We start from the raw sequence: 71819 nt of genomic DNA on the forward strand, positions 1-71819 counted from the left end.
CTCTGCTCTACCCCACTGTAATTATCTTAAGCAGGGTTTACAAATAAAAGCACTGCTCCCCAGCCCCTCATTTCAGTATATTCCACCTGTCACGATATATAGAGAAACCACAAACCAAACATGGCCTCTGACTTCACCTCAAACAACACATGCCCAGGGTTTCCAAGTTATTATTTGATAATATTGGAAGGTATTGCAGCGTGTGGTCCATCAAAGGCATCTGAGCTGCTCACTCACCCCACAGTGAAGGAAGGTTTCCCATGCTAGTATTTTTTAGCTGGCCTGTAATTTGAAAAGGATGATTTTTAGAGCTGGTTACAACTTAAATCTTCCAAAGTTGAGCAGGTTTTGGACTATAATGCCAACATTCCTTAGGGAGGGAAATATGAGAAAAAATCCATTAAAATTTAGAAAATTTTAGACAACTATTTGTTTTATTTCACATTCAGAGCACTCCAGCATGCTTGTACACATGGTCCTACACAAAGTAAATGCATCGTAAGGAACTCTAGTTCATGGAATCCCAGAATGGTTTGGGTTGGAAGGGACCTTAAAGCTCATCTTGTTCCACCCTCTGCCATGGGCAGGGACACCTTCCACTAGACCAGGTTGCTCAGAGCGCCATCCAACCTTCTGGTTCAGAAAGGAAGCTCAGTTTTTATAGAGTTGAATTCATTGTGATGTCACCTCACACATCAGAAAAGTACATTTCAGCCTAATGTGCAAAAACTTAATGCAAATGTCCTTCCCCTCTTCCAGCTCAAATAGCTTTTGAAGCAACTAGAAGATTTCAAAGACATTTAACAGTGCAGAAGAGATTTGTAAGATATGAAACTTCTATAAACTGTGTGAAAATAGGTATGTGTGTAGGCAAGAAAAAGGTGATTAGTGCTTCCAGCAAGGGAAAAGTTGCAGAATGGGCTTGTCCTTAATGAGACATCATCAGCTATTTTCCATGCTGGAAATGAGAAATGTGATGCTTTTCCCAGTGGTGAGATATTTAATTACAGTTTTGACCTTATATTCACTAAAAAACCTCAACGCAGGATACCAGAGTCAATGTATTTTACTTCTCTTTCTTTGGGTTAAACTCCTTGTTTGTAAAACAGGGTAACAAGAGAATTTTCTGGTTAAAATAGTTAAAATGTGATGGTTCGTGTGGAGGTGAAAGAAATGGACAGAAAGAAAACAAGAGCAGCATTTCAATTAAAAAAAAAATTTAAAAAGGAGCACCTGCTAACTTTGATCAGATTTCCTCCACTCCCCCTGGCCCGCAAATATAAACAGATGGGGTGCCTCAGGTAAAAGATATCTGGCAGCCTGGAAAGATCTCTTCCCACTGGTAATGAGGAGATGGATCATATTATCTCACTAAAGTAAATATTTTTTTAAGCCAAAATCTCAGTTATATTTCATGGAGTTTTTTTCCTTCCATTTCTGAACAGATCCCACTGGGTTCAAGGTGAAATCATCTGGCATGTTAATAGGATTGATCTGTAGAAAATTATGGACTAAAAAACCCCACCCAAACCAACAGCGAGCCGCTGTCACACATCTCATCTGGGTCACTGCTGCAGCCTCAAACTCATCGTTTGTGCTGGGTACAGAGCTCCTGGGGCAATTCATTCCTTGCAGAGAGTTGTGAAGACAAGGAATGTCCAGGAGGCCGAGTGGGGAGTTCACCTTGTGGCCTGTGCAGGAGCCCAGGAGCTGCACAAAGCCGTCATTCAGAGCACAGGAGCGCTGTCACTGACACAAACACTTTCCAAAACATTCTTCACTGCAGTTTTGGTGGAAGGTGTGACACAGCTTCAAATATTTGTTTCTTTGTTTCCACGGGAACAACAGCACAGTGGTTTAATAATAAAACAACATTGATCCTCGGAGTTTGAGAAAGTTCCTTGATTTTTGTTTTGAGTTAAAGATTTACTTTTCTATGGGTTTCTGCTTTCCCCAACAACCAATGAATTAAACTAGTTTATTTTTTATTTATTAAACTGTGCTTGAATGCCCTTTCAGTATTTTGGGGGAAAATCCAAAACATGAAAGACAAGTCTTGCGAAATTTGTATTGTCCTGCTGCATAAGCCAAGCTTTCCACTAAACACATTCACGGAAGTTCTCATTTTGTAGACTTGGAATATTTCATATCAGATCTTTAGTATTCACAATCTTCAATTACCCCCTCTGAATTATGGAGTCGAGACAAAACGTCATGGAAGGAGCAGAGTCCAGAAGTTGGGACATAAAATGTCGTCAGCGCTTGAACTTTAATCCCAGTTGTGAACAGAAGGGAGGAAGTCCAAAGGCTTTTATTCACACAGCTTTATTTTTAAATTGCTTTTTAATATAAAATAGTCCAAATAATTTTTTGTACTGTAAAATTATTTTTATGCTATAAAAATTTAGTATAAAATAGGACTATAATAGTCCTTCTCTCCAGTCCATAGGAAGAAGAAAACTCTTCCAGAAGGTGTGGCAGAGCAACAGTTTACTTGAAAAGTTTCTGCAAAAGGCAGCTCAGAGGCGTCTGTTCATTAAAAACCCAGAGAACCCAAGACAGTGCTCATGTTAGGCACCAACATCCTTGTTTAAAGTTGGGCTGTGGATACATTCCCCATAAATTGTGTGTAAATTTACTGTACCTGAAAGTGGTAGGTTTGTTGTGTAAAAAACTAGGATTGTGACAAATAAATGGTTTTGAGACTGAAAGAATTTTTTCCTTAAAGTGACAGCAAAGTGTGATCAGACCTTTTTCTCAAGCTTGATGAACAGATATGATTATCTACAATTCTGACTAAAATATCTGATGCTTTCAAAATATAAACAAGCAATACTCTTGCCACCCAGAGGGATATGGATGTAAACATCCATACATTAGGTACATTTCCTTTTCCTAAGCATGAGTATCACTACTATTATTCAAAAACCCATGGAAATGGTGCCCTAGGAAGCTGCTCTGCCCAAAGTGCCTCTTGCATGATAAACTATGGAAGAGTGTGAGGAGAATCTCAGCACCAGTAAATACTAACCATGCCGCTGGAAAATAAATAGAGGCTGACAAATTATTGCTGAGGTAATCCCGTGAGAGCGTCTAGACGAAGGGAGTCAAACCTCCAGTCCGTAGGCTGGAGCTGGCTCCCTGGAGCCTTTCCACCAGCCTGCAGCTCCTTGTGCAACACCCACTGCAATTCAGCCCACAGGCACCTGCTTGGCGGCGCCCGAAAAGGCCGCGGAGAGCAGACAGGGAGCCGGGGAATGAATCCTGCTCCCCACCACAGCTGTCTTGTCTTTCACTTCTGCTCCTCCAGCCCCAACCCAGGAATGCCCCAAACATCTCTTCATCTCTTCAGCTCTGCACCAGGCACAGCATCTCCAGGTCTGCAGAGCAATGGATTTGCTCAGGCTCACTTTGTGTTCACAGGTCTGAAAGGGGTTACTTTTCCCTTTTGTCTCCTGCCAAGGGAAAAGAGAGGCAAGATGCAAAGGAAAGATTTTTTTTCAAGTGGAGATGAAGCAAAGGGTACTGGAACAAACCCAAGCAGGGGCCAAAAATTACTAACATGGAGGAAAAAGCCCAGAATGATCAGGAGTTGAGGGAAAAGCCAGGATAGAGAATCCTTGAGGAAGCAACCCCTGAGTAGTGAGAAGTCAAGAGATAGAGAAATGTTTCATAAGGCATTTTCTCCTTTAGTTTAAAAAAAAAAAATCTTTTTTCAAACTTCAAATGTAATGTGTAACATTCAAAAATAAATAAATCTCTCAGCAGTGTGAGAGGAGTGCAAAATGTGTCTCTTCACTCATCACCCACAGACTTGAACTGAAATAGTCATTTGGCCCTTGCCAAGGTGTGCAGCCGCTTCAGTAGTGCTGTAAATCAAAAGGTCCCACAGTCTCCACACAAGCAAGTCTGAAGGTCACTAAGCATGATGCAACAGTCAGGCATGAAATATCTCTCACTAGACCTGGTACTTTATTACCAAGACTAGGGAAAAAAAGAAAAAAAATCTATGATGCACCTGTACTCTTTCACATCTGCCAGGATGGGGTGAGAAAAGGCAAGGAGAAAACAACAGATTGGTTTATTGTAGTCAGGTAGACAGTACAGCACAGCCATCCTGCTGAACATAACAAAAACAGCTTCCCCAAGCAGGGTGGGAATGATAACTTCCCTGAGATTTGGCAGATAAAACAGATGTGGGCAGTTTTGACATTTCAGTAACATTTAGATCTCTCATCAGGCAGGTGACTTCATTCTCTCTGCCAAATAAACAATCCAAGCGCTTGCTCACCATAAGGAGACTCTCGTAGTTATCTCCAAGTCATCACACCACCAACATCAAAGAGTAAGAACAGTCCCTTTCCAGTAAGGAAAACACCCCAGTACCTGTAGGAATTCAAGGCCTGACCCACCTCTGTTTTGTGAGAGGTGGCACAAGATGAAAATCACCACAAGATGAAAATCACGTGGCTTCACAGGGCCTCCATGGGCAGCTGTGCACACCCCGCCATGGCATGAAAGGTCCTGCTGTTTTCCAGGCAGTTTGATTAAATTACAGCTACTCTGAGAGACTTAAATGAATTATCAAAATGAGCAGAGCAACCAAAACTATCACACACAAGAAATCATTCCTTCCTTCAGAGGGAAAAGGCTCTGCAGCAGCTTTGAGTCTTGGGAGAAAAGTGCTCAATTACTTGAGGAGAGGATCCAAATAAATCCTGTTTCCTTGGGGAAATCCTGCCTTGCTCTCAGCCTGCTTGTTGGATCAGTTTCTATTTAATCTCTTTCACTGGACTTTTGGCTGAAGCCCACCTATGTGTTGTTTTCCCAACAGTGCAAAAGCAGCTGCTTTCCCAAGGCCTGAGAAGACCCATCTGACACGTCATGCTCAGGGCAGAGCAGGCAGGGAACCCTCCTGGCTCTGGGACATTGCAACCCTTCCACACAAACAGACCCAATCTGCTGCATCCCTGCCAGCCAGCCAGAGCTTCCATCTTTTTAGTTGCTTCCACCATCTCTATGTTAATCAAGAAGACCAAAGAGAAAAATAAAGCACAGAGAAAGAAAGCAAAAAACCAAAAAAAACCCTCCATCTAAAAAACATTCCCTGTGCCAGAAGTATTAGTTAATGAGTCTGATTATTGGAAGGCAGTCCAAAGCCCTGATTAACTAGGGAAAAAAAAACACAAAAAGAAAACAAAAACTCCTAACAAGAGTAACTACTCTCCACACTTTATTGAGGACAGCAATCTGTGCAGAGGGAACCATCCTCCCAGTTGGTGTCTCCCCATTCCATCCACCAAGGGCAGTCTCCCCTGGCCCCAGCAAGGGGCACAGCCAGAAGATCCATGACACAAGCCAAAGTAAATGTGCTTTTCCATTTTTTAAATAGATGTCACTCAAATAGGAAATTCAGACCTTTTGAGCCATTCTGAGATTTGTCTCCTGTTTACCTACATCTCAAGTAGCTCAAATTCTCAAATTCTCACAATTCCAAGGAGACAGGATGAGGCTCCAACTTTTTGCTTTGAGATCTCTAGAGGAAAAGCAATGTCCAAGTGCCAAATACTACAGGTTTCCAGTGGTCTCCAATATCCTGAAAATATGTTATTTTTAGTATGTGGCTGGCAGAGAAAGGAAGTGTTAAATCTTGGACCAGTATCAAATCTGACTGAAAATTAGCAGCTAGGAACATCCTCTTTGATTATTTATTCCACTTTCCATATCCGAATAGCCCCAGAGGGACAGTAACAATGACAATCACTAGGAAAACACCTGCTGATGGCAGGTTAGTACAGAGCATTTGCCTGGCTCTCCCCATGAAAACATCCTGCAGTTTGTTTCCTCATTTTTGACAAGCAGATTCCTGGTGCAAGCAGGATGGTCTGTCAGGAAAGGGCCCTCTTGCTTTGCTGCAACTTATCCATTGCAGCACTTGTAAAAGAGCAGGAGACAAGAAGAAAACCACAGTCAATCCATTTCCAGGTGCCTTTATCATTTTCTCAGAGATCCTTATGGCACTGAGCCAAGTTGCTTGTAACAATCACAGCCCAAGAAGTGCATTACAATTGGTCAGGGCTCACAGAGGTTCCAAGGCCTTTCCTCTCACTATCTGCTAGCAGCTTTCTAAATTAAGAAACATGTCCTGCTGCAGCTTTAACAGCATTTTGATCTCAATTACATTTGGCATGGTGCTGGGCCAGCCTTCTTTAAATCACTGGGGTTTCTATGGGCACCAGTCAGTGTAAAATTGGAATTCATGGCACTTGCCTGCAGGGTGGACAGCCTCAGAGTGGGATGGTGGAGCAGGACACAGCTCTAGCATCATGTTTCTCATTTATTCAACACTCAATCAAAATTGAGATGGTGCTTGCAGCACTCCAGGTTTGCCCACACTGTCAGAGAGGGGCTGAGCCAATGGCTGGGAGTCCTTGGGCACCATCCTCAACAGCCAGGGAATCTCCTGCACCACAGGTCAGTGTCACTCACCCGTTTCATACTCACTGTATCCAAATCTCTGGTGCCCACAGTGCCACATGGATCTGCCTCTGTCACACTCTCTGCATTTAAAGGCAGTGGGTCTGTGGGACATCCACACAGGGAGCTGCAGATCAGGAGGGATCCATGGTGCATATGCAGCTGGCATAGCACAGGCACCCCTAAGGTACAGAACACACTTTGACATCCATGTTTTCTCAGCAGTAGTCAGTGAAAGCCTATTGGGAACCTTCTCCCTGAACAAGCCAGGCTTATCACCACTGTCAACCCACTCTGAGCAGCAAAGGCTGAGGTCTTGACTCCAATTTTGGCTGCCTTGCTGCAGCAGAGATGAAGACTTAGCTCCAACACACATGGAATGACCTCTACTGAAGTACAAAGCAGCTTTCAAACCCTGTTCCTCATCCCCCAGCTCCCAGCATGACCTCAGAAACACCCAAAAGGCACCAGGGCAGGGCATTTTGAAGTGCAGGACACCACAGGCAGCTGTCACCCATGCCCTGCACCAGAAGCAGGGCACAAACAGCTCTGAATTGCAAGGGGAGGCCTGCAGTGCTGCCAGCTAATAAAGTCATTACAAACGACATCAGCCCCTTCAGGTCAGAAGGAATGACAAGAGGGACATGCCATAGAAGGATGCATGGAGAATTCACAGATGGACAGGCAATCTCAATTAAACTGTCCTCCCCTCCTATTCTCCTCTGAATTACAGCTTTAAAACCCCTTAATTATCTAAACTCAATTAGTCTTAGAATATTTGAAGCTTCCTGTTCAGACTAATTTCTCTCTCTTTCCTCATTTGCAGTGCTTGACTTGCATTAAAGAACACTTAGTGCCTGTGGTAAGGAGAACTTTACAAAGGCGGGTCAGGACTTTGGGGTATTGACAATCTCCCCTCTATTCTTCCTGTGCCTGAGAAGATCATGCACTTAGTCCTCCAGATGAATTTTCAGCAGCTCTGACATGCTTTTTCATGCCTTTTTTTCTTATACCTTAAGCCAAACATTTCCATTGCTAGTAGCAACTGTCATTCATTGCAGCTATTTTCACTCCTCAAGATTTCCGTGTGTATTTTCCACAGTTATTTGCAAAGCAGTAATTTTTTATGATTGCTATTATTATTCCTGGGAAACAGAAAAACCACGGTGTTAACTCCAACAGAAAAAGAACACGAGTGGCAAAGCAGATAGTAAGAGAAGACAACAGAAGGAACCAGTTAAGATTCCCTTTTGTTTCAGTGATGCAGTTTCTTCATGCAGCCTAAACCTGCACATTTTCATTCAAAGGGCAGCCATATAATCACTGAATTTGGAATTTACTACTGTTTTAGCCTCTGCAGTGGTGGATACCAATGTAAAGATTTAATTTTTTATTAGACTCCTATAAGAAACCTCGATCTTAAGGTTTTGTGCCCTTCCTGAAGTCTGAGTATCTCATTCTCCCTCCAAAACCTACATGAATATAAGTTCATTCCCCATTTCAGGTGGGGAAGTCCATGGGACCCCAACTAACACAGATGTTGGTAAACTCCAGGATTGCCTAAAAATTTTTTATGGACCTTTAAGTTTTACTACCTTGATTAAATCAGATTTTTAGATGCACCTCCACAAAATATGTATTTTGAATTGAAAATTTGCTACTTCCACTTAGCTTAAATCTACAAAAAAAAAAAAAAAGCTTAAATTAACTTTACAATGGTCACAGGTTGTACTAAATGGAAATATCTGTACTTAAAGCAGGTCCCTGATGCGTCATGCAGGCAAACCCTCATGGATAGGAAGCACAGACATGAAGGGCATTGCTCAAGATGAAGTAAGAAATCTCAGGGCAAGCCAGAACTGAAGCCAGTCTGAGTCCTGATTCAGCACTTTAACCACAGAGCTGTGTCCATGAGGCACTTGCTGTCTGTGCTTGGGATGCTGTGTGGGATCAGATGGAATCTGCTCTGCTGCAGCTCCACTGGGGAGCCAGACACCTCTGACTAAGGGGTAGCAGCAGGATCACACCTTTCCTGCTTCAGAGGAAACTTCTCCCTCCAAAATAATTCTGGCCCAGAACTGGCTGGAAAATAAGAATTAAATTTTGCAACTGTTTCTGAGATTTTGCATTTAGTTCTATTCTTGCATTGGGCTAATAGAAAAGCAGACCCTTGTTTTCATCAAAGCACAGACACAAACCTTTTTCCCTCCTGTCCCTTAGAAGTGCTCTTAGTGAGACTATCACCCATCCCCTCTCAGATCTTCATATCCTACAGCCTCTTCCCTCCACAAGTTTTACCTGAGTGAAGAAGGTTTCCAACAGACCAGTTCCTTTGAAACTATTACATTTCTAGCTAAAGTTCTGATGTTAGTAAGTCATTCTTTCACAGAGATTAGCATTTTCTTAAGACAGAAAATGCAGGAGGAAGAAGCCACAGACCATATTAGTCCTGGGTCTCAAGATGCAGATTATAATGCAAAGAATCATTTTTGTGGAGTCTATAGTTGAAAACATCCTCCAGGCTTGGTATTGTGGAAGGGCCCATTTGTGTTCTCAAGCCATGCTTTGGGTTCGGTTTTTTGTTGGGTTGGGTTTGGGTTTTTGTTTCTCTTTATAGATGTTGATACACAGGAAAATGATTAAGCTTTGAATTTTTTTTTTTGCTTCAACCTAAACTGCCCTCTTCATGTGAACCAAGGGGTAACTCCAGTTTCAGGTGAGGATTAATTTGTTGTTGTGCCTCTTTCACCTTTTACAGGGAATTCATGTACAGAGTTTGGAAGGACGTTCCTACCTTCCAGTCACCCAGCTGGGCTGCAGCTATTGCTGAAAACTCCAGGTTGTCATTTCAGCAGAGAAATTTCTGTAGTGTCAAATCCATATCAACTTCGAGTCTGGCCCTACAGGTATGAAAACTACTTCAGATAAAATGCTGTCATTTATGCAAATTTTCTAAACCTGGGAATAGTGAATATTTCAGCACCCAGCAGGGATAAGAAACTTTTTGACTTAGACATGGGTAAGAGCCTCCTTCTTTCACCAATAAAACATTGTGGGAAAAACTGAAGTAAAGCTAAAACTACATAAACCAAGTTCTTGTAACAGCTTCTAAAGACAGATGAGAGTCATTACATTATTTATGCACATGAGGGTACTGGGATAGACAGGATTAGATGATTTACCCAAGATCAAGCAGTGAGTCAGTGACACAGTTTTCTGCTGTCCAGTGAAAACACAGATGTACAGTAAGCTGAAAAGAATTCATTTATTCCCCATATCAAAAGGAAAAAGGATAGAGCTTTCCCTCTAGCCCAGCTCATGGTTCCAATAAGTGCTGATAGAACTGAATTTGGCAAACAGGGAATTCACTGCACTAGTCACACATGCAAAGCATTTGCAGAAAAAAAACCCCTTAAATTACTGAATTATCAACAGTTTTCACTTGCCCAAGCCACAGACCTATCAAAGTTGTTTCTTGCTGCCTTCTTGAGGAGTTAGAAGGATACAACCCATCCAGTGTCCAAGGCATGGCATAATCCACCAGGACATTGTGCAATGACAGAGTCTTGCCTCATGTCTGAGTCCAAATTGCCCAAACTGCATTACTGGGTTTCAGTCAACACCAGCTTGGATGGTGGGGTTTTTGACTTGTCCACGGCTCAGATTTTAGCAGCCTGATAGGATCAATCCTGGAAGAAGGAACAATTCAGCTGAGGGCTTGTCAGCCCTCAGAATGCCCTGAAGTGGGCCGTATCCTGCCATAAATATTTGCACAAAAATCCTGCTGACCTCAGTGGTGGTTCTGGGTACAAAATGATGGCAGGATGTGGTCACAGTGATCCTTCTAATAATAGGTTTTCCATTGAGATCAATGGACATTGGGCCCCATTTCATTGCCAAAGCTCGGTTCGGAGCTCTAAAGAGAGACATTGTTTTCCTGCAGCAGGGAGCACACATTTGCCAAATTTACTTCTGGCAAAGGCAGAGACTTATTTTTAATGCTAAACAACACCAAAACTGTCTGATACTAATTAAGAGAGTGTCTTCCTTCTGAAAATCTCAAAGAAAAATAATCTTCCAATGTGGCTGTTGTAAAGACACACAGAAAACATTAAAACATTAATATATCTGCATGTAAAGTCAGATATAAAGTAAGTGAAAAACATTTTCTTTTACTTGAATGCAATTTTAAGATGAGTTTAGCATACATGGAAGTTGCAGGTGCTCAGCTCTTCAGGAAAGTCAATTTAATATAGGTGTCAAAGACCCAGACCCCCAAATAAGTTCCTCACAGGCACATTCCTGAGTCTGTGGGCAGCACCCCAAACTCCATTTTTCCTGAGCCCATCCCTCCCTTGGTGTTCATCACAGCTTTGATGCCTATGTAGAATATGTAGAAATCCTTATCTTCAAGATCCTAAAGGATGACTAAATGTTTTCCAGTGTTTTATTCATTATCTGAGTTCAACTTTAACTGATTTTAATCTTGTGGTTCTGCTATAAAGATAAGCTGTAGCCTGCCAAGGAAATAAACATTTCACAGGTTAACAGCACAACTCTTCTAAAGAGGAAGCAGGTTTGTTTTCAGCCTTATTTTCTGGAAAATGTTAAAACAATAAAATGAATAAGAAGCAGTGGAGAACAAGTTGTAAAGGAGCTAATTTCCTGCTCGCAGCAGCTCTGATAAATTTCAGTCCTGGATGACAGGGGCTGTGGAGAGCGAGGGGAGGGCTGGCTCTTCCTGGAAAGCCAGACAGGATAGGATTGATTTGAGACATCTTCATTGCCAGAACAGCTGGTATTGGCTAATCATCAGAAAACAGACTTCGACCTACAGAGAGCCGGGAGCGAGGAAGACGTCTGGGCCAAAACTTCACGGTCCAAATGTGAAACTGAACAAAACAGCAACAAAAATAATTTAAAAAATAAAATAAAAAGGGACAAAAAAAAAAAAAAAAGAAAGAAAAAAAGCGCCCCTCCTCACTCACACACAAGCCTTCCTGCAGCCAAATGCCAAAGGAAGTGCCAGTGCCCTGACTAACAAAAGAATCCTGAAACGCTGCAGGCTGCGGTGCCAGCAGCACCCAGTTGCAGTGGGAGGCTGCCTGACACGGCTGCCGGATGCTCCGTGCCTGCCGGATGGAGCAGACAGCTCAGCATGAATCATGGGGCAAAGGATTCCTTCAGTCCGGGAGGAATCGGGACAATACACAGCCTGCCCGCTGTTTGCTGCCTTTTTTTTTTTTCTCCTCCTTTTTTTTTTTTTACTACTCCTGACTTTGAGGGACCAGCCGTTTCCTTCCTGCTGTGGGCGGGCAGGCGGCACATGACAGCTCATCGATGGATCCGCGTGTGTGAGTGAGCACAGGAACCGCAGGGACGGGAGCCAGCCCGGACCCCCCGGGACTGCACTGTCCCAGCTGACCCCCGGCACCCCCGCTCTGGCCTGAGCACATCTCCCTTCATCCTCCTCCCAGGGCACCCCTTCGTCCCGGTCATGTGCTTCGGACACACACACGGGATTAGGAGTCAGCCCTACAGCAGAATTTAGACTGCTGGAAATCCTTCCTGGAAGGAAGAATGTCTCCATCTCCCTGGCCACAAGGCTGGAAGCAGGACAGAGGGAAACAAAGCTTTCTTACACCCCACCAAAAAAATCTACCAGAGTTCCTTAAGGTTTCAGGCAAAGCTGGCTTTGGTTTTCTGACTCCTCTTGCCCCAGAACGGGGAGGGGAAATGCTGCTACTGTGCCAACCAGGTATCTTCACTCTCATCTCTTTGTGTCTGGGAACTATTTGAACCAAGCTCTCCTGAGTCTGATGGACCTCTTGAAATTATTCTCACTGGCCATCAGATTTCTGATCTCTCTACATACCCCAGGTCTGTCCATAACATTATGATTACAAGGAATCAAGCTGACTTCTCTGGATCCTTTCAAAGGTCATTCCACCAACACCATTCTTCTCTCAGTTTCCAATAGCACTTAGCAAAATTTCAAATCAATACCCAATTTTTTCTCTCCACAGCTTCTCAGCCAACTTCAGCATTACTAATTAAGCTCTCCTCCTTGGCTTAGATGATTCTTTCCCCTAATGATTCCTCTTCTCCCACTCCCACCACGCCTGCACATGTTCTGATGAGGCTCATCCACCAGCTTTCTGTTTCCCATGTTTTATGGGCTCCTCAGTTTCCTACTCTACACAGAAAGCACAAGAAGCAAAGAAGAAATCTCATCCACAGTCACAAATAAACTACAGTGTCTCTGTGCAGACACAAATCCTTCTGCACCCCAGACCTTCCACCCAAATTCAGGTTCCACCAAACACTTGCAAATGGCACCAGGAGGTTGGAGTTTGGTTTTAAAACAATGGGAAGAAATGTGATGTTTAAAGAAGAGAGTGTTTCAGCAGCTTGAAAGGAACTGCCAACATACCCAGTGGGTATTATTGGCTATGTTCTTAACTGATTACATCTTTATCAGCTGAGAAATTTTCAGAGGTACTGAGTATCTGGAGAGGGGCTGCAGAGGCAGCCACTGACCCTCTCTACCATCACTCTCACCTTTCCCATTAACATAAGAGCTTCCAAATCCCACTGCTATTTGTACCTGTGTTTATCATCTTAACCAAGCCCAGCAATAGCAGCAAGTTCAGATATTTACTATGGGAAAGGGTGAAAGGAACGAGTTCTGGTCATGGTCTCCCACATGTGGTGGGGCTCCTGCTTGGCTAACAAAGTGTGAATACTGATAAACCTCCTGGCTGTGCCTTTTAGCCATGCCCTGCCATGGCTCCTGAATCAGCAGCGTGGGTGAGCTGTGGGTAGGGGAAGGTTCATGATTAACTGCTCACTGCTAACAGAAGAATGGTTTGCAAATGAGTTGCTTTAATCCCCAAGGAGTGTCTCCAGTGCCTACAATTTGTATGGTCCCATTGTACTCTTGTAACAGGTGTTTCACTTCCATGAGGCAGTTCTGGGTTTGCTGGCAGTGGAATAGGCTGCATCTTTGTGGAGTGACAGTCTATAATCTTTTCTACACATGTTATTTTTCCTTTTGCCCAAATTGTACAAAGATATTGATTGATCAAGAATCCATCCGTCATTTATCAATTAGAAATGGAAAGTTAAATGCAACAGACTAAACAAAATGAAGCAAAAAGTAAATTCTTCACATCTGTATTTCCATCATGTCTGAAAATTCAGATTTTGACCTGCTGTGGGAGATAAGTCTGTATATAACAAATTCATGTAAACCATTCACATCCCCTTTCTGTGGTCTCAAGACGATAATACTCATATCCTCAGAAGAATCACTTAACTTTATCTCCACATCCTAAAGTGATTCAGTCTTTGAAAAAAAGAGTTCTGATCCGAGTTCTTCTTACATATCCAAATTTCATACAAGACACTGGAATAAAATATTGGCATTTACAACAAAACCACAACATGGTAATTCTAGAAATGATTCCTTCAGCTTCTAAGACCCAGTTGCCTTCAGTGGACCACCACTTCAAACCTGAACTTTGCTGACTGGCTTAGCAATTTGTTCCTGCTATCATGTGACAAGTTTTTGAAGCTCACATGTGTAATGGGGCATTTGCTGCCAGTATCAAAAGAAGGAAAAAAAATTAAGAAATAGAGTAGAACATGAGGTTCCAATTGTCTGATAAGCAGAAACATCTGTTGGAGTCATGAGCAGTTGATTAGTGGAGTTCATTCCCAGGGTAAGACTCCAGTAGATCAGCTCTTCTATCTAAGTATAGGATTGTAGTCACTGGAAGCATTACAAAGAGGTACAAAGAACAGGCAAAAGACACAGAAATAATTTCTTAAGGTACCAGGATCCTTGAAAACCAACACAGCTTATAACACAGTGGTCTTGGGCACTGCTTCACATGATACCAGCATTTAAAATTAACAGCTGTATTTAAACTTCCCCACAACAGCTAAACATCTGCCAGTCTTTCAGCTATAAACCTACACTGGGTTTAAAGCTGATAACTAGAGACTGTAAAAATTCTTGTGGAAGATAAAACACAAGGTACAAGCCATCAGTCTGAATATATTTCATATTTTAAAAATAATCAGACCAGTACAGATCAAAATAATGACAAAAACATGAGTTGTTTTTTAAGATGCTGTTTGGATTTCAACCTAAAGCTTTTCCACCTCATTACACTAAGGCAAGGATTAACACCTGGCAACATTTGCACAGAAAGCAGAGGCTGATCAGAATTGCTAATTCAGCCTGTAAAACTGCAGTGATACTGGATGGATAGAGATGTAAAAACTACTCTCATTAAGGTCCCTGTTGCAGATCTGTGCTCACAACACCACAAGCCTTGGCACCCAGGAATATAAGAAACCACCAGGAAGAGGATGTCCTTAAGGCTAAACCTCTCCTTCATTAACTTGAATATCTAATTGTAGGTTTACTGGGAATCTCAACCCAAGCTCTTGTTCAATTCCTGGTGTCAGTGGCCTGACCTGACCTCCCAGTTTCCTGGTGCTCCATCTGCATCCACCTGTCACCCCATGCCTATTCCCCATCCAGGAATGGGGTACTGTTACATTAAAAATAACAACTAAAACTTGCTAGCCAGCAATTTCACTTCCCCTCCTGATCTTACTGATTATTTTGTCTTTACCAAACCCATAAAATAACAAATACAAAATACCATGTAAGATTGGTGGGGTTTGTGTTCAGTACACAATTTGATTCAACTTATTGTACAAGTTTGTCACAATTTTGGGAGATTTTTATTATTCAGAAATAAAAGGTGCCCCCCTTTCATCATGAAGGACAAACTTCCAAGCTTCCAAGATGCTACAGTTACCTAAGGAAATGACATTTTCTGAGGGGTATCAGGCTGTTTTCAGTCTATCTAAAGCAGAAGTAGCTCTTCACACTTTTAAAGTAAAAATTGTATTTGACTGTAAAAATTATTATCAGATGTTCCTAAAAGAACTTGTTTCCATCTGAATAGATGCAATAGTTACAAGTATTTTTTCTGCCTTTCAGAAATTACTGCACTCCCACCCCTGAAATCCCTTCCATGCTTTCCAGTTCCCTGTAAGAACCTTTCTAGCATTAAAGCCTTGCTATGGGCCTATTTTTTCTTACCTAAGCTTACAGGCAGGAAAGGAATTCACCTGCCAGCACCTTTCTTGAGGTGCCAGTGAAACCAGAGATGTTCACTGGCTCTGACAACAGATCCAAGTATCCTCCCCTAGTTGAACATGTCATCAACTTCTGAACCCACATGTTACAGTGTGGGAGTCCAAGCACAACCTCCTTTGGCTTTTCTAAGAACACATGTGGATCTCTTTCCAGTGCTCCTTCCTGAGAATAAGAGTGAAATTGTTTCATCCAGGGGCCTTTTGTTGACCTTCATGACTGGCCCTTTGGCTAAACCTGACTTCTGTGGAAAAGATACATTCAGTTCTCCCCTCCCACACAGCCTGAGACTTTCAATGTGTGGCTTCCCCCTTTGTTTCTTCTACAAATCTTTTTTTGCCACTCCTCACTGTACACATGGACTATCTTTTACAAATTACCTGAACTCAGTGGATGTAAACCAGATGGAACATAAACTTCAGACACCTACACAGGCACAGCTATATGCCTACTTAGCTAATTATTGACTTAATAAATTCAGGCCCTTAGCAAGGGTAATTGTTTCAGGCCATAAGCTACTTTACCACGAACATTTAACTTCTCTCATATAAATAGTTTACACCTGGCTATCTTGGCATATGAGCAGATAAAGCTGAAGTCCATCCACAAAATACCAACAGACCTGCCCTGGGTCACTCTTATCAGGCTTAGAGGCTTTCACTCCCTTGTTAACTTTATAGATAAATGCCACCTTTTGTCCAAAACTGCAAGCACCTTCATGTATTGCCATCAAGATTTAATTACAGACTTTGTTGCTGCAAAGACATCTCATGACACAGAAATTCCATTGTATCAGCTTGCTAATATAATAAAATTAACTTCAATTTATATCAAAGACCTAAATTCCTAAAATTATTAGTTCTGCTGCATCTCTAGCTCTATGATGAGGGTAAGTTCTCAGTAAGAAACAAGGGCTGAGATGAAAGATCTTTGGTGAGCCACAATGTTTCTAGAAGACTGGGGGACTCAGATGCTGCTTTCTCTCCACCATGATTTACAAACAATACAAACCTCTAAATTATCTGCTGACTGTGAGTGAGCTAGGGGGCAGCTCTCTGCACTCAGCACCAGAGGTGCACTTAATTGGAGCAGAAAGATAGTGAAGAGGAAGACACAGCTCGGTCCCTTCACGCTGTGCTCCCTCATGGCTTGTGTCATTAATTGTACTGCTCCAGGAAACACGCACAGCCTCGGCTGAACAGAGGTTTGGGGATTTGTCCCATGATTTGGCTTAGGAAGGATAAATACCACCAACACTCAACGGTCAGAATCTGTCTCATTTCTGCCTTCTCTTCCTGAGAACGGATGAAACAGCTTCTGTGCAGAAGCTTTGGAGGAAGGGGCACTGGGAAAGGCTGTGGGGGCCAGAGAGGAGGGACTGCCTGGTTTCGGTGTCTGTCTCCGTTCTGAGTAAGAAGGCCTCAAGAGGCGGGGTGTGGCAGGCTCTGGCACGGGCAGAGGCGCAGCAGCCGACAGGGGTTTCCTCCAGGACGGCTGCAGCGCGAGCCAGGGCAGGAGGTTCCTGTGCCACTGGGAGCCGGGCTCCAGCCTCTGCCAGGGCCGGGTGACTCATGGCGGGGGGAAGGCAAGACTTGGCAACCTGGGCTGTCTCACACAGCAGCAGGTTTTGTTCTCCATGGGATAACCCAGGGAAGGTGTGGCACAAGGCCAAACTCCTGAGTAAAGGACTGCAGCTCTCGTCCCTCTCTGGCCATTCCTAACAGCAAAGGACCGCATCAATTCATGCAGCTTACAGGGCTTGACACATCCTCATCCTCCCTGCTCCACGAATATGGAGGGAGGCTGCACAGGAGTGATGCTGATGGGACCAGGACTGTCCTGCTCCTTTCCCCTGCAGCAGTCAGATCTGGCAGGCCCCAGGAGCTGGGAATATCCTCCTGGGACAGGACGCCACTCCCATGCAGCACAGCGAAACCAGGGCTGTGATTCACAGGGGGAACCACTTCCCTTGGGACAGAGGTAATGGCTCCCATTTCCTGCTCTTTACCTACCCAATTTTTAAGGTTCCCATCCTCACCACAAGTATCACACAGCTTGCACAACAGCAGTTGGGCTACTGTAGGTTATAGCCCAGCACTTCAAGGTGTTTCTGGTTAGTACCTTTAAAGCTGGGATGCACCCACATGTGAGGAGAGCCCTGGGAAATGCCACCTTCCTTTTGGTAAACTCCTTCAGGATCACCATATATTGCTCTTGGGGCTCATGAGAAAAACCTCAGACCCTGTGAGTTTTATTAAGCCCCCATTTTACAAGTGGACAACAGACCCATGGTCTGGCTCCTGTGATGTACTGAACACTGGGACTGTGGCTGGCACTGTGCTCTCTGAAAATGGGTTGGGTAACCATGTTCAAAGGATAACATGACGTTTCACTGCAGCAGGACTGACTGTGAGGTTACAGTCAGGCAGGTGAAAGGGCTCAGTGCTGAAGTCTTTTCTGGAAAGCAACCATCTCAGAAAAGGTTTGAAGTATGATACCCCAAAAGGAGATACAATTAGGAGATACATTCACCAGATCATAAGACAACTCATGTTTAAAAGAACCCCAGAAAGACACGTAGTTCTACCTCCTGCCCAAAGCAGAGACAGCTATGAGAGCATACCAGGTCACTCTGGGCTCTGACTGGTCCATTTGCCTTTAGGATGTCTGTTGCAAGCATTGATGAGTCTGGGTTTCACATTAAAACAGATGAATTTGCACTTAGTGAAAAAGAAATTATAACAACCTTTGAAATATCAATTAGTATGGTCCACAGGAGTGAATTAACAGCAAAAGACTCCCCAGTACTAATTCCTCTGATTTCCAATCTGCTCTGCTAAAGCAGTGAATAAACTGAGCTCTAGTGGTTGACTCTCTAAATCCTGTAAGTTTGCTCTCCACAAGTGGTAATGCCATTGCCAGCCTTGAGCACATGGGTTTGTACAGTTTACACAGAAACACCCTTACCAGCAAAGTGTATTTGCTTCCTGGCCAAACATACTAACAGTAAAATGTTGGTTCTTTATAAACTGCCTCCAGAGTCCATCACTGGAAGCAATAAGCTATTGGTTAAAGATTCCTTAGATTCTTAGTGACGTTTTCTGATAATGGTCCCATTTATAAACACAGATTACCGTTCCTACGTAGGGGTTTAACAGCACTGGCTTGTTCTAAAGTGTGCTTTACCCTGGGTTATCAGAACAGTAGCTGAATTCCTCCTATGCAAAAGGGCAAATTCAGATACCTTTAGTCACCTTTTTCCACCACGAGTCTCACTGAATTAACTGAAGATTGATGATCAGACAATGAACAAAGGGTTGAGCCTGCACATAGGGCTAACATGAGGGTAACCATTATACCATGGGACTTCACCTCTGTGGTGGAAAGGGCCCCAAGTTCTCTAAATTTCACCTTCAAATCACAACTTTTCACTGTTTTATCAGTGTGGTTAAAGCAGTACCTTCTGAGGCAGGTACCTTTATATTTTCTGAATTCTACAGTTTAACTTAATTCACGTACTGGAAGGAGACTGTCCTTGATTTCACTATAACTGCATTCAGACAAAGGATTGCAGATGGAATAATCTATAAAAAATACCAACATCACTAAAGGTGCTCTGCCTTAATGACAAAGTATGGAAGACAGACAACATTTTTCACTTTAAAAGCTAATGAGGGCACTTTCTGAATGCAGAATAGATGGTGTTCTTCTGGCAGTCCTCCCACTGTCATTTCATGTGTTTGTCTTCCCAAAACCACACATCTCCCAAAGCTCTGGGTTATAAAACGTGACACAAGGTGTATGCTGGGACCACAACCAACAACCAAACTGAAATGCCAAGGGGAAGAACTTCTTTATCGAGTGGTATTTCCTACATTCCAGCACAACCTTTTCTGGCTACCCACTGCCTTGTTTGACAGAGGCAGGGGCATCCCTTTGCCATGGTTTTCTTAAACTTTTCTTTGCAATGTTTAGTGTCCTAAGCCTACAGCTGTAAATGGTCCTCCTAAATTATCAAATTCCATAGGTGTGTGTCACCTCCTGCCTCGTGGTACCAGAGTGTCTATCATCCTCTTCCTTATTGCCTGATCAACGATCCCCTCTAATCACCCTCTTCCTTATTGTCTAAATATTTCCTTTACTAGCATTCACACATGGGAATAACTTGTTTTAATGTTTTACATGAGAGATGTTTCAGAAACCAGCAGTATAAAACAACATCAGAAACCTCGACCAAATCTCAGCCAACAACATGCATTTAATGAGCTTTTGGCAATCTCCTTTTTCTTTTCTTTTTTAATCTATACCATCAGTACTCTTAACCCCACCTACTAAATCCACAGCACACACCTAGCAGTGATACAAAAGGAGCTAGAAAACTTGTTATAAACTCAGAAAAACAGATGGGGATGGTGTTCCAGATCCATAAAGAGGAGCATTTCATCCCTGCAACTGCAGAATCCAGTTTTATAATAATTGTTTGTGCTGCTGACTTCCTTCAACACCTGTGACCCTGCTTGTCATGGCCTCATTGCCTGCTGGAAACTTGGCAAAAGACAAGAGAAGAGATATTAGGGAACCAATGCTACATCCTGAGAGAGGCCATAAAGTCCAAAGGTTGAGCAGGATTGCCAGGAGCAGCCTGATAAAGGAAGGAAGCATGTGGCTCTGAGCAGACAAACTGCTGCACCCGAGTACAACATGTTCAGAGCTGGAGCTGCATCCCAATGTCTCCCACACTCCACAGAGCACAGACTATCCAGGGACTCTTCCCAAACAACCCCCTTGAAAATGAATTATTTTAAGCCCTTTCTGAAATGAGCATGTAACTGTTCAGTGCCAGAATTTCACAGATCTTGAATTTCAAAACACTCCTCTTTGTTATTTCAAATTAAGGTAGGATGATTTGTTGATTTAATAAAAGAAAAAAATCTCGTACAATAACCCTTTTGAATTAGCATATTCAAACCTTTCCAAAATCCAGCTCCAGTAAAGAACTTGTCTTTAAAAATCTATCAGACTGTAACTAAGCTTGTCACTTGACATGTGAAATAAATAAGCCAATAATCAGATCCTTCCAAAAATTTCAATTAAACCTCTAAAACTGTCTCATAAAATACCCAGCATCTGAAGAGTTTTTACTCAGAAGGAGAGCACAGCACCTAAAAGTTTCAGATTAGGAAGAGCATGGGACATTAATAAATTTTTCCCCTTCTTTCCTACTCATCACTTGCTCAGTTACATGAGCACAGTGTTTTGTGATGCCACTCTGTGAATCTGAGCAGAAAACCCTTTCCTGGCTTTCAGCACGAATGAAACCAAGAGCCCAGCATGGCCCCACAAAGGACTGAGCAAGCACAAGCAAAGAGCAGGACTGGCAGCCAGAGGAGGGAGGAAAAAGGACACGGATTGCTTTGAGCTCATATCGCTGCTGAGCACTTTCTATTATAGAACCATAACCTAATATGCTTTCAAGACTCTGACTCTGAGCTGCTTCCCACCGTGCGTCTCCTTCCCTGCGTGGATCCTACAGGGATCTACCCCGCTCCCAGAACGCGCCGGCACGTCGGACACCGCTCTCTGTCATATTTTCATTAATCACTCAACAAGAGGAAGAAGAAGCCCAGCAGTGCCCCTAAACACAACATCTGCCTCCAGAAGCAACAGCACAGTCCATAAGGACGGCTCTCACTGTGAGTGCAATGCCTGGCTCGGCAGTGCTGTCCTCCCTGGGGAGCTCAGCTGTGGGAAGCAGGAGCAAGGAACTGCCTTTTTAGGACTGTGGCTGAGCGGGCTGGGAAGAGCTGGGGCAGGATCAGGGCTCCCACAGCAGTTCCCTGGCCTTATAAGGACAAAGCCAGGTATTTTCCCAGGCAGCACATCCAGGTAAGGCCCAGCAGGGCTTCCCGGGATCCCCCACTGCCTGGGGAGACCCTGGGCCACTGCCACAGCTGCACGGTGCAGACCTACAGCCCCGCTGTCCCCAGCTTAGAGCATCGCAAATAGGCCTTATTAGGAAACAGGGAAGCTTAATTAACTAATTGAAAGATCGTTGTGAGATCTGCAAAGCCAGATGGTTTGTGGGTGAACCGTTCTTGATATTAATGTGACATTTTAAGGCATTCACAGCAACATTTTGGAGCGCAAGTCTCTAATGTCAGGCATCTTTTTAGCTACCTACGTAAGAGAGAAGGTTTCCAGAGGTGAGGAGCAACTGGATTCTCCAAGGGCTTTGACACCCAAAGCCTCAGGCACTCAGCAATTGGTTTAAGCAATCTTTAGGAACACACACAATTAAGACTCCTCCCCAGTTGCCTAAAAATTAAGGCCGCTTGACCGAAAAGCCGAAAGGTTTTAGTTTCATTCCGTTTAATGAGATTTCTTGTTATTACCTGTTTTGTTTTTCCAGGGAATGAAACAAACTAAAGCACTTCAGGACAAATCCATCTATATGGGAGATACATGTAAACAACCCTGACCGTGAACTCTCCCATAGTGTTGCTCTTTTTACTTTCCTGACTCCGATTTTTATAAGTAAAAAGAAGAGGTTGTGATTGAAATAGGAAAAAAGTGTCCCCTTTCCCTCAGCAATAATGGAGTACCCTTGAGTATTTTTCTTTGGGGAAATTAAAAAAAAAGAAATTTCCCTTTAGATATGGTTAAAAAATAATTTGCAGTGCAAAGCTATAATGAGACACTACCCACCCAGGATTAATCCAGCTTCTCAGTTGTGATTAAGAAATGGCACATTGAAATTCAAAGAATTACCAACATATTTTGCCATCTTAAGCTTTTTGAGGTTAAACTTTGATAACTGCCTGCCTGAAGATGCTGAAAAGTGTGGGTTTAGCTGAAAGCAGCTACTTTAAACTTAAAGAGATGAGAATGGCTTGGCAGTTTTGGTCTGTACAAGGTTTTAATTCCACAGAGAAGTGTCTGCTCTGCATCCCAAACTACTTACTGCACCATTTGTACCTTCAGGTAACAACCACAGCACGAAGACCAAAACTTGGATTCCTCTTGCCACATCCCACTTTGCAACACACTGTCAAGAAAACATGGGGGAAGTACTAATTCCCCCTGGGTAATCACAGGGCATCCATTTCTAGGATTCCTTCTGAGAGGCCCATCAGCAGAAATGAGGTCACGGACAACAGGAAAAATTACATGAATTAAATACATTAAATATGCGACAAACTTTGAGCTCAGTCTTGTGTAGGACTTTCTCCACTTGTTGACTGGGCTGGGATTACATTTCCACAGCTCCAAAGGAGCACCAGGGCAAGGTTACTTTCATAAAAAGAATAAAACAACAGGTTTCATATTGTAAATTTCTCCTTTAAAATAACCTGCTTGCCAAAGCAGTTAAGCTGCCAGAAGGGGAGAGAGGCTGGGAAACTTTATTCCCTTTTAAAAGCAATGAGTGGGCTGTGCTGCTCAGGTACACCAGGCATTGCTCCAGAACCAGGGAGCCTTGGCTCATTAGGAGCAATTAAAAAAAGAATTCTGAGGGGACTTTAAAAACAACAACTTCCCAAAACAAAACATGCATATGTACCACATGCATTTGTTTATGCAGCTGTAATGAGTGATGAAATCCATTTATGAGCTGAAGTCACAAGATTCTAAGCAGGTCTTTGTTTAATCTCAGTAAGTCATGACATTTCCCTACTACTTATAATAATGTGATTTGGATCAACATTTTCAAACTTACGCACCTGTGTTTTAACACTGCTCACCAACTGCACTCCTCTGCAGACAGAACAGGCTGTCCTGAGGCCCCACTTTGATCAAGCACCCTAAAAACAGATACAGAAACCTGGGTTTAGTTGAATACAAGCCTGCAGTTCTTGAATTCAGCACATCTTCTGCAGTTCTTACTCAGACTGAGACTCTGGGCAACCTACAAAGAGCGTAAATAAAAATCAATGAGACCATTAGTGGGATGAATACTTACAGCATCAGCCCTTCTATAACCACAAAGTCTGCCCAGATGGATGCCCTTAAAAGACTTTCAGAAGGTTTGCTCCAGACAATGGCTCTCGTTCCAGCACGTTGCTGTGACTTGGGAGAATAAAATGAAGATAAATGCAGCTGTTTCTGCCTACATTAATGCAGCATTAGTGCCCTCAGTAACAAAGGTAGGACAGAGTATGTAGGAAAATAAAAGATTCAGGACAAAACTATTAAGTTACATGTTTGGTGTATTTATAAACAGTGCTAGGCTTTAGATGTATTATTATATAGCTTTAACATCAGTAATCCTGCTTATAAATCAAGACCATGTTTTTAGCTTTGATATTAAGAAGAAGAAAAAGGGCATGACCAAAGACATTTGGCACTGCTGTTTTTGTCATTATGCTGCTATTAGCTTTGCAAACAGCTCTGATGTTTTGTGAGGATCAGATCAAAACTAAATTAATACAGGTCCAGTGGTAATACAAACAGAGTGATTTTGTATTAGTTCTTTCAAGAAGGGAAAAAGGTAAGACTCCTGGGCTGAACAAAAAGTCAGTGTAACCAATGGACCAGGACAGGGCATCCCAGACAGAGAAAAGTTCTCTGGGCCTGTGAGGTATGAAGAAAAGTGTTGCTCCAACACCTTTCTCTGTTCTGTCTCTCCTTTGACCTGTTCACCTCCTGCTCTCCAGAGTCCCAAAGGAGCCAGGAGAACAGGTGGATTTTCCAGTGTGCCAGCAAACCAAGATGGCAGGAGGATATAAGGACAATGCAAGGATCTTTCACCTGGAATGTTTTGTTCCAAGCAGCCTCTTTTTATGTGCAAAAGCATAAAGTACAAGACAATTTGTCCAGCAGCTTGAACCCAAATTTAGGAAGGCTCTAACAAGGCCAAAGTCAAATATGCATAACCAGCAAAGTCTGTGCATCACCCAACTGTCACCAACACAGTGTGTTCCTATTCCTTGCATTTTTTGCCATTATTTTTGTTGATACAGGAAAAGAATATGCACTATTGCCTGAGAAATTTATAAATGCTAGCTATATTAATGGGAAAATAAACTCAAATGCTGTCTTCCTGCCTAATTCTAAGTCTATAACGATTATATTTTATATTTCCCTTTTTCAAAAGCCCTTTTCAGTTATTTTCCTTTCGCTTTTGGGTTCTACTGTATCGGAATGTCCAAAAGAAAATGGCTGTAACTACTGAAGTCAGTGTTACAACTGAAAAACACATATCAGTAAAACCCATTCTTTAATATGTGAGCCCACATTAACTAAACCCAGCTGAAAAGTTCTGAGAAGTTAAATTAAAATAAATAACTGTGAGAGTTAAGTAAACAGTTCCCTTACTGGATTTGCTATAACTGACTAAAACTTTTCTTCCTCTTTCCACATTAAAGGAGAGCCCTAAAACCACATTTTGCATATTTTATTACTTCAAACCTTTTCTAACCTGGTTCCCAGGTCAGACCAAGTCTAAAAAAAACTTTAAAAAGTGAATCTAACATTGTTCTAAAACAACAGAATCCAGTGGAGTGTGAACAACAGGACTATCAATAAATGTCTTCTCTTATTCCCAGACCCAGAGAGGAATTTAAACAATTTTTAGCCCCTACGATTCACAATTTATTGAACTGAACTGGCACACAAGCTTCAGCAATCAATGTTACCCATCTGATGCCTCTGAGTGCTTTCACCAGAGAGAGGAACTGCACGTTTGGAGAAAGAAAACATTTCTGTTATTGTTTTAAAAATCACAGTTGAAAGTTTCTTGAAAGGTCAGAAAGCAAGTTCTCCTGGTAGACACAGATTAGCAGCAGAGGGTAGGCAAGGTGCTCAGGGTGTATGGGAAGGGTAATCCATCAGATTGATAGCACCACTATGTATATGGTACAATTATATCTTATCTCCCCAGCCCTGCAACCAAAATAAACCCCATGGAAGCCTTGGAGTCTGCTTCTGTTGTCTTTAAGTACACACCCCTTAGGGTGGCGACCCAAGGCACACCACACGCCTTTTACCTCATGTAAGACAAAAGCAAAACAAATATAATCAGTATTTTTCCTCTTAGGACTCTCACTGAGCCTCTTTGATGTGTTTTCCCTAATCGTTTTCTCTTTTTAATCATCACACTCAGGGGTTTCTCTGAGCTTATTATGGTTTAGGTTTTATGTAACCTCTTCCAGGCGGGCGCCTTCCCAAGCTCCCAACACAGCAACTGCTGTAACAGTACACAGCAACTCTACACCAAGGAATACCTTGGCCAAATGAAACCAAAAGGGAAATTTAGATGAGTACATTCTGCTTAGGTTGGAATTTTGGCTCAGACACAAGAGTTCACACTCCTGGTCTTGCAAAAAGAAGCTCTAATGGAGATACTGAAAATGAAAGTATCTCTTCTACTTCAAAGCTGAAAATCCGGCTGCTTCTACAAAGTGTTTTTCTGCTCTGGGAAATTTTACTTCTCTCCACCCATTCATGAAGGGGAAATCCTTGGTCCTGCAAGTTACCTGTGGGTTTGCCATTCACTCGACTAGATCTGACACTCTGCCAGAATGATTTACTGGCATAAAACTAGTTAAATTTAAATTTCCAATTTCCACGTGGCTGCTTGCCAATATTTCTTTGTCTTAGGAGCAATTATTTACATTTACATTTTATCTTGATTCTCTTTAGCAATATTCTTACTTACGTAGAGAACCCTTCAATGGATTACTACATTCTTTTCAGTTTTACCTAAAGCGCATTGGTGTCCTACAGTTCAAAAATTTTCCTGATCCACTATTAACAAAATGGCTCAATTTATACCAGGCACCACGTAAAACTCACATAAATGGAATACCCAGAAAATGTCCAGTAAAAGCTGCCCCCCGTCTAAACTGCCAGTAGATACATGAGGTTCTGGAGTTAATTTCCATTTATCAGCTAAGAATTACTGATAGCAGTGCTACTCATTTCTGTTGTTCCACGTCAGGGTGCTGCCCAAGCAGGAGCTGGGACAAGACCTGGAAACATTTCCTTCACGTGGGAAGGTGCCCTGCTAAGAAACTGCTTATTGAACCTGACAGCAGGCATATAAGCAACATTAGAGGGAGTGCTCACACGTGTACTCCCAATAAAGGGGAGGACAAGGCGGTGAAAGTCAGACTATTACAAGACAAATACAAATTGTTTTTAATCTCCAGGAGAGCTCCCAGTGTTTGGGAGAGGAGGGAGGGAAAGAAAGGGGTAGGGGAGCAGTAAGCTCTGCTGAGACTTTTCTTATGGTTTCTGTCGCCTTTTGTAAGAAAATCATTCTAGAGGAAAGCAAGAGAGGATTTTGAAACTAACAGAAAAGGACTTGCTAAAAGGTACTTTGCTCTGTAAAACTTCCCAAGGAGCCTGAAAAAGCACCCTGAGCACGCCCTTTATCACACAGCTTTGCATATGAAATGCTGGTTTTTTTCAGAGGCAGTTGTATATTTTTACCTGGGGGGTTATTCCTGTCAATTGTCCCCTGATTACTGATCTGTGAGAAACAAATGAAGGAGTCAGAGCTACCACAAAGATAGAAATACAGCTATTGAAGTTCGTGGGATTTTCAACATTCCCCCTCCTTACCCCAAAACTTTACCCTTTGTGTAAACACTGCCATATATATTTTTTGTTTGGCTCCCTGGTGGACCACCTGAAAACCATCAGCACTCAGAGAAGAAAGCTGCTATGGTTTATTCAGAATTTCCTTAACCCCAAGTCCTGCTGTGCATTACCATTTCCCAGAAAGGTGCATTGTTCTATCAGCACCCCTATCAAATTCAAGAGCAGAGCCGCGCTGTCGGGACGTGCAGCAGCTCAGATAGGCCGGGCTGTTGCAATCCTGTTGCAATCCTGCGCAGAAAACAGAACGTTAACACTGGCATGCTGCTCCCACGCCCTCCCCTCTCCGGGCTTCCCATTAACTCCGTGACACCCTGCAAAGCACAGGATTTATTTACACAACACCACTCTAGAGACGGGCAGTTGTTCGGCTGCGATGTTGAGAAGGCTTAGGAAGCACTACTCGCCAAAGTAAAGGTGTATTAAGCATCAACTGAGGATGAAAAAAACCGCTTGATCGAGTTTCCAGCTGCAGCACAATTCCCTTTTAGCCAGGAGCTGCTGGGACAAACTAGAGAAGCTCGTGGCTTTCACAGCGAGCAGTGGCTGGCACTCACACGCTGGTTCCACGAGGACTTTAATCCGGGATGTGTGGTGACACCCTGAAAAGAAGCGAATTCCTCTCTGGCCAGCCATTCAGGTTTTAGGCGGGCTGAAGGAGCGGGACGCGTTTCCCAACGCCGCTCACCTCGGGCAGTGGCAGCGCCAGGGAGGGACAGCGTGGGAGCCGGAAGAAGGCAGGACGGGCTTTGTGTCAGCGCGGCCGGCCGAGCCCACGGCGCGCCCCACGTCACTCCCGGCTCTGCTGATTTCATCTGCTCGGGAGCGCTCCTCGCTTTTCCTTAAAAAGCATTGCTATGTGGAGAGCAGTTTACAACGTGGCACAGGTGTAAAAACAGACAGGGAAGCTCAGGGGCAGATTTAGCGGGTGGGAGTGAGCAAAAGTGCCCTAAGCATCGCCTCCGCACTCCTGCGTCTGTAGCACCCATTCATCCTGTTCCCTGTGGGAAACATAGAGCGGAATTCCCGTGTTTCACCTGGTCATCTCCTTGCCAAAGTACTGAGAAACAGGGCTGATTCTTTAGGAAACGACCAGTGGGAAGGTGGCGAGGTGCTGGTGGCTGTGCCTCAGCATCCCTCCTTCTGTGAAGCTGCCATGTGATAATTCCTCCTGCATGACCAACTCCAAATCACTGTCAGAGCCCCTCGAGGCAGAGACTCTGAATGTAAAGAAGACAAAACAACCCCCCAAAAAAGCAAGCCCTTAGCAACTAAAAGATATTTGGTCAAAAAGGTCAAAGAGTGACCAAAGAGTTAAAGTGGCATAAATCTAAGTGCCAGTACATGCTCCACACAGTCCTGGGTCAGGTTCAAAATGCATTACAAGGCTCATGAACCAATAAAAATGCCATTGATTGATATCCTAAAAGCAAATGGGGGCAGTAACAAATATTTTGTACTAACAAGTTAATACTAGATCTTCCAGATGAAAATCCATTGCTTTCCCATACCTATTCCTTACTGAATTTAAAAAAAAATAAAAATAGTTCGTACCACTTGTCCAGCATTTATCCCCCTGACATCTGCCTACTTTAGTAGGACTTCAGTCTCATTATTCCCATTTTACAAGGAGGGAAATCAAGCTAGAAAGATGCTAAAGGTGATTAAGGGTCATTCAACAGGGAGGCAAAAGCAGGGAAGAGTACAATTCCCATTTCAGTTTACTTTCTTCTCTTGTTTTTCCTCGTTGGGTATACAGAAAATAAGATAACTTTTCATTAAACTCACAAGATTATATTAAAGAGGTGAACAATTTTTTTTGACCAAACTTTTAAAGTTTTCTTAGTAGTCTTGAAGGGAAATATATTCCCCACCAGTACTGCTTAAGGGTTAGGTGAAAAGTCGCTGACCAATAGCATAAATGTGAAATATACCCCTGTTCTTATTAATATTTATATAATAATTCAGGGCTGAAATTGGCTATCATTGAACTGACCTCAGATCTCTGACATAAATGCCTATTTGAAGCACCTGGCAATGGGCTGGGAGCATCCACACCCAAAAGTGCCTTGTCTGGGCTTGCAGCTCTGCCAGCCACACACCTTTTCCTACACTGCTGCAGGAACTGGGAAACATCAGCACAAAACGTGCTTATGTAGAGCAAGGCTACGTTGTACCATTAACTCTTACAACACAAGTGCTTCACCTCCCTCACATGACTTACCTGAGCCCACAGCCCTCTCCTCACTCAGCTGAAACTTCTGGAAATCTGTGCTGCAGCTGGTACCCAGCTCTCCAAATACCACACAGCACTTCTGGAATGGCTTGCTAGTTGTTTCCTATTATAAAAAATAAAAATTAAACCAATCTGAATTACAAGTCGCAGCCATCACAGCCTTTAGGCCTTCACTTTAGCATTGTCCTTTTATTCTGAAAATTCTCCTTGATCTTATGAACTTGTTTTTAACATATTCCAAAGTTATGGCTTTTTATATGTTTCATATGTTCTCAACAGACTGTAAACAGTCCTGTGAGCTGAGCAACCCATTTCCCAAAGGCACTGCCAGCTGCTCATGGACTTGTTCTAGCACACATGGGAACAGTGCTCCTGAGCCCATTATAAAAACACAAGATCTCAGATAGTGACCCTCATGACTCTGGGCTAAATTTCCCGTCTCCTCTTCCCTCTGAAACGAGGGAACATAGAGATGCTGTAGTGTTGGCAGCTGCATACAATTTTTACCACAGAACAGCAATTTTAAGATGTTGAGCATCCTGGTTCTTCTCCTGAGGAAGTCCTGAAGGTCTGCTGTGGGTGAGGCCAGGCCATTCCCAGCCAGGAGGGGACAGGGCTGCCCAGACAGGGAGGAGCAGCTGTGTCATTGTGTGATAGTTCAGCTGGGATCAGAGATCAGGCTGTTGTTTATTAATCAGGTGGGACAGAGGAAGAGAAGCAGTTCAGCAGCACCTTCTCCAAAACAGAAACCTTGAACTCTGCTTGTGCTTCCAGGCACTGTCCTTCCCAGGCCGTGCCCTTTCCTGCCATCATTGCCTTCCTTGGCTCTTTGGCAACCCTAACTGCTCCCACACCATGACTCCAACACAAATGACTGTCATCCACAGTGAATGTTTCCATTTGAATTACGTGAGCAGGCCCTCTGTAAACTTCCCCACAGGCTCCACCACACTAATCCCTGGGAAGGAGCAACCTGCAGGACCTACTTTCACTGTTGAATGCTTTCTCTGTTTGTTGCTCCTCCTCCTCAGAGCCATTACCCGAATTCAGACAGGTGTCCTTACATCTGTCACCCAGCAGCCACTGCTGACATTCAGGACAGGACCTTGCTGTGTCCAAGCCTGAGCCCACGGCACAGAGCAGGAAAGCTCTGACTGCTCCCTGGAAATCCCTGAGCTCTGGGCTGCTTTTCACTGGGCAGTTCTGGTCTCATGCAGACTCGCTTCCTCCCCTTCTCCTGTTGCAAGTACTGCTTTATCCCAGGTTGCCAGGAGCATACTGTGCCAACAGCTGCTAAGACAGAGCAAGGTGTCAACTTTGGCAGGATGCCAGATTGTTTATTAATTAAAAATCTAAGCAGTCTGTATTTGTCCTGAGACCCTAATCAAAACTGAGCTATTTTACCCAGAGATCTGAACGGTTAAATCCAGTTATTCTGAGGCTTTCAGTCACAACTGGCAACTACAAATAAATCCATTTTGTTGACACTACTGTCTGTTTACTGAAATACCCAAAGACCGCAAAGCTAACTCCAGTTCTCCATGGTGAAACCCCACCTCAGTAATACGGGAACATATGCACACTTCCAGCAGGATCTTTCCCCCTGAACACAGTAAATATCTTTTCAAAGGCATTCACCTGCCTCCCCAGCACTCAGCATCAATATGCTTCTATTTGTATGGTACATTTTTCCTGCTGCCAGCTCCCAATGCCAAGCAGAGCCGTCTGCTTCCCATATGCCACCCGTCCTCCAGTGCCTCCTCTCCTGCTTACCTTCCCCCTCTGGGCTCCCACTGTGGATCAACTGCTACTCTGCCAGCCTTCTTGGTGTGTAGAGGATTTTTCCAACTGCAAGCTCCACAGGATGGGAACTATGCCCAACTCTCTATTTCCCAGAGCACCAGCTAAGCTGTGGTATAGAAATAATGAGCACAGAGACATTATTGGTGTGACATTTAGATTTGTAATATCCCAAACATCCTTCTAGAGGAAGGTGTCCCTGCCCAGGGCAAGGGGGTTGGGACAAGATGATCTTTAAGTTCCCTTCCAACCCCAGCCATTGAAGGATTCTAAAAAGCACAGGAAGCAAGGCCCCAGGGTTCCTTTCAGACTCATCTCTAGACAATGTGGTTAACTTCTACTTGCTCAGAGTTTTGATCAAAAATTAAAAAATACATATAAGTGTTTGAATAAAAAATTATAAAGTTCATTACTTAGTTGAAAATACATTTGCAGTGAGCATTGAAATCCCCTATAGCACAATAGTGAGAAATTTAGTATAACTGCTGAGTGAAGAGGTCATCCCATCTTCTTTAGAGACAATCATATCACATCTTTCATTCAGATGTTGCTGCACATCAACATCCAGGGTTTGAATTGCTCAGGCAGCATTCCTAGGAAAATGGAAGATGTTTTTAGTGGTTCCTCCCTCACTTCTGCAGCCTTTCTGTGTGTTTACAGCACTGCTGTCCTGCCCCAGAGGTAACCCAACAGGTCTTGCAAAGCCTCCTAACTTTGCCCCACCTCCATCATTCACAATCTTGTCTCTGTAACCTACTCATTTTCCCCCATTCCACAAACTATTAGTTTCAAAGAAATCCAGAGATTAATTAAAATGATTGGTGGGATGAGTAGGTGAGGGGGACAGGCTAAAGGGCTTGACAAGAAGAAAGATGAAAAGGACTAAGTGCGTATGGCTTGGTTATGCGATGACTAATGGAGGGTGGAGGAGATGGACACGATATTCATTTACAAGTGCCTGTGGTTCTGGAGAGCATTTTTCATGTGCAAAATGAAGACTCACTCAAGACTGGCTGGGTTTTTTTAGAGTTTTGGTTCCAGGGTCCTCTGCATCAAGTTGTGAGTCTCGCTCTTCCCCCAGCCTGTGCATTCCCACCTTTCCCCTGTGTCCCCAAGTGTATTGATTTGTTTTTACTTCAGCCTCAATTCCTGGATCTCCACCTGGCCACAGGAGTCCTGCTGGGAGCAAAGAGCAAGAGGAGAGGCCACGGAAGCCGGGGGTGGATGAGGTGGCAGCTCTGCCACGCCTGTGCTGTGCTGCAGACTTGGACCCACTTGAACCAAGGACGCAAACACGCCCTGAGGAACCGGCAAGGGACTGGGACCAGCAGAACCTGGGAATGATTTCACTTCCACTTGGCCTAAGGAAACTGTTCCTTGTACCCTCTCACCCCCATCTTATTTTACTGATGGAGTGAACAAGAGAAAAATACTTGTGCTTTCTGACTCTTCAAACTCTTGTCTCCCCCAGTTGGAGAAAACTGGTCTATAGTAATTCCTTAAGCAAGTAGAAAGCAGTGTGTGAAAATCCAGCAATTCTCAGTTTTATTCACTTTAAGATGTGAAGAAGGATATCACATTTGGAAAGAGTAAAGTCTCTCTCAAAAAAATCTATATAATAATTTTCTATACAATAAAGATGTTATGGAAATTTCTCTGAGGAGAAGAAAAAGCAAAATAGTCTAACACATCAAAATAAAATTATTTATTGAAATATTTAATATACATGTAATAAAACAATATGGAAAAAAGTATTTTTTCTGTGAGCACTATTTCCAATGTAAAAAAAAAAAATCAGAAGCTGACATTTATCCTTTCTTCTTTTTTTTTTCCAAATGATTTTGAAATAAGTCAAAAGCACTTGAGATGCAGGAATGAAACAAAACAACAAACCCATTTATTCCTGGACACCAAATATAATTCAGACGGATGTGGTGTGTGTAACAAATTTTAATTTGTCTCTGAAAAGCCATTTAATTATTCAGATTATCTGATTGCCTCACTCAGGCTTCTATTGATTGATTAGAGAAGTTTATAAATCAAAATGTGCATTACTGCTGCTCAACACATTGGCCTCTCAGAAATACAGGGCAGGGATTGGCAATTCCTAGCCACAAGTTTGTTTATTGAGCCATGTAAATGGCTCTGGTTTGTACCTGGGTCAGGAAGTGTTCCTTCATCCTACTAAAGGAATATTTTCTTAAGGACGTCAGGAAAGGGGGAATAAAAGCCCAGAATTAATAGGTGTTTAATAAATCAGGGCATAGCCACCAGCTCCTTGGCTAATGGCCACGAAGGATCACTACCCATGGGTGCCACTTCTGGATCTGCTCCACTCTGAAGGTCTCAGTGCTGAACTTGGGACTGAAATCTCAGCCAAGCCTTCTCTAAGGTCCCCAGTGAGGCAGGAAATCCCCTGGGAGCAGCCAAGAGCTCTTGTCTTTGATTTTAGTGCTCTCCTGCTCCCCACAACCTTTGCAAGCACCTTGACTCTCTATTGCAGCCTGGACCAAAGAACCTGCAGTGAGCAGCAATTACCGTAATGAATGTCCCCCACAGCCACGGGGCCTCAGCTCCTACACGTCCCCAGCAAACTGGAATGTCTGCTCCTGAAACCCCGCCTCTGCAAGAGGAAGGAAGTAGAGCTGAAATGGGTGGAGGGGAAAAAAAATTAAATTAAATTAATCCCTCCAGCCTGATCCAACCCTCACTGAAGTTAATCAAAACCTTGCATTGGTATCAGTGGGGTCCAAAGGCAGTTTTTCAGGTTATACAAATCTGTGATAAATAGAGTGGTTTAAGCTATGCTGAGCATGTTCCTCATAGTCTGAACTTTGCTTTCTAGGACAAAAGAAACATGCAGAAGAAAACCCCAAAAGATAAAATAAAACAACACAACCAATTAAGTACATAAAGCTAATCAGAATAAATTTTATTAGTAGTATTTGTCTATACAGCAAATTAATTGCATGCCTGCCTATGTACCACAAACAACCTCCCCATTATTAGCTTCATTTGGAAATATTTAAAATATTTTATTTCAAAATAAAAAGCTCCACACAATAAACGACTTCGAATTCAAGTCTTACATTAATTCAGATTTTCTTCCTTGCCGTTTATAAACATGAAAACTGCGGGGTGACACAGAGGAGATCATTTATGGGCTATCTCCGGGGGTTGTAACACATCAAGGACGGCCACATCAGGTCCGACGAGATACCCATCTCTGACAGGGGCCAGGAGTGGGTCCCTAGGGAGGCACACGAAGCCAGGGATGCCCCCCAGGCACAAGTCATTTGCAGCTCTGGGATTTCCAGAGCCAGTGCAGATGCTTCGTGATTCACAGACCTTAAGTGATTTCTCTTCTGTGAATTCATCCAATCACGTTAAAACCCCTCAGTCCACCCCTGCCAGGGAGTTCCAGCTCTGAACCACAGCTCTTTGGTTTATTCTGAACCTGCCAGTTTCATTTGATGCCCTTGGCTCTGGGGCCAGAAGAGTCAGCCACTGGTCTCTATTTATCTTGTATGTAAACATTAAAAGGAATTAAACAGCTGCTTTGAGTGCTCACTGCATTAATGAATTCCAGAGATTTTCTTATGCCTGTGCAGTAACTTAGTGCTGTTTGGCTGAACAGCTGAAGTTTGAGTTACCTGCAGCCCAGAGAGATGCTGCCTCTGTGAAGGCTGTGCAGACACAGCAGCACACAGTGAGCCCCCATATCCAGACCAAACTTTGCATTTTGTGCCACAAACCGTTAACACACTGCATGTATTATTTCCATCATTCCAGTTAACACCAGTGCCCACCATGTGGCCAAAGTCAGGTGGGAACACCAGGGAAAAACGCAGAAGGAAAAAACCCCAACGACTTCCAAGAGGGGAGCTGGACCTTCACTTTTCTTTCATAGCTGCTGATGTTTCTGTTTGCTTCACTGCTCCTTTCCTATACGGTAACTGGTAATTATGTCATTATATCCAGGAAAAAATAGAACCGGAGAATTTGAAAGTGTGTTTTCAAAACTGAACTTAAGTTTGTTAGATTCACATATCGTGAGAAGGGATTGAAGCTGACAGACCAAGTTCTGCACTGACAAAAAGCTGAACAGCAGGCAACAGCTTCGTGTTGGAAGCATAAGGAGCACTTGTTGCACTGCTGGCAATCAAACACACCAGAACAGCCCTGCAGTCCCTGTGCCATCCCGTATTGTCACCGTCTGTCCTCAAATACCTGGTGCACTTTATTGCAGAGGTAGCTGCCTGGCAGCAGTCCCAAACCCCCACCACCCCGAGAGAAGGGTGTGTGCGGGGCAAGGTACGGAGAGCGGATCCCTGTTATCAGCGCTCTGTCCCGGAACGCCGCTCGCACAGAGCAGCTCCAGCGAACCAGACAGCTCCCATCTGTTGCTCCGAGGGGAACATGCCAGCAGAGACTTTTCTCCTCCACCGCGATCCTTCGGCTCCAGCCCTTATTTTCCCTCCCGACTAACCTGCAATTCCACAGCAATACTGGGACACTGTCTAAAATTAGGCCGTCGCTGTCCCCTCCCCTTGGAGGACGAGTTCAGAGAAACCCATCCGCAACCCGGCTTTTTCCTGTCGGGTTTTATTCCCCTCCGTATTCTCCCGGTTATTCCCGAGGTCGGGAATTGACGTCCCGGCTCTCTGTAGAGGCAGAGCCGTGCCGGGGGGCGGAGGTGCGGGGGCGAACGCGAACACCCGCGGCCGAAACCCGCGGCTCCCGCTGGGCTGGGCGGGCGAGCGGGGACTCCACCGGCCCCGCGGGGGCTCAGCCCGGGGCGGGGAGCGCGGGGTGCCCCCGGTGCCGCCCCCGGCGCTGCCTGGAAGCGGCGGGGGCGGCGGGACGGGGAAACCACGTGGGGCTCCCCGGGAGCGCCACCTGAAGGGCCGAACCACCGCCGGGGGAGGGAGGAGCGGCGAAGGCGGGGGGGGGGAAAGGCACACCACAGCCCGAAACCCGGCGGAGGCAGTGGCCGCCAGGCAAACAAACAAACGCACAAGCAGACGGAGGCAGAAGCGCGCCGGGAGCGGCGGCGGGCCGGGGCCGAGCGCGGCCCCCCGCGGTTGGTTCGGTGCCCGCGGAGGAGGCGCCGGGGCGGCCCCGCCGGCCCAGCCCGCGCGCGCGGGACGCGGTAACCAGATATTTCAAAAACAAAGACGTCAGCCCACACTGCCCCGCGCGCGCCCCCCCGGCATTACGTCATCCCACAAGGCCCCGCGCGCTCAAGAAGCTTCTGAAGGGGGGGGTGGCCATGGCGACCCGGGCCGGGTCCGCGCGCCGGGCCCTGGCTCCGCCCCCCCCGGGGACGGGGCGGCGGCAGCCAATGGGGAGCGCGCGGGGTGACATCATGCGCTATTTTTAGCGGGCTCGCGGCCGCTGATAAGTGAAGGGCTGCACGGCGGGAGCGGGCGCAGAGCGCGGGGCGGGCGGGAGCGAACAAGCGCGACTGAGTGCGGCCGCCGGGACGGTGGAGCGGGAATAGCGCGGAGCCGGGCAGGGAAAGTACTTGTGGCGGCGGAGCGGCGTCCCGGCACCACCGGCACGCGGAGGAGGAGGGCGGCGAGGCGCCCCGCCAGGCCGGGCGGGCTCTCAGCGCGGCGGCGGCAGCAGCGATCCAGTAAGGCTCCGCGTTTCTCCTTCCTCGGCTCCGCGTTCCCCTTCCCCGGGAGGGTCGGGGTGCCCGCGGGGAGCTGAGCGGCGGCCGGGCAGCTTCCCCTCTCCGGACTGTGTTCTATGAGTGCAAAGATGGAGCCTACTTTCTACGAGGATGCGCTGAGTGCCGGCTTCGCGCCGCCGGAGAGCGGCGGGTACGGATACAATAACGCCAAGGTGCTGAAGCAGAACATGACGCTGAACCTGTCCGACCCCTCCAGCAACCTGAAGCCGCACCTGAGGAACAAGAACGCCGACATCCTCACCTCGCCCGACGTGGGGCTCCTCAAACTGGCCTCGCCCGAGCTGGAGCGGCTCATCATCCAGTCCAGCAATGGGCTGATCACCACCACGCCGACCCCGACGCAGTTCCTGTGCCCCAAGAATGTCACCGACGAGCAGGAGGGGTTCGCCGAGGGCTTCGTGAGAGCTTTGGCGGAGCTGCACAACCAGAACACGCTGCCCAGCGTCACCTCGGCCGCCCAACCTGTCACCAGCGGGATGGCACCTGTGTCCTCCATGGCCGGCAGCACCAGCTTCAACACCAGTTTGCACAGCGAGCCCCCGGTGTACGCCAACCTCAGCAACTTCAACCCCAACGCGCTCAGCTCCGCGCCCAGCTACAACGCCAATAGCATGGGATACGCGCCCCAGCATCACATAAACCCCCAGATGCCCGTGCAGCATCCCCGGCTCCAGGCTCTGAAAGAGGAGCCGCAGACTGTACCTGAAATGCCGGGGGAAACTCCTCCCCTGTCCCCCATTGACATGGAGTCACAGGAGAGAATCAAAGCCGAGAGAAAGCGCATGAGGAACAGAATCGCGGCGTCCAAATGCCGGAAAAGGAAGTTGGAAAGGATTGCCCGGTTGGAAGAAAAAGTGAAAACTTTGAAAGCCCAGAACTCAGAGCTGGCATCCACTGCCAACATGCTCAGAGAACAGGTTGCACAGCTTAAGCAGAAGGTCATGAACCACGTCAACAGCGGGTGCCAGCTTATGCTCACACAGCAGTTGCAGACGTTTTGAAGAGACTCTTCAGCGAGAACTGTGTGTTGTGGTACAACTAAAACAGGAAAAATCCAAAGTGGCAGAGGCATAAAGCTAATGGCAAAAGCTGAGAGGCTGTCCTGCCTGTGCTCCGCAAAGCGCATGTGTGGAAAGACTGGCAAAGCCTTCAGCTGGAGCCGGGAGTGCAGCGGCCAGCGCTGCTCCGGGAAGTGCTGTTCCTGCTCGGATGAGATGTCAGATCTTCGTTTAACATTGACCAAGACCTGCATGGACCTAACATTCGATGATCATTCAGTATTAAAGGTTAAACTGCAATAGAAACTGTAGATTGCTTTATGTAGTATTCCTTAAGAAAAAAAAAAAAGTGGGAGGGAGGTTTGTGGGAGGCTGATAAACAAAAAAACTGTTCTGCCTGCCTTCAAGTAAATTGTGTATGTACATATCTTTTTTTATTTTATTTTATGAAAGTTGATTAATGTCAATAAACTACTTCATGACTTTGTAAGTTATTTTTATGTTGTTTATTTGGGCACTGCCCAGTATTGTTTGTAAATAAGAGGCTTTTTTTTAGCACTCTGAGTTTACCATTTGTAATAAAGTATAATTTTTTAATGTTTCTGTTTCTGGAAAAAAATTCTAGAAGGTTCTATTATATTTAAGAAAAATAAAATAATTAAAATGTATTTTCCCCTCACACTTTTTTTTTTTTGGCTAGTACTTTAGTTGGGGAAGTGCCCTTTGGGCTGCACTCTGAAGGGTAGGGATTATGCTGAACTTACTCTGTAACTCCAGACATGTCCTGGAGAAGGTGTGAGCAGGGACGGGAGAAGCCAGATCCTCCTCACTAAACTCCTACAACTTTTGGGGTTCTCCTGAGGTTGGATTCCCCAGCTGCAGCCTGACTGCCTGGTTCTTGGGGCCCTGTTTAGACATCTGACTTCAGGCAGGGTTGTGGAGGGGTGGAAAGGCAGGGAACAAAATTGTTCCATAACTGGAGCAACTGGCTACTTGATCTGACATGTTTTTTATTAAATTAATGCCCTCAAGAAGATAAGGCAGGTGGTTGTATTAAGAAAATTATGCTGTAGGCTTAAAAAAATAAAAATATTCACCTTTATCCCTGTGTTTTCTCAGGTAGGAGGTGATTCTTGTCTGTTAATATTTATGACAATGCTGCTGTCAACAGTAAAATAAGTTTAGAACCCTTCCCCTGTCTCTAAATCCTTTCCCTTTTGGATATCGCTCTGGGTTCTAACCTTCTTGGCAGTAGAAAAGCTGGGAAAACTGAACCTAGTGGGAAATGAAAATAGCAACTTGTTGAAAAACAGCAACTCCTGTTGCTTGTTTCTAGCAATTTGCTGAAAACAGCAACTTCTCAGGCACTTCCCAGGTGTTTTTTACAAAACAATCCTGATTTTTAGTACAATGACAATATACAGGTATATCTCAGAAACATGCTACTTTACTTGAGAGGGGTGGGAAACAGCTTTATTACCAGGATTTTAAACACTGCACCCAATTAATTTTGTTTAACAAACCTATTTGAAGGAGAGCAGATGTTTTCCTGTTTGCTATTTGGAGCCAAACAGCTAAGAAAAAATAGATGATATCAAAAGACTGCCAGAAAATATTAGAAAATCATTACTCTCAAGCAGTTTTTTTTTAAAAGTATTTTTTTCCTTAAATTGGAATACGTCTTATTTTAAAATTGAAATGACAGCATTGGTTACAGTCACTTCCAAAATACACTAGATAGTTATATATATGTATATATCCACATTTTTACTGTTATCAAAGTGATACTCAAACTTGCAACTACTGTGGGTCAGTTCCTTACAGGAAGCAGAGAAGTATCTTCCTCTAACTTTCCCCCCATTGATCACACATTTTATCACACAGGGGGTTGTTTTAATGTTTTAAAGATGCTCCTTTGGTAGTGTCCTTCCACATCCCAAGCACGTGTCAAGGTAGGCACCGTTTGGAGGGTGTTTGCTGCTGTCAGAGGAATACAACTGTAACAACACCAACCAAACAAAGGGTTACTAGGAGGATTCCCAAGTTTGCCAAGAGTACATTTTGCTGATGTCAGCAACCCGGAAGGTAAGTTGATTTTGACCATATGTAGGAATAGACAGCAGCGGGATAATACACAGCACTGCTGGGTGTGGTTTTACAGGGATTTAGCAAGTGCCAACTAGCAAAATAAGCAGGGCAAGGAGATTAATTACCTGCAAAGGTGCATGTTTAACTCTCAGCAGCGCTGGGTTATGGAAGAGACGTTACTAGCAAGCATTTTGCTTAATCACCTAATTACGTAAAAAATAAATACATTACATAAAATACTATGTTAATTAAAGCCAGCTGAGTGACAGTCTGCTCCACCCTAGCCTCATGTGCACACACAGACATTCAGAAGTGCAGTTGTGTGTTCTGTCTCAGGGTGACATTCTGTGGAATGGGTGAGAGCTCCTGAGCCACGGCACTGCTGGCTCAGTGGGCACCACAGGTTGGATTGTTCCTGTCACGCCAATATTCCAGTGGTGTCCACTCACAGAATCTGCCAGGCAAGGTGGGTGGAGTGCCAGTGAGCTTCACAAGGAGATGAAGAGCACTTTAAGATAAACCTTTTCATTGGTCCCTCATCACATTTAAGGATTAGGCCTAAAAGAGGGCAAAGTAAGTTTATATTCTTTGCTCCTCCATCTGTTTTGTAAACAGTGCGGTGGGCCGGGAGCCTGTTGCTATCTGGTCCACCTCAGCCTAGATTAAAATTCAGCACTCTCAGTTTATTTCTTAGTAAATCACTGTGTGATCAATACACACAAGGGTAATGAAAGACCTGTGTGCACTTATATGTGGTGAAATGCAAAGTTTTAACACTTACTTAACTGCCAAGACTAAAATTGCCTAATGCATTATGGGCCTTACTGCTACAAGGAATAGTCAGTCCTCTCTGAGATTCAGAGAGAAACTCTTTTTGTTGCCCCAGCTGTATTCACAAGGGAATATTTTGCAAATAACAGCATTGTGAACATGTATTTTGTTTGGCTGTGAGTGTTGTCAACGGATTCAGGAAGTGAAGTCAGAAAAAGGCAGGGTTTCAAACAGGGCAGGCTACACAGAAATGCCTGGGCAAAGAGCCTCTAATCAGAACAACATGTTTGGGACACAGGAATATTAATTAGAATTTGGGTCTCTATTGAAACCAATAGAAGCCTCACACTTCTATCCCATGAACAGAAGTGAGCTACAAAGAGAGGTTTCACCATCATTACTCACTGAATAATTTTAAATCCAAAGTACTTTTCATGATGGGAAGATCAGTAACAATTTAACTTATTCTCCAGTGGAACAGAGTTAGAGTTACCAGCCACTTTCAACTTCAGAACACAGGGGAAGTTGGTAGAGACCCCTATGTATCTGTAGGTCTAAAAAATACCAATCTCAAAACAGAGGACTTCAAATACCAGCCTAAGGCAGCACACACCCATTTAACAATGAAGTCTGAGGACCAGAGATTCCTCAGCTATCTCTACTTTATAGGGATCTGTCTGGAAATCCACACAATATCCCTCCAATCTATGTGAAAAATGGCTGACAGTTCTGTCCCATGCAGAAGTCTAAGAAATCCATTACAATAATTACTTTCTGAAAAGCAGCTCAGGCTGGAACAAGCTCAGGCACTGCTGGAGAGCACCATGGCGTGGGCTGTTCCATGTCCAGGAGAAGCACAAGGCAGAACTGAAAAAAATCCACTTATCTTTAAAATCAAGCCTAGCACTTTCTCTGTTCTCCACCTCTTCTTCCCTCCCCTTATTCCCAAGACTCATGTGTAACAACATGGAGTTACCCACATCAAGAACTAAAACCAGTTCAGGCAAAGTTGCCTGTGTAGAAAATAAAAGTTGAAAACACCATGAGTGAACACAAAATATTGCTAACAGGCAGATGGACAGCAAGGAAATATTTGAAATTACCATATACGCCAACCCATTATGAAACAGAAGATACCTTAGGAACATCTGGCACCAGCTGAGGGACAGGGGAAAGAAGGTGGTATTAGCCTTACAAGTAAAGAAAAGGAAACTTGAAAATGCAGATGGTTTGCTTTTGGGGAAGGTAATTCTTCCAGAGAAATGCTTGTTCCTTGGAATTACATGCACTGCCAACACCAGAGCCTGCACTGCACCCAAGGGCTGGTGGCCATCCTAATTCTCCACAGACCCATTATTGCTGACATGAACAGGATAATGTATCCTCTGAACAGAGAATGTGCTCCTTACAAAGGAAACTTGTAAAAAGTCGTCATATAATTTACCGTGAAAGCCTCTGACTACAGAAACACTTTTAGAGGGGTTTTGCACAGCAGGGCCCTCTTTTCCAATTCTGCACATCATTCTTTGCAGTGCTTTTTTGTTAAGAAACAATGCAACTACAAAAATCAAATTAGATTTTCATCATGGTCCCTTCTGTCCTTAAATATCCGAAACACAAGAAGCACAGTTACAATAGGGAAGAATGGCCTTTTAAAAAGTTAATTAAATATTGAAAACACTGCTAATTTTCTTAGTTATAGAGTAACAACCAACATCAGGGGAAAACCAAACAAAAACCTAATTCAGTAAAATGAGCAAGTAATCTGTTTTTGAAATCTTGTCCAGACCTTGATAGGTCATGACTGACCTGATTAATCCAAATTTCTATAAAATACCTAGAAACTGTGAACAAAAGCAGAAGAAAACTTAACATTTGTTTTCCTCTGTCTCACAATTATTTTCTGCTTTTGAGTCTTATACTCTCCAAGCAATCTCTAAGTTGAACCCTTAAACAAAAGGACAAGCAACTTACTGAAAACTCCTCTGAACTGTGAATTTCGTACCTTATTCTCTTTTTAATTAAAACCAATTCCTGTGAGACCTGGCAGCATAATAACACCAAAGACGTGGGAAACAGGATAGAATTCCAGCAGATGGAGCTCAAAAGCAAATAGTCCTGGAACCAGCTGCACAGATGCCTAGAACAGGAGCCTCTGCTTAGGTGGTGCAGTAGCCAAAAAAGAGTTCAGATGAAACCTGTTATCATACAAGTGTGCTAAAACCAGAATAATTTTAACAGCTTCCCTGAATTCTTAAAATAATCACTGCAATGAGGAGGGAGATCCTGCATGATTTTAGTCACAGAATAACCACAGTTACATCAGAGGACAGTAAGAGTTCAAACTGAGTGTCCATGGCTGTTTTTGTGAATTTTCCTGCCCAGTGATGGCTTAGCTGCATGGCTTTTAGATGGCTGCTGTTAGCACACCTTTCTGCCTCAGATAACAAGTCAGGAAAACACACACGACACAGGGACCATACAATAACCTTGCTACCCAAACTCACAAAGCCTCTCTTTCACACAGCACTGTACTGAAAAGAGAAAACTGAACAAGTTTTGAATCTCCACTGAATGGATCATTGCTAAATTTAAGACTGTGGCCAAGCACTTCCAAAACTGGGGCCTACCTATTTCAAGGGATGTGATTCTCAAAGATGATGGCTTTTTGTGACGGCAAATCAAACCACCTTGGCAACTATGAAAAGTTCATTTGTGTCTAAAAGCAGTTTTAGAACTCTCAACAGCTGCAAAAATTGTGAGCTGCCGCACACACCTTGCAAGCTCTGGAGGTTGTTTTATTTTCACCTTGAGAAATCAGACTCCAAAACCCACAAACCACATAACACTTTAGAGATACAGCTCAGGATTTCTTCAGTTTAACTTCTGACACCTAACAAAGCTGGGGTAGGCGGTACCACAGGCTCTCCTTATAGTTGACAGAAAAGCACTGGCCCCTTCAGAGAGTGATCTGGAAAAATGAAATTGCTGCTTGAAGTGCTTGTGCCTCAGCAACGAGGTTTTTTTTAACTTAGGAGCCTCCAGTCAGATAGGATGAAACCAGGGAGCAACAATTACCTGATTAGAATCAGGAGACATTCACTACACAGAACATTTTGCAAGCATCCACCACGTGTTAGTGATGAACAAATTTCCATATGCAAAGCTTTACTCTGCTGCAGCCCATACATAATGTACACCTTTTTTTTCCCTATCCAAATATTATCCCCAAATATTAACTGTGCAAAACTCTTTGCAAGAAGTAATTAAAAACAAGATTTACAATGAACCCTCTAGTGGTGTCTCAGGGCCCCAGTCAAGATATGATCTTTATCTTGTTAATAATCACCAAGTGTCTGACCCAAATACCTGAAGGGGAAAAAAAGAACCTGAATTCTTCAGGCAAAATCCATCCCCAATTTTCTTGTTTGGCTCTGCTCTCAATCATACAGATTGTCTGTTCTCCCTGCTTCCTGACTGAACAAGATAAAGTATTTATAAGTACATATATTTTAATTACTTATGCAAGTGCTTTAATATGCAGAATTACATAAAAACGATGTAAAAATATACAGGAGGTGCAGCTGACTCCAAAAACATTACTGACCAAAACAACCCCTGGAAAGTTTACATCAAATTTCCTTCTTTAAATGGTGAATTGTAAGCAGAATTTAATGTTCTTTACCCAGGTTGCTCCTCTTTGAAGCAGAGATTTCTAACCAGTACCTTTCTGGTACAGCACGATTTGCAGTTTTCAGGAGTGTGACCTATGGAAAAGCAGGCAGCTTTTCTTTAGGCAGCTGTATCTGTGCTTGTAATACATCACCATGGTTAAAGACTTCTGGATTTTATTTCCCATTTTTGCACTCCAAAAACCACCTCAGCTCAGTATATTTAGGGAAGTGCCCCTCACTACACTTCAAACTACTGACAGTTTAGGCTCTATGTAATTTTGGAGAAGTAACAATAAAGTTGACCAATTTGGCTATTTCTCAAAACACTGACAGTTACCAATAAAGTAGCACAAGTCCTGAAGATGCTGAATATCCCTGTTTTGGAAATCAGGACAGTGATAAATATAGGAAAGAAATGAAAGAAGGAAAGGAAGGGAAGGAAGGAAAGGAAGAGAAGGAAGGGAGGGCAAAACACTTTGTGGGGAGGGCAAAACCAGGAGCTGGGTTTTCTCTTGGACTAAATTTTCATTTTGTAAGAAAGTTACACAGCTCCATCTTTTTCAAATGGATGGTTTCAAACTGGTCCAAGTGTGCACATCTGTCTTTTTGTGCAACTCAGGGCCTTGCTGAACGACCTCAGGTAGCTTTAGCTGGTGTTTGATGAAGGTACCAAGGAAGCAGTTCAGGTTTCTGTGCCAGTTTGTGACTGCAGGAGCCACTATTGTTGCAGGGGCTGCTGCTGCCAGGCAAACACGGACAGAGGCACCTCCTGCACTTAGGGAGCTCAGCTTTGATGTGTATAAGCATTTTTTCTACCTCGGCGTCAGCCTAAGCAACCACCTTTTCCCTTCTCCTTTTCTTTTCCACTCCCTCTTTTGTGCTGGTAGTGCTTTTGGGAATATTTTACCCTGCGTTGTTCCCTTTACTCTCTTACCCACAGAGCTCTACAAACACCTGAAATGATGGGGAGCAACTGGGGAGGTGGAACACAAATGCAGGTACAGGCAGTGAGGATGTGGCATCTCCTGAAAGAAATGCTCACAGCCATATCCAGATTGCCACAGATTGAGCCAGAACTCCTAAATTCATTTTTCTCAATGGAACTTACAGTACAAAAATGCCCAGACAGATTTTGCACCAGTTTTGCTAACTTAATTTAAGTTCACACTTTTGGTTAAACAAGCTCAGATTCCCATATGGACAAACCTATAAAATATGGTTTGACTTTCCCAGGGAACATTTTTCATGCAGCCATTAACTTGAACAAGAACTGTGAGACATTACTGTACCTGCTTATGAAACTGTTTTTGTTAGATGACTAACTTTATGCATATATGTTTAAAATTATTTAAGAGGGCAGTGAGGTTATTATTCCAAGTCTTATAAATGGAATTTCTTGCACATGTTCCTGATATTGGCTTCCATGCCTGTTTTGAATTTACTTACAAAGTACACTGCCACACCCACAATTAATTTCAAGCTATTTCCTTGGCCCCCTCCGTTTGCTGCATTATCATCCTCACGTGCAGAAACTGCTCCTGTGTTTTTCACTGCACAGGAAATGCCAGGCTGGCAGCATGAGAAAGACTGGGATTTAAACGAAATGTTAATGGTTGTTGCTGTGGCTTGAATGTGGCAACAATGAAAAGCTCTCACATTTAGGAGCTACAACTCCTATTTGCCACTGGCAACGCCAGTTAAGGTTCCAATCAAATTCTAAAGGTAACAATGACAACGTAGGGACAAAAGCAACAGAGTAATGAGAAAAAGGAAGGAAAGATCTTCTGAAGTTACTCCTTTTTACTGTTACAAACAGCCCAATTCTCAAACCTGCTGCAAATGAGGAACAGCAGCAGCCCGGTGCCGCCTGATTTTCTGTAGCCTTTCTAATGGTGCTTCCTCCTGGAATTCAGTTCTAGTGTTCTGACACTTGCACAGCCCAGTGTAAGAGAGAAAAGCCCCCATTATCCCCTTTTTAACACACTGCCCATCAATCCAGGAAAGCCCTGCCACCCATCTCACCCCTTCCTTCCTCTCCAGGAGAATCTCACTCTTCTGCTGGCAGTCCTGATCTACAGCAATTAAGCAGAAATAAAACTCCTTGTCTTTACAACTGTACAGAAACAGGAACAAGCAAGACCTCGCCATTAACACACAATAATAAACCCAGATTCCTCCGTGTTTCTGGGGTTCAGCTGATACCACACCAGCCAAGAGCACAATCAGTAATGAATTTGAGTTCTAATTCCAGCTACAGCTGTACACGACGAGCTCATTTATAGCTGCACACACAGTTTTCCATAACTGCTGATTGAGATCTGCAGTGTAGAAATACTGAGCTTAATTCTCCTTTTCCCAGGCAGGCCAGGTCTTGGCTTAAAAAACAAAGCTGAAAAGCCCCAAACCAAACAACTTGGTCTTGGTCTAAATCCTCCCTCTGCTTGGATCTTCAAAATGATACTGACTTCACAGAGATCTACTCTCTGATTTAAATGACTCCATGAGTCTGTGAGTTCAAAAAGAAAAGTTTTATAAGTACAGGTTCAAAACAAACAGACTCTCTATGTAGTAAAAATTACCACTTTTGCTTACAACTAAAAATGATCATTAAACAATGATGCTCCACAAATCTATTAAAGGCTCTTCCAATTCATGAGAAGAGTCAGAATAAAAGCAGAGCTCTCAATTACTGAGAATTTTTAATGGCTTGCTATTTCTTTTGTGCACATCCATCAGTATTTCATAGTCCAAAGCCTGTCCCATATGAACAACGATATATTAAAATGTATTTTGATTTATTTATCAAATTAGATTAAACTGTGTTTAAACATTGCTGGTTCTAGTACTAAAACTGAAGTATTAAGATTCACCACATTACAAAAACCCTAGGATTCTTCAAGTCCATTTCCCTAATATATGCTTGCCATGCCTGACATTACAAGCCTCATCCTAATCTGGAATTTAGCTATTATTTGATACTTTATGTTCTAAGATTCCTTCCTGAAGTCCAAAGCTTTAATTTAAGCCAGCTGTTCCACAATAACTCAGCATGTGTGGGATTTTCCCACTAGATGAAAATGATAAGCAGGATTTTTTTTTATTTTTAAAGATATATTATGAGCCCATTGAGAGATGGCTCCTTTTAAATAAAGGCAAAGAAATTGTCACAGTTGGTCAGCCCTGTAATGTGAAAATAATCCTGTACAACCCAGCTGGGTTTGCTGCTGGTATTGCATTGGCCTTGTCATGGGTTAATGTACAAAGTTATGTTGGCTTTTTTAGCTTTCCATTTTTACTGACCTGTGCACTTTATTTCATGTTGATAATTAATACATTAATATTAACATAACAATATAATATTCTAAATAGGCATTTTTATTCAAATGACACCATTCACTGAAGATTATTTGTGCTCATAAGGGAGAGTGTTGAAGTGCACATCTGTACTAGAGAATGCCACTGGTGTATTATTAAAATACAGGCAGTTTTGGCATTGAAATATATTGTTTTTCTCAATACCATTTTGATCACAAGAAAATGGCAAATGGCCTTTAGAAGAAAAAAAGCACTGTCATACCAGAGTCAATGGCAGGTTAAGGGTTAAAATCAACACAGGATTTGAGAGCAACAGACCATTTTCCTGCAAACTCCTTCTATGGTGTGATCCAGGGGAAGGTCCAACTCAAGTGCTGGATGTTCATACAGGATTTCCTATGACTAATGCTGTCAGCATTCAAGAGTTTTGATTTAAAATGTGGGTGTTATATACAGATAGGAAATTTACCATTTACAATTTCATATTCAAAAATGAATGGAAATTACTGTGATTTTCAGATTCATTTTCTGTACGTGGAATGATAGCATAAAATAAGGAAGTCACTGAGTGGCATATGCTGGGAGTGCCTGCCAAGCTTTTACACAAGTCTTTTATATTTGGATGGGATTCACAGGTAGCTTGTACAGGAAGGCCTTTTCCTTCCTTATTTTTCAAAAGCTTTGCTGGATGGAAATTATGCTAGTGAGTAAAAGAGGGGAAGGGGGAACAAACCACCAACCCAGTGGTTTTGGTGTCAATTCAAGCAAAACTGAAAGTCACATCTAGATGACATTGATGCATCCTGTTGTAATATAAACTAACAAAACCAAGCCTAGGGAGCACAAAAGATGTTTTTGATTTGAAAGATTCATAAACAAAGTAATACAGAAACCAAAGCAAACTGGAAAATGCAAACTTGAGATGTAATCTGTTACAATTAAGTTCAATTTTCCAATATTTCTAGCAAATCTGCCATGGTCATGTCCACTTTCCAGCAGGTTTGCTCTGAAATCCATTGAAAGCTCTGGCTGCTTCAGATAATGTTTAATAGAGATATTTTATTGAATTAAACATGAAGTCACTAAATGCACTTGAGCTGTCATTACAATATCCCTTCTATGTACTTCTTAATGTCACATTTATCCCATTTTCATGATGCAATATTAACTTTTAATTGAAACTGAGATTTCCCTGTGTCTTGTGACACAAGGGAAAAAGGTTGATCCAGCTATTAAAAATCATTATTCTTTCCTTAATCTGGGTCTTCTAACATCCCTAGATGGCATATTACTGTTCTATTATTGAGCCAAGGATTTTGCCTCACTGGGAACCATATGATATATAAATACATTTACAGGTAAATTACAATGGGTCTAGATGCCTGTTCAGCATCTACCACATCACCTGGCAGTGATGTGGCACATCCCACAAGTCTCAGAGATCTCACTTTAAACCTCAGAGTCTTGTAAGCCCAGAACTACTATTTATGCAAGGGGAGGGGAAAAAAAAACCAACCAAAAAATAAAATAAAATTTTTAAAAAAGCACAAACCAAGAAAACTTTTAGAACTTTCTCAAACAGGGAATGCTTCAACTGCTCAGTAAAGGAAACTGAATTTACAAATGACTGTGTTGAGGTTAGAGGGACAGTGTGGAAGAGACTCAAAAAGGCATAAGGTAGCAATATTCAAGGGATGAAAGGAAAGTAGTGCAGGGACTATGGAAGACATCAAAAGCTTTAGGGAGTATGCCTGAAGAGAAGCAGCTCTTATAAAGACTGCTAGTGGAGGTGTGCAGTTCTCTCCAGCTGGACATCAGAACCAAACATTCAAGTTATGGAAGCCATTATTTATTAAATAAAAAGGATGCTGACATAATGAGTCAAACCTGTGCTTTGTCCACAGAGCAGCTGTGGCACAGGTACCAACCCTGTGTGCCGTGAGAAGAGGTATTCCTAGGGAAAAGAAAATCCATGCTCTGTGTTTGCATTACTCCTGTGACCAAATCAAGGTTTTGGGTTTTTTTTTCCCCAAAAGCCTCTTTATGCAGCAAATAATTCTCTGCTCCCAGTGCAGACTAGAGGAGTAAGGAATAAAAGACTTAGTTCCAGGCATGGGAATAGGGAAGTCTGAAATGAAAGCTCCAGTTCAGATGGGACTGCACATGATCTGCACAGCGATGGAAACTGAGGGGGCAGCCAGGTCATGGCTTTCCCCTGCTGCATGAATCACTCTTTGAATGGAAATTTGAGTAGGAAGACATAATGGCTTGGGAACAAAGGGAGCTGCTGGAATATCACAGGTGCAGCCCAACACAGAAGAGTGTTTTGGGATATGCCAAGGAAAGCAAACACCATGAATCTGGAGGAGTTGTCAGGACTTTGTGATTTAGGGAGCTCTCCAAATCAACAAGGGTGTTTCTCACAGAGTCAAACAGACCAGAGGACAGCTGAGGTCTTGTGCCAGTGCTCCAGTGAATCAGGTCCTCAGTGCTGAACTTATTCAGAACTCAGAAAAAGACAGGAGCTGCTGATGTCCTACTGATGTTCCTGGGAGTCACACTGGCACTCCTCTGAGGCACCTCTCTGGAGCTGGGTGTGTAACCATATCCTCTGCTCAACTGGGGCTGTGGTGAGGTGCAGGAATCCAGATCCTGACATACAAGAAGACACTTTCTGGGAGAACCAAAATAGTCAGCGAAAGGCAGAGGATTCAAACAGAGGGCAGGGGAAGCTGCCAGAAAAGGGAAGGGGAGATAAAATGAAAGAATCAATTCTATATCCCTCTAAATGAGAAATACTGAGAGACTGAGTAAAACATATCAAATTATAGAACTGAGAACAGACTAAAACACCAATATGAAAGAAACAATTACAAGCCTGTGATTTTCTGCCACAGTAGGAAAGTTAAACTTAATTTTTATGTATAACAAATATAAACTGAATGCAACTAAAAATCCAAGATTATTTTAACCAGCTGATCAGGTTGGAGTACAACTAAATAATAATAAAGGCAAATGGAATAAATAAAAGCAACTGCTTCCATATAGAAGAAGGAAGGAAAAGAATACCAATTTTTTAAAAAATGTGGTTACAAGCTACTCCCTTGAGTAATTTCAATTGTCTAAAGACTAAGAAAGTGCTATAGATAGAGAGCTTTAGCTAGAACAGTGAAGATGTACTGGTGGTAGATTTTTATGGTCACTAAGAACAAAATGGTGCTTGGCACTGGTGTAATTCCAGAATAGTTTTCACTAAGTGCTCTACCTCTACAAAGCAAATTTGGCCAAAAGGCTTTTCTGGGAGATGCAGTGACAGCACCAAACCCTGCTGGGGGCAATGCTGGGGCTGTGAGGAAGATCCTCACTGTCTTCACCAGTTACAGAACTTCTATAAAGTATTTTCTTCCCCAAGATTTCACTGACAAAATGCATGTTCCTGACTCAAAATCACAAGGGCCTGTTTGGTTTACAATGCAAAAAAAAAATCTGCCCATTTTGGAGAAAAACCCCATCCCTCTCTCCATTTGGTTTTGCTGACCCTGGAAGCTGCCTCAGCATTTAGTAACTCAATACTTTTACATCATTTACATTTTATCCTAATGATAGGATAATCATCAGTTAGACAAAAAAATTTAAATCTTTTTTTAACTTTGCATAATGAACTTTACAGTAGCTAAATATATCATCCATCAAATCAGAACATTTTTTCTTTCAAACAAACTTTTATTTTATTTATTATGTTCTGAAACAAGAATGTTCCTTTTCTTTACCTCTGTGAAACTAAACTAGCCACTTTTTTTTCCTTCAACCTCACCTATGTAGCTTTTTAGAAAACAACCTGGAAAGTAATGCCATGAAGAAGTTTGGAAAAATACTTTGATTGTTCAAAACCTGAATGGCACAAAAAATGGTTCCTAAGTAGTTTGGTCACTCTTAAATTCACTTCTAAGTGCATGATAAACTGGAAAACAGTTCTAATCCTGGAGCTGGATGCAGCCAACCAGCTCTGCAGGCATTTACATAATTTACATCATAGCCATCAGTGGCACTTTGCAGATGTGCACTGTCCACACACAGTTACCCTGGCTTGGGAACTGCATGGAAGTACTCATTAATCTTTGGGAAAAAGAACAGTTTGCATTGCATGGATGCAGTGCTTAATGTGACCTTCATTTGTTTATGCCTGAGGAAACAGCCCTACAGTGCTGAGATAAGACTGTGGCTTGTGTTGGAAATAGAATAAAATACCTGGGGTATTATACCAGCTGCTGCATTATTGGTATTAGAAAAGCATCTATGAGAGTGGACAAATGTGGGAAGCTGTGACTTCTGCAGCACTCTCTTTCAAGCACTGTGCCTGTCCCAGGCTCCACAGGGGTGGCTCTGTGCCAGCAAGAGGTGTCTGGGATGGGATGGGATGGGATGGGATGGGATGCTGAGTCAGGCACAGAATACTGTCAGATTGCCCAAATCAGCTTTCCCCACCCTCAGAGGCCCCTGTTCTGTGTGTGCCACTGGGGATGGCACTTCCCTAGGGAACAGCTCCCATCTCAATACCAGCCAGGAAGGCCCCAAGCCTGCTCCACAGAAATATGACTGACAAACTCATCACCCGGCACCAAAGCTCCCCTTTGGATTCCCCTCATTTACTGCAGTTCATCTTTAGGCAAAATCAAGCTCTGCACTTTGCCTCTTGCAGACATCCTGTCTGCTCAGCTCTCCCAATGTTCTAACAAGTGAAGCTCACTGTAATCATCACCATGAACTCTTCCAGCTCTGCTGTTTCTCAATCCAGCTCTGCCTAAATATAGTACCACCTCAACCAGCTGGGCCACACTCAGATTGCTGGTTATCCAAAGCAGGGCTCTCTTCATCAGCCGTGTTTATTAAGGAAAATGTCTTGATTACCCAGAGATATTTCTGCACCCCTCACGATGTTTAGGTAATGATGTTGGCTGTATTATCTCTTACAGGCTGGTTATTCCACAGCGAGTTCCGTTCCCAACAGCCAGCTCGGCAAGAGCCTCGGTGGAGGAATGGTGACCTCTGCAGGTGCCTCAGTCCCGCAGCCACATCCCCTCACATCCCTTCCACCACACTCAAGGCGTACTTTGGGTCGCTTTCATCTTTGAGAAATTAAAGTAGAGAAAATTAATTGTATATTTGATGATGACATGGCAACATCAAATCGGCTCGAGAACACGGGCATGCGTTAATTTAAGAAATAAATGTTCATCGCTGAGAAGCCAGAAAACAATACTTCAAAGGACAAAAACTTCAAAGCACTCTATAACTTCAAAGCACTGCACCAACAGTAATAAACACTTAGGACGTGTCTGTGAGGTAGAAAAAAAATTTCCTTTTTTAATGCTTGTGTAAACAGGGAACAGGGATTAAGGGATTTGCCCAAGGACACAAGTTAGGAGCAAAACTGAGATTGCATGTCAGAAATAACTGACTCAAGTGTCCCAGCTGCAGCCAGATTTAAACAGTTCCCTGCACAGACACCTATTCAGCAGAGGCCAAAACTGATATCTTTCCTATCAAGGGCATCATCTGCCCTTCAAACCTACAAATTTAGTAAAGCTCACAACTTTCTTTTTAAAATAACTTAATAAATAGCCTTTTCAAATAACCTAATAATCCAGTCCTTGGATACAGGGAGCTGAAGAAGCCAGCAGAAATAAAAGTCATCTGTGAAGTACCTTATGCCCCTCTGACAACAAATAAATATAAGAGATAACAAAACAGCCCAAAGATTTGCCTCTTCCTTCTCTCCAACTTCCTTTTTTTCTTAGATCTCCAGTAATATTAAATAGTGCCAATTTTATTTTTAATGTGGAGTTTACTGCTGATCTGACATATTTGTGGTCTCATGCACTTAATTAAATGAGAAGAGGTGTTGAGCCTTAATATTTTTCCCTTCTCTAAAACATTTACATGTCAAATAAAGTGAGTTAGTAAGTGAAAAAGATATAAACAAAAAAGCACACTTCAAATAGCCAATTTTGAATCTCTTTGTTGGAAAAAAGGCTTAATTCTAAAAGTGGCTAAAATAATAATTAAAAAATAAGGGCTTAATTTCTCAAATCTATACAATAAACTTCCAAAACTTTCCTGCCAAATATGATTATTGTTTTAAGACAGAATTTCCTCATAAGTCACATATTTGTAATGAGAAACTTTTTAAAAAAAATGCATAATTATATTTTGAGGACTGTGATTTGCATCTCATAACATGTTACTTTCCAAAATAAAGTGAAGTGGCTTTGAAAGAGGTGCTGCCTGCAAATATTGTTCAAATGTTCCTCCTCAAGGCCAGGGAGGAGAACTGCACCCTTCCATCTTTACTAGGACCTGCTTACCAAGGAAATTCCTGTATTCACAACACTGGGAAATTACTGCCATATTAATAGAATCTTAAAGAACATCACCATTTCTTTTTTTATTTTTTTCAGGAGTTAAAAAACTTCCTGTGCCATCTAGAATAACTCTGCTCAGCACCCAGGTAAAATTTCCCACTGCCAGAGCTCCCAACTTTCCTGCAAAGGTGATCAAGGATTGTTATCTCTGTTTAGCATGAGAAGAATAATAATGACAGAATGAAGATTCCATTTCCCCAAACTGAGTAAGGACTGATTTACTCAAGACACTGAGAAATATTCAGGACTTGGGTCAGTCACATCTGAAGACTGAATAATTTGCAGCTTACAGACTGAGTCAGTGGCAGATTTGGGAACACCATTCAGTCCACATTAAAACATGCTATGAGTTAACAATCGTTAACTAAATGACAAAAGTTTTACTATTCTTGGTGTAGTGCCCTTCTTTGCATTTCAGAGGAATTACTGGGCTCTTAAATTGGCTGTCAAATTTGCTGACTTGGTAACTGGCTGGCTTTCAAAATATATATTAAAAGTCTTGCCTTTTCCAGCTATTTCTTCAATAAAACTTTTTTTTAATAGAATAAATTTTGCGATCTTACTTATGAAGTTAAAGTCAACAGCAAAAAATTAAAAATCTTATCAGTCACCTTGTATATGCTATTAAAGAAAATACATGCAAAGGGAGCAGGACCCAGCAGAAGGGGCACTGAACTAAGAAACTGATGGCAGAATTTCCCATTTGCTTAAATAAGGTCAAGCTTTTGGCTTCTCAGCTCATTTTACCTCCAGCTTTTCCCAAACTCTGTAATCTCAATTTCTCTCTCAATTGGTTTCAAAATGTGTGGATAATTACTACTTTATTTCCTTCTCTTCCACAGGGAATTTAAACACCAATAAGTTAAATTAATTACAGCTAGATCCCAAGGTCCTACATCCATATGGAAGACTACACAGATTTGAAGCTCTAATTATACTTTAAATATTGCACACTGAATCACATGCCTTGATCCACCTCATGTAAAAGAATTAACTTCCAGACAGACTCTGGATTAGAGCAGGAATGACAAGCTAAATGGCCTTAAATATACCCCTGACTGGAGTTGTAGCTCATATTAGAAAGGCTGGATCACTTTTTATAACCAGCTGCTTATACAGTTTATTTTTATCTAGGTCTTTATGCTTTTATTTCATTACATTACAGGGTTTTCACCTGCATAGCTGGCAGTGTGCACTCTTTCATTTCAGATCATACAAGGTGTGAGCATGGCAACAGTAACTATGCTGTGAATTTTCTTTTGTCATGTTTAATTGACTGGTCATTTAGGAACCAGCTTGGCCAGAGGAACAGAGAAACTCGACTAACAGCTATCTTCTATTCAAACATCAGATTCACAAAAGCATTTTTTAAATCCCTAATTATGCATTAAAAATCTGGAAGAAGCCTTCCAAGTGAACTATCTTTACATATCACAGACTTTTGTTTTGTTATTAAGCTGTACTCGTTGCTAAGGAAGAACAGAGAAGATCAAAGGACTTCTAACAACCAGAAACTCAAAGGTGAGGGAGTTTTGATTTCTTTAAAGATTTAGCACTGATCTACAATGGTTGTTAGTTCATAGTTCTATGAAAAGACTGAAATTATGTGAGCCTGCTTTGCTATTTCCTATTTATTTCTGTCAAACAACACCTCAATTCACTTTTTGATTAGCAACATGATTGGGCATTCAAGCAGCCTGTTTACAAACCCATATGCAATTGAAGTCCTAAGGACTAAAAAAGAAGAACTTGTACAAGGCATAAATGACCCAGACCAGCTCCTGCACTGGCTGATAGAAAATGGTATTTTTACCCCAGAAAAAAAGCTGGTCCTGAGTTTCTACAGGACACGAACAGCAAAGAACTCTCGGGTGTTAGACATACTTATTTCTCAAGGTGAACGAGCCTGCAGGCTTTTTTTTTATCCATGTTTAAAGCAAGTGGAGCCAAAACTTTACAGCAAGATAAGAAAATACGTCAGTGAAGTAAATGAAAGCATTGGAGATGCCAGAAGACAGTTGGTTGGGTATTTACTTGAAAAAGATAAAGCGTGGTTTGAAAACAGCAGTGAACAGCACCAGGGGAATAAAGACAGACCTGGGGAAAAAAAGCACAAAGGGACTATTAAGAAGAAAGGAAAAGTAACTCCACTTTCAAGGGCAAAAAAGCCTAGAAAAGATCCTGCTGCTGTTGACATCTTTGCTGCAGTAGCTGAAGGCTCCCTTCCTCAGTTAGAGAAAACACTGAAGGACAGTGATCTCAATGTGCTAAACCCCTCCAGTGAAACACTTCTGCATGTTGCAGCTGCTCATGGCCATCTATCCATCATGGCATATTTGCTCAGCAAAGGTGCAAGGACAGGTGTGAAGGACAGGAAAGGGAGAACAGCCCTGCACAGAGCTGCTGAGAAAGGCCATGGAGGTGCAGTCAAGCTGCTTCTCCGAGGTGGTGCTTCCATGCACATTCTGGATATGGAAGGCAAGACACCACTTCACTGGGCTGCAGAGAATAACCACAGCCACATAGTGAAGATGCTCCTGAAAGAAGAGACAAGGAGCTGCAGGAATCAGCACACCTTTTTACACATGGCAGCTCTTAGAGATGAGAGCAGCCTGGCCAAAATGCTTTTAGAGGCTGGTGCCTCCACTGAAGGAAAGGATGAGAGAGGACAGACTGCTCTCAGTTATACTGTTTCTCAGGGATCTGAGAACACTGCAAAAGTACTTCTAGAAGCTGGAGCCACTGTTGATTCCAATACAGTTGAAAGAGCCTTCAACAGCAACCACCCATCCATCTTCCAAATACTCCTGGAATATTCTAAAGATTTGTCTGCTGACATAATGGAGTTAGCTCTTTTTAGAGCTGTACAGAAGAATCAGCACAGTGTTGTAGCAGCTTTAATTGACAGAGGCACAGATATCAATGCCCACAACAAAAAGCATTACACTCCATTGCTGCTGGCCTGTGAAATGGGCAAAGTGGAGTCAGCAGAAGTTCTAATGGAAAAAGGAGCAAACCTGGAAATAAGGACTCCTGCTGCAGACACAGCTTTGCACTTGGCAGTGCAGGCTGGGGCTGCTTCCATCGCAGGTCTGCTCCTGAGCAAGGGGATGGACACAAACCTAAGGAACCAAGCCGAGGAAACCCCGCTCCACGTTGCTGCCCTCTGGAATCACGGAGCACTCGTTGGCCTTTTAGTCAGAGCTGGGGCCAGAATTAATGCTGTCACTAAGGACTTTGCCACTCCCCTGCACATCGCAAGTCAGAGAGGTCACGCTGATGTTGCCCGACAGCTGCTGCACCACAAAGCTCCTGTCAATGCTCAGGACAAGCAGGCAAAGTCCCCTTTACATCTGGCTGCTGAGCAGGGACACAAAACACTGGCAGAGATGCTCCTGAAGGCCAGAGCTGACCCCAACGCACAGGACAAGGAGAAGAAGACTCCCCTGCATGCTGCAGCTCTGAGAGGACACCTCAGCATAGTGGAAGAGCTGTTGGCTAAGAAAGGGAGAGCTGGAGCTAAGGACATGGATGGATGCACCCCGCTGCACTATGCCACCATGAAAGGAAACACAGACATCCTAAAACTTCTCCTGGCCTCGGGAAAAAATAAAAATATCAATGACAGAAATGTTTGGAGGAAGACAGCCCTGCATATTGCAGCAGAGTATGGACATGGAGAGCTGATAAATGTCCTCCTGAGCCACGGGGCTGCCATCAATGCCTTGGACAGCAGCAGGGACACTGCCCTGCACTGCGCCTGCAGGGCCGGGCACCTCAGCGCTGTCAGTGCCCTCCTCAGCTGGGCACAAGGGGAAAAAGCAAATTTACTCGCTGTCAACAGCCTCAGAAAAACTCCACTGCAGGTAGCGGAGTTTAATAAAACAGAAAACCAGGCTCGAATTGTAACACTGTTGAGAAAGAAAATGTTAATAACAAAATGAAGATGTAAAGGAAAAAGCTTTACATTTAAGTGCAGAATTCTCTTTAATGTAATTTGGATAGTCCTAATGTGGAATATGATTGAGAATTATGCTTGAGTTGGCAGAATTAAGTTAGCAAAGGTGATCTTGGGAAAAAAGGATCTTAAAGACAGTTAAACTTTTAAGTACTGATTAGTCTTCTGCTTCTCCCATGAATCACATATTTGGGATCTATTTAAAATGCTCTTGCCTTAAAAACATTGTGTTTGAACTCTTCTAGTATAAATCAAGACAAAGACAGAAAATATCTTTTCATATATCCATGAATATTAGCCTGTATGGATAGCTTACTTAGGCATTGTTTGGCAAAATCACAAGTTTAAAAAAACACCTATTATGAATAGGAAGATGTCTGTATTTCCTCAAGGTATTCCCAAGACTACAACAATTATTAACAATTATTTTTCTTCCTATCTTTTGTCATACCATTGTCTAGGTTTTGCATTTTTAGATAGAGAGAACAAAACCCATCACATTTGCCATTTATTAATTTCACTTTCATTCCAGCACAAAGACAAAATATGTAGAATAAAAAGGTGGCAACTTGGTTCAAAATATTTGTATTGAGATGACAAAACAAATATAAAGAGAAACACTTTCTGAAATCAACAGAAAGTTCTCTGGGGTTATTTCCCTAATAATGATAATCAACCCTTACACTTCCCTTCAGATTATAAACCAAGTTACCACAAACACCCAAACACCTTTTGAGAAACGAAACATGGATTTAAGAATGCATGAGACTAAAGCTGATTTTTGTTATTGATAAAACAACATTTTAACTCGACCCTTGCAACGCCTGGTGAAGGAACGGACATGACCACGAACTTGAAGGACATAGGGGCACTCAGCCCATGTAGGCTCAGAGGATCACAGAACCATTTAGGATGGAAAAGACCTCCAAGACCATCGAGTCCAACCTATGAGCAATCATCACCTTGTCAACCATGTCCAGTCTTTTCTTAAACATCTCCAGGGAAGGGGACCCCACCCCCAACCTGGGCAGGGTGTTCTAATATTTAATCATCTCTTCCACTAAGAATTTTTTTTCTTAAATCCAATCTAAACCTCCCCTGGTGCTCTTGTTCTGTCCCTTGTTCCCTGGGAGCTGAGCCTGATCCCCAATCCAGCTCACCCTCCTGACAGGGAGTTGTAGAGAGAGAAAAGGTCTCCCCTGAGTCTCCTCTTCTCCAGGCTGAACCCCCTGAGCCACTCCTCACACTTGTGCTGAGCCCCTTCCCCAGCTCTGGACCCCTCCAGCCCCTCCTTGTCCTTCTTGCATTGAGGGGCCCAGACCTGCACACATCTCTGAGGGTGCTCCTCACCAGTGTGTGCTCCAGCACCCACATCTCTGAGGGTGCCCCTCACCAGTGTGCGCTCCAGCACCCACATCTCTGAGGGTGCCCCTCACCAGTGTGTGCTCCAGCACCCACATCTCTGAGGGTGCCCCTCACCAGTGTGCGCTCCAGCACCCACATCTCTGAGGGTGCCCCTCACCAGCGTGTGCTCCAGCACCCACATCTCTGAGGGTGTCCCTCACCAGCGAGTGCTCCAGCACCCACATCTCTGAGGGTGCTCCTCACCAGCGTGTGCTCCAGCACCCACATCTCTGAGAGTGCTCCTCACCAGCGTGTGCTCCAGCACCCACATCTCTGAGGGTGCCCCTCACCAGCGTGTGCTCCAGCACCCACATCTCTGAGGGTGTCCCTCACCAGCGAGTGCTCCAGCACCCACATCTCTGAGGGTGCCCCTCACCAGCGTGTGCTCCAGCACCCACATCTCTGAGGGTGCCCCTCACCAGCGTGTGCTGCAGCCTCCCAACCGCCGCCTCCCACACGCCCCTTGTACCCCCGCCTGACTATCACCCCTTTCCCCTTGGCTCTCAGCCCAGCCATGTCCCCTCAGCGGTGGCCATGTCCCATCAGCCCGTCCATGCCCCTTCAGCTCTCGGCTATGTCCCCTTAGTCTGGCGGTGACGCCTCAACTCCCGGCCATGTCCCCTCTGTCCGGCCATGCTCCCCCTGTTCCCGGCCATGTCCCCTCAGTCCGACCGTGACCCTCCACTTCCCGGCCATGTCCCCTCACTGCCCGGCCCTGTCCCTCAGCTCCCCTGTTCCCGGCTATGTCCCCTCAGTCCGGCCGCGACCATCCACTTCCCGGCCATGTCCCCTCAGTCCGGCCGCGACCCTCCACTTCCCGGCCATGTCCCCTCACTGCCCGGCCCTGTCCCTCAGCTCGCCGCCCGCCTCAGCCGCCCTGCGCTCCGCCTACCCCAGCGCCATCTCCGCCTCCGCCGCGGCCGCTCCTCTGGGCGCTGCTCCCGCCCATCTCCGCGGTGCCTGGCCCGCCCCTTCCCGCGATATCGCCGGGCCCGCTGTCATGGCGGCGGCGGAGGAGCCCGAGGTGGACATCGAGGGGGACCCTGCGGCCGCCCCGGGGTGAGTGAGGGCCGCGAGGGGCCCGCTGCGCCTCGGCCAGCGCGCCCCGTGGCCTCGCGGCGGGCGGCGGCCGTGAGGGGAGAGGCGCTCCTGAGGGGGCGGCCCGGGCCGGGCGCTTCCCGCCGCTCCGGGAGAGACCTTGGAGTGTCACGGGGAGCCCGTGGAGAGGGGGCAGCGCCGGTGTGGGGCGGCGTCGGGAGGGGCACTGAGAATGGGGCTGTGGTAGCGCTGGTGTAAGGAGAACGCGGAACCGCCGTCATGAGGTCCCTCAGAGCCCGGAACAGCGCTGCGAGGCTGCTGGGAGAATCCTTAAAATACCCATGGAGAAGGTGTTGGGTTGTGTAACTGTGTTAGCGAGGGAGGCTCAGGATGCTGAACGCCCGGAGTGAGGTGCAGAAAACGGGTTCATAGAATCATGGAATGTTGAGGGTTGGAAGGGACCTTAAAAATCTTCTTATCCCAACCCCCCTGCCGTGAACAGAGATGTCTCCCACTAGAGCAGGTTGCTCAAGGCTTTATTCAATCTGGCTTTGAACGCTGCCAGGGCCGGGGCATCCACAATATCCCTGGGTAACCTGTGCCAGGGCATCACCATTCCCAAGTAAAAGAATTTCTTCCTAGTATCTAACCAAATTTTTCCCTCTTTCAGTTCGTACCCATTAGTCCTTGTCCTATCACTACAGTTCCTGCAAAGAGTCCCCCTCCGGTTTCCTTGTAGCCCTTTCAGACAGTGGAAGTTTGCTATCCGCTCTCCACACAACCTTCCCTTCTCCAGGCTGAGCAGCCCCAGCTCTCCTAGCCTGTCTTTGTAGGGGAGGTGCTCCAGTGCTCTTATCAACATCGTGGGCTTGCTCCAACATTTCCATGGCCTTCTTATGTTGGGGACCCAAGAGCTGGATGCAGCACCTCACTGCAGGTGAGGTTTCATCAGAGCAAAGCCCTGGCGCCGTGCTGTTTTGATGCAGCCCAACATTCCACTGGCCTTCTGGACTTCAGCAAATTCACAGATAAGGGAGGCTGAAGTGAGTAGGCAATGACTGCAATGCCTCAAATCCAGCACTTGCAGGTGCTGGGAGAGAATGAGAGGTTTGTAGCAGAGAAACACTGCCCTCAAGTAGCCCCTGCCCCTGCTCCAGACAGGCTGCTGGCAAAGGGGACTCCTACCCTCTCTTGGGTATGCTGAAAAAGAAGCAGGAGTTCTATTGATCTCTGGACATGGAGACTCATCCTGATCCTTTATCCTATAAACAGATGTTTGAAGTGCTGCACAAAGCAGTTCAGAGCAGTAGGTGAGTTAATTTAGTAGCACTGCAGGGAATATAGGGCTAATTAGTCTTCAGACAAGACAATGTTGTGGAAGTAAAGATTTTTGAAAACAGGTAATTACACAAATTACTAAGGAGATCTTATGCTGCATGAAAATAAAAGGAAGTTGGTCAATGATGTTAATCAGTGACAGATCTTTAAGTAGTAGTTATTTACAGAAAAGGTTAAATATAAACTGGATGAAGTTTGTATGAGCATGAGATTAAATATTGGGAAGAAACTCTTGCCTGTAAGGGTGGTGACCCCTGGCCAAGTTGGACAGGGCTTGGAGCAACCTGGTCTGGTGGGAGATGTCCCTGTCGGCAGTGGGTTGGAATGAGATGATCTTCCAACCAAACCATTCCCAGATTTTACTCTGTGGTTCTAACAACCCTGTATGACAGGATTCTATTAAACCTTGTGCAAGCAGGAGCTCTCCTCAGCAGGAAAAGCAGTTTGCCTTTACAAGAAAATGCTTTTACCATTGGGGGTAAGATGTAGAAATGTTAAGTGGAGATAATACAACTCAATGACATTCAATATTAAAAATACAACAGTTCTGAACACTGGAATCTCTTTCAGAGATCATGAAAACACAGCATCAAGCCTGCTGCAGGATCACTATCTTGATTCATCTTGGAGAACTGGCAACAGTCTTGTAAGTATTTTTTAATCAATGCTGCTTGTAGCAAGATTATCAGAGCTTCTGTGTTCTCTCTTCCCTCCAGGTACATGCTCTTCTAGGTTTTTAACCACTGCTTCTTCCTTACTTTTACAAACTATTTCTTGTCAGTACTCAAGTATAGTGTGGCAGAATTGAGATATTAAAATGTGTTTTTGTTGTTTGCAGCCCTGGACATTGGACAGCAGCATTAGTGAAGAAAACAGGGCTGTCATTGAGAAGATGTTGCTGGAAGAAGAGTATCCTTTTGCTGATTTGGTTTTATATTTTCTTGTAGAATGCTAAAAAACCTCTTATTTCCAAAAGAACTGGACAGTCCTTCCCTGTCAAGGTGACTGAAACCCTGTCAACTTCTAGGTAGATTGCAGAAATCCTGCTGTAAAAACTGCAGCATTTGTTTCTACAGCTGGGTAATTCTGAAGCAGTGTAATTTATCTGGTTATAAAATTCTCACATGTACAAATATCTCTGATGCTTTGGAAACTTAATAACTATTTCAGATATTATTTATCTAATAAATCACTTTCTGAAAAAATTTGGCTCAACCAAAAGGAAGTGGAGAAAAGATCTATGAAAAGGTAAGATCTGTCTGGGAAAAATTCTTAGTTACCTGAGTAGAAATGAAAATTCCTTCTAAAGTCCTTCTTATTTGCTGGATATGCACCAGCAGCACAATTACTAATTTTTATTTTCACTCTTGCATTTACAGCCCACATAAGAAAACTGGAAAAGTCATGTATGTACATTTAAACAATTGAGTTGTATTTTTAAGTGTGATGTCTGACTTTGTTTAGTTACCAGATACTATTTTTAAAAAATTAAAGTTTCTTTTGTTTGACCATATAAAAATTATTTAGGAGGCCTTTCAACAGGAAGAAGTATTGTGTGTAACAAGAGGCTAGAGTAAACCAGGTTTTGGGGAGTTTTTTGGTAGCACAGTGGTCTTTATGATAAAAATTTGTTAATTCTAGTTGCCTTTTCACCTGAACTTTTCTATTTGGGAAAGCACTGATTTCTGCTTCCTGCATTCCCAGGGTGCGTTCACCTACAAAATCACCTGGCTGTTCCTTGAAGTGGACATCAGAGGAAAAAGAGCTGTTTGAACAAGGACTGGTGAGTTTGTTTATATATATATTTATATATAAAATATTTTAAATTGAACGAATGAGTTATCTTGAACAGTAAAGTAGTTGACATGAATAAGCATGTGATATAATCACAATGCTGCATTAACTATGAGAAGTATAGCATAGTGTGTTCTGAAGGCAAATCAGGTAATAAAGTAAAATCCTTTACTGTTGTAAGGTCTGCAGAGATTATATGGTTGTGCCAGTTCCTTGGGATAACAGGCAGCAGAGTGCCTGAAATGGGTGAAGATGCTTTAGTTAAAAATAACAGTAATTGTTTCTACTGGATGAAGTTTCCTTCTTGGTAGAACATAAATAGTGAGGTTCTTTACTGTGGGTTTGCTGTAGTGTTTGTGAACTCATTTGACACGTGGAGTGCCATGTCTGGGATGTCAGAGTTGGGGTCACTTCCATGTGCTTTGTTGCTTCAGGTGAAGTTTGGCCGCAGGTGGACAAAAATTGCCAAACTGATCGGCACTCGAACGGTTCTGCAAGTCAAGAGCTATGCTCGGCAGTACTTCAGGAACAAGGTAAATGGAGCATCCCTGGACCTGGCAAAAAGGTGTTTTCCAATGGGTAGCTTGGTTTTAATCTGTCTTTTCAGGGCACTGCTGTCAAAGCAGGTACTCTATTCATTCCCATATTCAGAGAAGTGGAATATTGTTATTTGCAGATTTAAATGTGAAGTCAGGCCTGATTTCAAATTCCTAGAGTGACCACTGGTTTTATTGTTGGTATAACTAAACAATAAATGCAGTATAATTGTAGTCCCTTACACTATTGGTTGTTAGTTTGAAAATACTGTTTTTCTACTACACAGCACTTTGTAGTTTTAGCTTCAGCTTTATTTGTTGTAGTTTTAGCTTCAGCCTTATTTGAGATTTCATGGACTTTAAGAAGAAATAACTACTTTCTAGGGCTTTTTGACTGGAAATACATGCAAGTTTATACTTGGCCTAAAGTATATTTATAATGCTGTGTAAAAGTCAGTTGCAATGGATTAAATTAAATGAAAATGGTAAATTGATGAAGAAACACTTCAGAATGTCTGCTGTTCAAATAAAACAGTCCTGATTATTAGGGGGCAGATGACTTTGGTTTGTTTCTCCCTCCTAAGGCAAAAAATGGTGATTCAGAAAAAGAAGAGCAAAGTCAGTGTGGGAGCAGCCTTCCCATGGAAGATGGGACAAGGGTGGAAGCTGGAAACTTGAGAGGCCGTGCAGACCCCAACCTGAACGCGGTGAAAATCGAGAAGTTGTCAGATGATGAGGAAGTGGACATAACTGATGACATGGATGAACTGCTCACTCCTGCCTTCCAGCAAGAAACTGGAAAATCTGAGTTACCTGTTATCCCAAAAAGTCCAGTTGAAGAAACAAAAGCAGTGGAACAAGGAGGTTTTTCATCTGCTGGCCACAGTTCTGCAACTGCTTTGCCTAAAGAAGATCCTCAGCACATCAGGCCAGAGACAGTGGATGCGTTGGTATTTCCTGCTGTGGCAGCAACGTGTTCTCAGCACCTGAATGGGGATAAATCTTTGAATTTGGATTACCAGCAGTACAACAATCTTGTTGAGAAAGCTGAGCAAAGTGGACCAGTCACATGTCCTGCACAGGGAACCGATCAGGAGCTCAGTGAGGAGCAAAGAGACTTGGCTGATAATGGATTGCTTTTTCCTTCTCCCTGCCAAGTGGATGAAGATCATCAAGAGGAAGCAGAGGAGCTGAAGCCACCTGATCAAGAAGTGGAGGTTGACAGAAGCATCATTCTGGAAGAAGAGAAGCAGGCTATTCCTGAATTCTTTGAAGGGCGCCAGGCCAAAACACCAGAGCGTTATTTGAAAATCAGGAATTATATTTTGGATCAGTGGTGAGATGCATTAATGTTTTTTACTGAAATAAGTCATTATGATATCCTGGTCTGATGTAGTTGTAACACTACTTAGTACTAACAGCTTACTTCTGAGTAGAGTGAAATTAATTGTATGGTAGCTTGCCAGTGAAGAGCATTCATTATTAATATTTCTTTTGCATCTTCCTGATTTTTTTCTCTGGCATTCTGGAAGCTGAGCAATGAAAATACTTTGAAGCATTAAGAAAATGAATGTTCTGTACCAGAACAGGCTGCATTTATTTTGGCTGTGCTATTTCCTTGCCATTTTTGCTATCCTATGCATAAGAATGGTTTTAACAAATGGTTCCTTAAAATAACCAATGGCATTAATTCCATAGCTCTGCCTTTACAGAAAGGCAGCAGGAAGTAATAGTGTGTGCTAGAGCAAATAGTGTTGACCGAAGGAATGCCTCAAATTAAGAATCAATTTGGAGTGGTGCTTGTGCACTTAAATGTTTTATATTCCATCTGCAAAGGAGTGGTGTAAGGAAACATAGTGACTTGTAGTAGAAGGCTCAAGATAGTTTGGTTGCCGGTTTTGGTTTGTGCTTGCTTTGAAGCAGAAAGAATTAGTGAGTTTAACTCTGTCCTCATTCAGTTGTCTTGTGCTCTGACAGGTTCTAGTTGCAAAGAGAGAGACTAAAATTCCATTCGACACCAGAGAAGTGTTGAACTAAGATTCAGTATCAGCTTAAAGGAAGGAATAAACGCACAGGGAGTGAAAACAGGACCTCAGTTAAAGTGCCCCAATTCCTTCATCCCCCCGTGGTTTGTTCTGCTCTTTGACCAGGGGCTGTGCTTTGTTTTAGGGAGAGATGCAAACCCAAATACCTGAACAAGACCTCGGTGCGGCCGGGCCTGAAGAACTGCGGGGACGTCAACTGCATCGGGCGGATCCACACCTACCTGGAGTTGATAGGAGCCATCAACTTTGGCTGTGGTAAAGATATTTCTGTTAGAGCAGTCAATAAATGGCCTCTTCTGGTGCAGTGATGAAGGACTGCCCAGCACTAGGGTGTGCTGCTCACACAGAGGATGCACATTCATCCTTGCTGATTCGGTCATAACCTTGGAAATCTAGAAGAGCTTGTAACCTATTAACAGGATTAGGAATTTTGGGTTTACACAAAGCCTTCTGTTTTTTATTTTTATTTCCCTTTCCTCGTGTTTAATCACACATCAGTTGGTGGGGTGTCTGTTTTGTGTCATGCTTTTCTGTGTGTCCTGATACCAGCTGTGTCTGAAATTCTGCCCTTCTTATTAGGTAGAATTCAAGTAATTGTTTCTTTTCCCACACTAAATTATAACAAATTTCTAAATAAATACCAATGCCTTCATCCTCAGGGCTAGTTTTTTAACAATTCAAGTGTTAAAATTAGGTGAACTGTTAAAAGTGAATATGCATCTGTAACTTGATGTTGGTTTAAAGGCTCTGAATGAATTTTGGTCCAAAGCCAAATGACAGTCACCTAGGAGAGGAGAAATAGCCTGCAATTACATTTTGTCCAAAGTAAAGTTATTAAAAATTATTTAGAAAGAAGGAGGAGAAGAGGAGGTTTTGTTGTTTTAAAAGTGTGGTGGGAAAAGGCTACATCACCACTCAGAATTATGACCATCAAGAGATGTCTTTGCTGTGAGGTTTTTGTTTGCTTTCTCCCCTGTGCCATTTGCTGTTGTCACTTACCCGTGTCATTGCTGTGTGTGTGGCAGTGCTGAGCAGCCCTGAGCTCTGCTGACACGGGAATTGTCCCCTGTGTGTGTCCTGCAGAACAGGCCGTGTACAACCGGCCCCAGCCCGCCGACAGGAGCCGCTGCAGGGAGGGCAAGGACACGGTGGAAGCCTATCAGCTGGCCCAGCGCCTGCAGTCCATGGTACGGCCTGGGGGCAGCAGGAACAAAGGGAAAATCCTCCCAGCCTGCATTTATTTGCATGCCAGGGCACCTTGGGGAATGTCTCCTCTCAGGCTGCAGTTTCCTTAGGGTGCCCTGCGATTCGGGTGTCAGTCTTGGTACAGGTGTCTCACACCCCCTGACATGTTCAGGTACTTCAGCTGTCTTGCAGGCCTTCCCCTGCAGCCTGAACCCCCTCCTCCCCACCTCCCCATAATTTATTAGCCACAAAATAGTGAAGTGCATTGCAGTGTGTGATTAAGTTGCTTGTTTTTCAACTGTTAAATACAGTAGGTATATGTTATGGCTTACTGAGAGCCCTATGCACACAATTAAATGCAGCAGTAACTCATTTATAACTGCACGAATTACCAAGGCTTGCCAGAGTTAATTTTTATATTCACACTTAATGTAGCATTTTTAAGTACTTCACAGCAAAGTAAATCAGTTGATGAGAGGAGAACTAAATCAGTCTCACTTTAAAAATAATAAATTGAAATGTAAAGAACTGTAGCATAGACTAAATGTAAACACACTGAGTTTATAGCTTTGTGTGTTGTCTGAGCATTAATTCAGAGCTGGATATCAGTACCCTCTTGCTGTCAGGGGTGCTGATATTCCGTGGAACACTAACAGGCTTTACAGCCTTAAACCCCAAAACCTTTACTGATGATAATTCCTGACAGATTATGAACTACTTAATTCTACAGAAATCCGGGGTGTTCTTTATTTTCTGGGAACATGTTGGAGTGTCAGTACCATTCCTGGGGCAGGGACCTTTTGGACAATGTCCTTTTGGCTGCCTGGAAGAAGGAAATGCAGTTTTTCTAGGGTAATTTGACTCATGGTGGTTTCTTGCCTCAGCGCACGAGAAGACGGCGAGTGCGGGACCCGTGGGGAAACTGGTGTGATGCAAAGGATTTGGAAGGACAGACATTTGAGGTAACCCTCCTGTGTTTTAAACTTACCTTAAATATCAGTTCCTGCTAATTGCTGGCAGGTGCTGTGGCATCAAACAGACAAGGGAACAGTTGTGTCATAGGGATTTAACCTCTCTTGTGGAAGTGTAATTCGAAAGTATTGCAGCAGCTGGCACATCTTCATGCTGATTAAAGCAGCTGCATTTGGGGTTTGCACAGGGGTTTTATGCCCATAAAACTTGTTGCCTTGTCTTGTAGGAGATTTCATGACCCGTTGCTTTCAGTTAACTGCCTTTAGGGTAACGGTAGGGGATGGGAGAATAACATTTAAATGTTATTTTTTCAGTCCCGTATGGTTTCCTTGTGCTCATTATGCAGGTGATAATGAGTTCCTAATATTAATTCTGCTACTAGCAATATCCCCAGTAATACTGTGGTTTATTAAGTGCTTAAAAAATTCATACAAGGTTAAATATTTTATGGGAGACTTGGAAAGAAAATGCATGTCTGTTCCTACAATTACAAATTACATCAAAAGTGAAGAACTGTAAACATCCAATTTTCCTGTATACAAAACCTTCTTAATTTTCAACCTTTCAGTAATTGCTTGTAACAATTACTTCCATAATGGTATCATGCCATACCCCATTTTTGAGTAACTGTGGTTAGTAATTCCAACACTTCCTGTAAAATACATATTTAGATGGACATAAAGGTTGAAGACATCCCTAAGGAGGGGGCATGATAAATTCTGGTCGTGGTTTGTAATGGCAGATGGTCATACCTGGATTTCCATCTGGTTTGTGATGTGGGCTGTGATTTTACTGAATTTGAATGATTTGGAGAGTGAGAGAATTCTCTTATCAGGCACCTTGTGGACTTGATCTCAAATTGTCATTTCTTCCACACTGCTTGGTTCTGCCATGGCTGTTGTCTCTATCATGAGTAGTCTTGTAACACACAAATTATATTAAGAGGGCAGAGATACCAAGAATTTATTCTGGGCTGGTTTTGCTATCAGGGCTGAAAAAGCACTTCAGACATCGAAACATTCAATTTTTAAAAAAATCTTTTCAGCATCTCTCAGCTGAAGAATTAGCAAGAAGGAGAGAGGAAGAAAAACTGAAACCTGCAAAACCTTCTAAAGGTTCAAGACAAATCAAAAGGTATTTGATCACATCATGTTCAGACATAGATCTGCCAGAAATGGAACCAATGTCCTGTGTAGTGTCAGGCTGGAAACCTGCACAGCATTAATATGTATCCTGGTCTGAAATAGCAGGGATGCTTTTCAGATGTTCTGTGTTGGAATTTAGGAGTGTGGGAAGTGACATTTTGGTGTTTGGTGGAAGCCATCCTAATGTGGGATGAGAAAATCCAGTGAAGAAAACAAGGTTATTCCTCCTCTGCCAAGGAGACAGTGGGAAACTTGAAAAGTTTCCTGACTGTCCTACATCTTTAGAGAAATTTTCTTTCATTTTATAGTTCCTTTGATCCCTTTCAGCTGATACCATGCTGTTTGTTCACGGAAGAAAAGCAGGTATGTACCTCTGAGTGAATTAGCAAGAAGGCTCCATTGCCTGGGTTACTTTTCTTATCATTGTGTTTATCATTTCAGGAACCCTTTCAGGTGAAAGTGTCTTCTGAAGCACTTTTAATAATGGATTTGGTAAGCATTAAGGTTTATCTTTCAAAAAGCTGTGATGTGTGTCCTGTGGGTTTGGTTCTTGTTTTTAATGAGCAACATAACAAGAGCAAGAAAATAAAATAGAGAAGCTGTAGCTGCCCCATCCCTGGAAGTGTTCAAGGCCAGGTTGGCTGGAGCTCTGAACAACCTGTTCTAATGGAAAGTGTCCCTGCCCATGGCAGGGGGGATAATGAGATAATAATTCAAGTTCCTTTCAATCCAAACCATTCTGTGATTTTTTTTCCAGTCAGAGCTAGAAGTGTGAGAATCTAGTATTAAATAAAGCCCCTAAAATGAATGGTTTTTGTATTGTGTTTAATACACAACTATTGACCTTCTAGAAAAGCTAATAAGAGCTTTGCTACTTTGCTGAGAGCTTTAGTACTTACTACTCTCTGTCATACTTTAATTTGCTTAAAGCTACTTTCTGAAACAGACTGCCCTTCTGAAATCTATGGCTTCATTTTCTCCCAGTCTGGGAATTGATTTTGTGTTTGCAAAGCAATGTGTGGGTTTTTTTCAAGAATAACAGGCTGTACCAAAATGTGTGCAGTTGTTCAGCACTGCCCAGGCTGCAGTTTTTGAACTTCCCTACACATTTCCTTGTGTATGGAAGTGTTGCATTCTTGCATTACATCTGTGGTGTGTATATAATAAGCAAGTTTAATCTTTTCTGTTGGCTTTAAATGGAAGTACTGGGTATTTGAGAGTCTTGAGTTGTCTTGAGTTTTCCTTCTACATATCCTTGAGAAGTCACTGCCTTGTGAGAAATCCCACAACTTGGACTTTCCTACTTGTTTGATCTCATTCCAGCACTCTCATGTGTCTCTGGCAGAAGTGATTGGGCTGCTCGGTGGAAAGTACTCTGAAGCTGATAAAATTGTGGAAGTAAGTGTTTGTCTTTTCAAATTTTCTCTAGAATATTAAAACTGAAATGATCATAGTTACAATTTGAATAGATGTAACTGATTTCTAAAAGGCAACTAATTAAATATATATTAAAGTCGAAGTCCATTACTGTAGTCTTGAAATATGAGAGTTAACATTCAAGTGTCAACTGCATCATGAGAAAGATCTGGTAAATGCCTCTTAAAACTCTGTAAGTTTTCTGTAACTGATTCACAGAATTCACAGAATCACTGGGTTGGAAGAGATCTTCAAGATCCTTGAGTCCAACCTCAACTAAACCCTGGCACTGAGTGCCACATCCAGTCTTTGTTAAACACATCCAGGGATGGTGACTCCACCACCTCCCTGGGCTGCCACTGCAGAACTTTATCACTCTTTCAGTGAGAACTTTTCCCTAGTATCCAACCTGAATTTCCCTTGGTGCAGTGTGAGATTGTGTTCTCTGGTTCTGTCAGTGCTGCCTGGGGAGAGACCAACCCCACCTGAGCACAGGCACCTTTCAGGGGGTTGTAGAGAGTGATAAGGTCACCCCTGAGTCTCCTTTTCTCCAGGCTGAGCATCCTCAGTTCCCTCAGTTTTTTGTCACAGGGTTTGTGTTCCCAGCCCCTCTCCAGCCTCGTTGCCTCCTCTGGATGCATTCAAGCATCTCAATGTCCTTCCCAAACTGAGGGGCCAGAACTGGACACTGCACTCCAGGTGTGGCCTCCCCAGTGCCAAGTACAGGGGCAGA

At 43.4% G+C, this 71819-nt stretch overlaps 3 protein-coding genes across 3 annotated transcripts in view; all 3 read left to right on the forward strand.

The window, feature by feature from the left end:
- The first annotated feature begins 36729 nt into the window (after positions 1 to 36729).
- On the forward strand, positions 36730 to 38664 carry JUN (Jun proto-oncogene, AP-1 transcription factor subunit). The gene has a single exon (XM_084211827.1). It carries the CDS (start codon positions 37044 to 37046, stop codon positions 37986 to 37988), a length of 945 nt encoding a protein of 314 aa, XP_084067953.1. The 5' UTR covers positions 36730 to 37043; the 3' UTR covers positions 37989 to 38664.
- A 17267-nt stretch (positions 38665 to 55931) lies between these two features.
- Positions 55932 to 58199, forward strand: LOC311156735 (CARD- and ANK-domain containing inflammasome adapter protein-like; the record flags this gene model as incomplete). The annotated part of the gene is made up of 1 exon (XM_084210953.1): positions 55932 to 58199. The coding sequence occupies one exon, from the start codon at positions 55932 to 55934 to the stop codon at positions 58197 to 58199; it is 2268 nt and encodes a 755-aa protein (XP_084067079.1).
- Positions 58200 to 60599: 2400 nt separating this feature from the next.
- The window catches only part of MYSM1 (Myb like, SWIRM and MPN domains 1), a 17886-nt gene continuing 6666 nt past the window's right edge, over positions 60600 to 71819 (forward strand). Inside the window, exons 1-15 of the mRNA XM_084210977.1 lie at positions 60600 to 60676; positions 62564 to 62639; positions 62832 to 62902; positions 63164 to 63241; positions 63373 to 63399; positions 63698 to 63776; positions 64222 to 64320; positions 64908 to 65659; positions 66493 to 66623; positions 67452 to 67555; positions 68438 to 68515; positions 69571 to 69659; positions 69979 to 70033; positions 70112 to 70162; positions 70994 to 71068. Of these exons, the coding sequence (XP_084067103.1) occupies positions 60618 to 60676; positions 62564 to 62639; positions 62832 to 62902; positions 63164 to 63241; positions 63373 to 63399; positions 63698 to 63776; positions 64222 to 64320; positions 64908 to 65659; positions 66493 to 66623; positions 67452 to 67555; positions 68438 to 68515; positions 69571 to 69659; positions 69979 to 70033; positions 70112 to 70162; positions 70994 to 71068 (1824 nt within the window). The 5' untranslated portion in view covers positions 60600 to 60617. The remainder of the gene's footprint in view (positions 60677 to 62563; positions 62640 to 62831; positions 62903 to 63163; positions 63242 to 63372; positions 63400 to 63697; positions 63777 to 64221; positions 64321 to 64907; positions 65660 to 66492; positions 66624 to 67451; positions 67556 to 68437; positions 68516 to 69570; positions 69660 to 69978; positions 70034 to 70111; positions 70163 to 70993; positions 71069 to 71819) is intronic.

Source organism: Fringilla coelebs (genome assembly GCF_963513975.1).
Source record: "Fringilla coelebs genome assembly, chromosome: 9".
NCBI lineage: Eukaryota > Metazoa > Chordata > Aves > Passeriformes > Fringillidae > Fringilla > Fringilla coelebs.

Coding starts and splice junctions, on each gene's coding strand:
- JUN (XM_084211827.1), top strand. CDS start 37,044: ATGAGTGCAAAGATGGAGCCTACTTTCTACGAGGATGCGCTGAGTGCC.